The 69,978-nt window shown below is 40.7% G+C and overlaps 1 protein-coding gene across 1 annotated transcript; it reads right to left on the bottom strand.

Moving 5' to 3' along the window:
• Nucleotides 1–22,461: 22,461 nt before the first annotated feature.
• Nucleotides 22,462–44,467, bottom strand: LOC126237021 (uncharacterized). Its single transcript, XM_049946761.1, has 2 exons — nucleotides 43,247–44,467; nucleotides 22,462–23,978 (listed from the first exon to the last, which is right to left on the bottom strand). The coding sequence occupies exons 1-2, from the start codon at nucleotides 44,180–44,182 to the stop codon at nucleotides 22,644–22,646; spliced, it is 2,271 nt and encodes a 756-aa protein (XP_049802718.1). The 5' UTR covers nucleotides 44,183–44,467; the 3' UTR covers nucleotides 22,462–22,643.
• Nucleotides 44,468–69,978: the final 25,511 nt, after the last annotated feature.

Genomic DNA, 69,978 nt, shown 5'->3' with positions numbered 1-69,978 from the left:
TATTTTTGTTATTTTGATCTTTGTTGTCTTGAAATCGATTATACATAAATGAGACTATCTTCAGGTACCTGTTAAGAGAGTTTCATGAATCAAATGCTGTTAGTACTGTAATTAAAATTTCATTTCGAAGCAGATAGCAGAGGGTGTTTCGACACAAATTATCAAACTGCATGGCAGATGCATTACAGGCTGTCCTCTTGAAGGTACTAGTTACAGTACTTATGACTTCCAGTTCATGGAGCATGCCAAACTAACTTAAGATGGGACAGATTGTTGTGAAATGTATATACGTGAGATAAACATGGAAATTAAATTAAAATACAGCTATAAGGAAACTGTCTTTCATTGAAATAAATAATTAATATCTGAAAGGCGTATGGATATTCGTTCCATAATAGTGTTTCGTATATGATATCTCCCCATTAAGAATAAGTTCTGTTGGTTAAAAGTTTTAAATCTTACTACATAGCTGGTCTCCTTATTCTGTAAGCTCGTGTTACATTTACTATTTGACAGTGTGGATCTGCATCAGACTCCTGGAAGTCTAGGAAAATAGCATTAACATGTGTGTTAAATGGCATTTGGCAGGGCATAATAAAGCCACACAGGTTTACACTTTTATTATATAGGTTCCTGTAATAAAGCAGAGTAAGCACTTGCAAGAGTCCACGTCTGTCGAACTCCTCTGATGCAGTTGAACTCGTGACAGATTCTTCTCATTTACTTGTTACATTAATTATTAACAACTCGACTGAAGGAGCAACTCAACTTGTGGACAAAACACTACTTAATCTTAGCTCTTTAATACACAAACTCACTCTCATAGAGTTTCACAGACAAGCTCTTAGACAAAGAAGTCTTAATGCCAAGGATATTCTTTTCCATCATACGTTCAGGTCATTGGTATTTCTTGGAGCAGCATGTGGCACAGATGTCTCTTTGCTGCACTTTTAGGTGACGCCAGGTGCAGCTTCACCAAACTCGGTGCTGCATGAAGTCCAAAAAGAATACCTCAGAGAAACCACGATAACATGTAATCTAAAAAACTACAATCTCAGCAAGGGACAACTGCAATCCTTGAACTGCTCACTAATGCAAAACTTGTCATGCTTGTTCATTTATATGCTACAATACATGATTTTCTCACTTATTACTTACAGAACCACAGAAAATTTTGTACCTCACACATTGTGGTAGAATACATAAGAAACAGGTTGTTTAACACTTTCTCTGCGGCATCGGTGCAGGCGCGCAACTCTCCAGTGCTGCCCGGCAACGTGCGAGTGCGGGCCAGTAACACTCCGAAACGGCAGGTACCGCTCGTAACCGACGCTCCTAATCATGCCTGAGCTACAGGGTGACATCAAGACCTTGTAAGATCTATAGGATCAAGTTCTATATCGACTTAATGATGACACCTTAGATTCATTACTTCAAATAAGCTTCGACTGTATTGTAGTCATGTTTTGAAGTCTGTCTGCTGTTTGACACCTATAGGGGTCACACAGGCATCAGTCAAATGTTCATTAGCCGCCATTACGAACAATATACAGGGTGTTACAAAAAGGTACGGCCAAACTTTCAGGAAACATTCCTCACACACACATAAAGAAAAGATGTTATGTGGACATGTGTCCGGAAATGCATCATTTCCATGTTAGAGCTCATTTTAGTTTTGTCAGTATGTACTGTACTTCCTCGATTCACCGTCAGTTGGCCCAATTGAAGGAAGGTAATGTTGACTTTGGTGCTTGTGTTGACATGCGACTCATTGCTCTACAGTACTAGCATCAAGCACATCAGTACGTAGCATCAACAGGTTAGTGTTCATCACGAACATGGTTTTGCAGTCAGTGCAATGTTTACAAATATGGAGTTGGCAGATGCCCATTTGATGTATGGATTAGCATGGGGCAATAGCCGTGGCATGGTACGTTTGTATCAAGACAGATTTCCAGAACGAAGGTGTCCCGACAGGAAGACGTTCGAAGCAATTGATCGGTGTCTTAGGGAGAACGGAACTTTCCAGCCTATGACTCGTGACTGGGGAAGACCTAGAACGACAAGGACACCTGCAATGGACGAGGCAATTCTTCGTGCAGTTGATGATAACCCTAATGTCATCGTCAGAGAAGTTGCTGCTGTACAAGGTAACGTTGACCACATCACTGTATGGAGAGTGCTACGGGAGAACCAGTTGTTTCCGTACCATGTAAAACGTGTGCAGGCACTATCAGCAGCTGATTGGCCTCCATGGGTACACTTCTGCGAATGGTTCATCCAACAATGTGTCAATCCTCATTTCAGTGCAAATGTTCTCTTTACAGATGAGGCTTCATTCCAACGTGATCAAATTGTAAATTGTCACAATCAACATGTGTGGGCTGACGAGAATCCGCACGCAATTGTGCAATCACGTCATCAACACAGGTTTTCTGTGAACGTTTGGGCAGGCATTGTTGGTGATGTCTTGATTGGGCCCCATGTTCTCCCACCTACACTCAACGGAGCACGTTATCATGATTTCATATGGGATACTCTACCTGTACTGCTAGAACATGTGCCTTTACAAGTACGACACAACATGTGGTTCATGTACGATGGAGCTCGTGCACATTTCAGTCGCAGTGTTCGTACACTTCTCAACAACAGATTCGGTGACCAATGGATTGGTAGAGGCGGACCAAACCATGGCCTCCACGCTCTCCTGACCTCAACCCTCTTGACTTTCATTTATGGGGGCATTTGAAAGCTCTTGTCTACGCAACCCCGGTACCAAATGAAGAGACTCTTCGTGCTCGTATTGTGGACAGCTGTGATACAATACGCCATTCTCCAGGGTTGCATCAGCGCAGCAGGGATTCCAGGCAATGGAGTGTGGATGCATGTATTCTCGCTAACGGAGGACATTTTGAACATTTCCTGTAACAAAGTGAAGTCACGCTGGTACGTTCTGTTGCTGTGTGTTTCCATTCTATGATTAATGTGATTTGAAGAGAAGTAATAAAATGAGCTCTAACATGGAAAGTAAGCGTTTCCAGACACATGTCCACATAACATATTTTCTTTCTTTGTGTGAGGAATGTTTTCTGAAAGTTTGGCCGTACATTTTTGTAACACCCTGTATGTTCGATAACTGACCACACAAAACGAAAGTTTACACACTATGATGCTAGCATCGAACCTGCAACTAGACTGAATAATCCGACGGTGAGCGCGGACGCTTAAAACAGTCAGCCGCACTGGCTCATGGCTTGTTGTGACGCTTGTAAGTGTCAGCCGCAGCGAAAGTGTTAAAGTAAAATGCATTGTTGATGACTCTGGGTGAAGTTTACATGCACAATCAGATGCAAAGAAAGAAAAAGATATGCACCACTTTTAATAGTCTGAAATGTGAAGCCCTCGTTGAGGAATCCAGCTGGGAGAGAAATGGTGAGTTGATAGTTACACGTGGCTGCAAAACATTGTTAACACGAGGTATTTTTCAGTGAACATATTTTAGGCTTTTTTAATCACGAAAACCACTGCATTGTATTGAATTGTTGTAAATAGTAAACCTGTACTAAACTTAATTTTGTTTTTCACACTGCACCCTTAAATATAAATCGTTTGGTGAGTATACAGTATGTTCATTTTGACTGAAGATATTTTAGCATCTCAAACTACACATCAGATCAAAAAGGTTATAATTCCAATTTGTTTGTCTAGGAGGGGGACATCCAATGATACCACACTCGACCCCTCACCCCATGGTGTTAGGTGCCAGGGAGCAACTTTGAAATCTTCAGTGGGGACACCCATTTTTTTTAATTGCCAATTATGAATCTACAGCAAAATCTACATATGTTTTGTATGAAACATTTCATTCGTTTTGCCACAGATGGAGGAATAGAAACATGTACACAATCATAATTTGTGAGCTTCTACTCAATGGCTCTTGGAATATCCATATGAGATCCCACCTCCATGTTGCGAGGGTAGGATACCCCAGTATTTAATAGCTTCCAATTAGAAACCCCATTTGCAATGTTGTATTCATCCGACATATCAAACAGGAGTCTAAAGTAGATTGTGGTGGGAAGGTGTATGGGACAGGTCTTGAATCTGGGTCTATTGCCAGTATATGGGAGGTAGTCGAAACCTTGGGTTAGAATGTTATTCAGTCCTAGGTGGGACTGAGTCACCAGAGGAGTGCTCCTTTGGACCGGAGGGAGGGTATGTGGGAGACAATAGGTGACTGGAGAGCAAAGGCATGCGAGATCTATTTCTGTACAAGATAATTTCAGTCTGTGAAGGCCTCAGTGAGACCACTGGCGTATTTGGTGAGGGACTGTTCATCACTACAGATACAATTTCCATGGGTGGCTAGACTATATGGAAGGGACTTCATGGTACAGAATGAGTGGCAGCTGTCAACGTAGAGTTATTGTTTTAGTGGTTGATGGGTTTGATAGGGACAGAGGTACTGATATAGCTATCCTTTAGGTGGAGGTCAACATCGATGAAGATGAATTGTTGGGTTGAGGAAGACAAAGTGAATCGAATAGGGGAGAAGATGACATGGTTCTAAAGGATTATGGGTAGGATGTCCCCACCCTCAGTCCAAATCACGATGATGTCATCAATGAATCTGAAACAGATGAGGAGTTTGGGATTCTGGATGGTTAGCAAGGATTCCTCTAGATGGTCTATGAATAGGTTGGCATAGGCTGGTGCCAAGTGGGTTCTCATTGCTGTACCACAGATCTGTTTATAGGTAATGTCTTCAAAGGAGAAGTAATTGTGGGTGAGTATATAGCTGGCCATGGGGTCAAGGCTGTAGTTTGGAGACAGTCAGGCATTGGGAAAGGTAGGGTTAAATAGTGGCAAGGCTATGGGCATTATGGAGGTTAGTGTAAGGGGGGGGGGGCATTAACAGTGATGAGCAGGACACCTTGCAGTAAAGAAATAGGAACTGTGGAGAGTCAGTGGAGGAAAGAAATGTTGTCTTTAAACAGGAGGGTAGTTTACAGGTAACAGGTTGAAGGTGTTGGTCAACAACAGCAGATTTTCTCTCTGAGGGGGCACAGTAGCCAGCCACAATAGAAGCTCCTAGGTAATTGGGTTTATAGGTTTCTGGAAGCATGTAGATTGTAGGGGTGAGGACAGAGATACTTAAGGGAAAGTTTCTTGAATGGGCCTAAGGGTTTGAGGAAGGGCTGGAGATCATCTTGGATTTCTGCAATGGGGCCACTGTGGCAGGGCTTGTAAATGAGCGAATCTGAGAGCTGGCAGTGAGCCTCCGCCAAGTAATCCCTACAGTTCAAAACCGCAATTTGTTTTGGCCTTCATCAGCAGGTAGGGTTATGAGAACAGGATCAGTTATTAGGTGGCGGATTGCAGTTCTTGCTGCAGATGTAAGGTTGGTTTCTGCTTGAGGGATTTGGGGAATGATGGTGAGGTACGGTTGGAGGTTAAGAAATTCTAAAATGTTAGAAGGGAGTGATTTGGAGGTGGATCACTGTCAGATGGGGGACTGAACTGAGTCAGGCACAGTTCAGTATTGGTTTTGGGTTGAGTTGATTGGTATGGTTGGTGGCAAAAAAAGTGTCTCCAATGCAGGGACCGGGGGAAAAAATAATGTGTGTAACATGTCCACCATGATTGAATTTGGGAGTGGGACAAAGGGTAAGGGTTTTGGAGGTCAGGTCATGTCTGTTTCGGGTTGATTCAGATTCTGGATTTTGTGTGGTGCTTGGAGGCAGTTTCTGAGGGAGAGGTAAATGTTGTAGGTCTGGGAGGTAGGGTTTGTCGGTTATGAGGGGATACGGGAAAAGTGTGGAGGCTCTTGTAGAGATGCTGGATAGTGGTAATCCAAGGTGAGAGTAGGTGAACAGGTTGGAGAGCTTTTTGAGATGGCATTATGCATGCTGCTGTAGTTCCTGATGGCAAGAGTTTCAGTGTGAAAGATGAGATCAGGAATTTGGGATTGCAGAGCAAAGGAATTACAGCTGGAGAACAGACATTGCAAAGAGATTTTGGCTGATTTACAGTGTTTTGGACAACTAGGTGAGTGAGGGCTATGGACTGATGGAACCTGAATGGATGGAGGTCATTGTGTATGGAGGGGTTGCAGCTGGAGATGGACAGTTTGATGGTCAGGTCATCTGGGGAGATTCTGTGAGCTAGACAACAATGCAGGAGCAGTACTACTAACAAAGTATAACTTGGCAGCCCAGTGGGAAGAAGGAGAACAAAGTTATAGCATTTGCTGCAGGAAGAGGTGGGGTGCGGGGAGAGAGGGGGATAATGATCTCCACGTTCGCATACTGTAAGTATCCAATGCAGTTAACACTAACCCTTGTTTTGAGCTTCAGTGAGCTTCTTATAACCAGCTTCCTTTTCCTAACTGTAGTAACAGGTAACCCCTTGATGGGCCAGCAACTGCATCAATACTCAAACAGTTGCAATGGAAATAGTACAATTAAACACAGGCAGTAACTGCACAACCTTGCAACAAAGCAGATTTTCAAAGGATTATTTTCAAACATTTCCAAACCAATTAAAATATTTTCTGATCATCAATTTTATAAACTAACAATCAAAATTGACATTTCTTATGTTGGTACCCCTTGACATGTTTTCTTCAATGGAATAGATGTCTGATCAAACAAGAGTAGGTGGTAGTGGTCGCAGGAGGAAATTGCATAGGTTTGGTTGGCAGCGGAATACCACCACAGGATGAGTGGTAAGGATAGTGGGTATGAGGGTCCTCATTTCAGGACATGATGAGAGGTAGTTGAAACCCTGGGGGAGAATGTGATTCAGGTGCTCCAATCAAATGGTTCAAATGGCTCTGAGTACTTAGGGACTTAACATCTGAGGTCATCAGTCCCCTAGAACTTAGAACTACTTAAACCTAACTAACCTAAGGACATCACACACATCCATGCCTGAGGCAGGATTCGAACCTGCGACCGTAGCGGTCGCGCGGGTCCAGACTGAAGCACCTAGAACTGCTTGGCCACCGCGGCTGGCGGTGCTTCAATCCTGAGTGGTATTGAGTCAGGAGAGAAGTGCTCTTTTGTGGACAGGCGGTGGGTATGTGGGAAGTGGTAGATGACTGGAGAGACAAGGCATGGGATATCTGTTTCTGTGCAAGGTTGGGAGGGTAATTTTGGCCTGTGTAGGCCTCAGTAAAGGTGTCGGTATATTTGGCAAGGGACTGCTCATCACTACAGATGCCAAGTTGGCACACACTGGCTGCAGCTGACATTTGATTTGAGAGAGAGCTGTTCTGTGCCGAAGCAGATGTATGTAAGTTCCAGCCACTGGGTGCCTCAGTATCATGCAGGCAGTCCACAGACACATGTACATTGTGTACATACTACCTCAGGAGAAATGAAACAATAATATTAGAAAACTTAGATTCACTGCATGATAATAGGAGTAATGCTGATTTGCTGCTACAAAATGCTGGTAGAATGTTTTCCCTTGATTGGTGTTGCTATGGGCAAACAATGTTAAATTTGTGACAACACTGAACAGTAACTGATCACTCAATAATACACTGTCACTTGTCTGCAGTCATGGCTCCCACTTATTTCATCACTTACAACACAGTTCATGTAATCTCATGTTAACTGCATCATCAGGCCACTTGGGACAAAGAATTTAAAAACCAACTACTGCTTATGCCACCAAATAGAATTGTACAGAGGCTAACATCTGCAGCTGGTTGATGGGCACAGAAGCAATAAGGTTGCAAAGCATTTGGTAAAAAATAGAGCCATTCTTTTCTCATTGTGATTAGGTTTCATTAGCTACAAATTTTATGCCATGTATGGGTGCTCCCATATAACCATTTGGTCTAGTATCAGATTACTTATCAAGATAGCAAAGATGCTTATCAACAACATAGTTTAACCCACACTCTGTTCACGTCTGATAAGTGCAAGTAGCGTAAAAGAGGGTGAAGTTGACCAAATTTTATGACTTGTTTTTTATTGATTTTGAGGTTATGTTGCAAAGTCAATGGATTAGAAATTTAATATTGTATTACAGTATTCTTTCTTTATCAGGTGCCTTAAAGAAAAACAGAATTGTTGTTTTCAAAGAGTGTAATTTGTTTCTTTAAATGTGATCGAAGTTATCCGCCTAAGTAGGGTAAAGTCCATCACAGATTAAATGTAATGGGAGATAGACTTTAGAATATTATAAAAGTAAAGTCAATCAGTAAAATTTAAAAAAGTGAATAAATATATTATTTATCTATATTTTATAAGTTTCATTATATGTAGTTTATTAATTATTTAATTGAAGTCACGGTACAAAAAGAATATTTGAATGTTTATTTTAATACAGAGGACACTGATACAACTATTATTCATATAATTAATATGAGGTTAGCATGTGTTGTCATTAATAAAATGAACAAAAAATTGTTAGTTGCTAATACTTTACACAATATACAAACAATGACTGTTAATGTAAATTAAATGAACGTAAAAATTTTTTTATTCAACATCTTTTAAATTAATCTTAGAAATTACAATGAAATGAACACCCTTAGCTGCTTACAGGCAGCATATGTCAACAGGGACAGATGAAAATGTGTGCCCCGACCGGGACTGGAACCCTGGATCTCCTGCTTACATGGTAAACGCTCTATCCATCTGAGCCACCGAGGATTTATCTCTGGCACGCCTCCCGCGAAACCCATATTCTCGACGTATTGTCCTGCACTATATTCGTAGTGCCCCCCGCTCATTATACTCATTACTTGCGGCGCGTTGCTGATTCCCGTAAGAGTTCGGGCACTGTTTGTGCATTCGCACAGAAGAAGAAGAAGAAGATGGTCAAGAGGCCGGTGAGCCTTAACTATATATATACTAAGATGGTAACTCTTCTTTCGGACATGTCTGAAAGAACAGATACCATTGGTGATCATGCAGCTCGTTAGAATGAAATTACAATGAAATGAACATCCTTAGCTGCTTACAGGCGTTGACATATGTCAACAGGGACAGATGAAAATGTGTGCCCCGACCGGGACTCGAACCCGGGATCTCCTGCTTACATGGCAGACGCTTTATCCATCTGAGCCACCGAGGATACAGAGGATAGTGCGACTGCAGGGATTTATCTCTGGCACACCTCCCGCGAAACCCATATTCTCGACGTATTGTCCCGCACTACATTCGTAGTGCCCCCCGCCCATTATACTCATTACTTGCAGCGCGTTGCCAATTCCCATAAGAGTTCGGGCACTGTTTGTGCATTCGCACAGAAGAAGAAGATGGTTAAGAGGCCGGTGAGCCTTAACTATATATATATATTAAGATGGTAACTCTTCTTTCGGACATGTCCGAAAGAACAGATACCATCAGCGATCATGCAGCTCGTTAGAATGAAATTACAATGAAATGAACACCCTTAGCTGCTTACAGGCATTGACATACGTCAATAGGGACAGATGAAAATGTGTGCCCCGACCGGGACTCGAACCCGGGATCTCCTGCTTACATTGCAGACGCTTTATCCATCTGAGCCACCGAGGACACAGAGGATAGTGCGACTGCAGGGATTAACTCTGGCACACCTCCCTTGAAACCCACATTCTCAATGTATTGTCCCTCTATCGAGTTGCATGATCACCGATGGTGTCTGTTCTTTCGGACATGTCCGAAATACAGATACCATCTTAGTGTGTGTGTGTGTGTGTGTGTGTGTGTGTGTGTGTGTGTGTGTGTGTGTGTGTGTGTGTGTGTGTGTGTGTGTGTGTGTGTGTGTGTGTGTGTATATATATATATATCAATATAATAGAGGGAAACATTCCACGTGGGAAAAATATATGTAAAAACAAAGATGATGTGACTTACCGAACGAAAGCGCTGGCAGGTCGATAGACACACAAACAAACACAAACACACACACAAAATTCAAGCTTTCGCAACAAACTGTTGCCTCATCAGGAACGAGGGGAAGGAGAGGGAAAGACGAAAGGACGTGGGTTTTAAGGGAGAGGGTAAGGAGTCATTCCAATCCCGGGAGCGGAAAGACTTACCTTAGGGGGGGAAAAAGGACAGGTATACACTCGCACATATCCATCCACACATATCTTAGACTATCCTGTAATCTATTTATAGCCCTTAAGCTATCCTATCATATTAGTATTAAAAGAGATCAATTATGACTATACGATTATGACTAATTTAAGGAGTCACAATAAACAGTAACCTCTAAGCATGAGATAAAACTAACAGGATAATAAGAGTAGATAAATCTATTGGAAATAGCTAATACTTGTGCTATTAGTTTATCATACTACTATGTCTATGAAAGATATTACCAACAGCTTAATGAAATACTGGAGAGGGAAGAGAGTTTTTGTGCCTAATGTTTTTATGTAGTACAAAGTAACAAGATAATTGTTAAGAAAAAAATTATTAAAATATATGTTGTGTGCAAAATAACGAGTGTTCGACCTAAGGGGAGGAATATGTAGTGCCCTCAGAATTTTATGAAAGTCTGAAGATACTTGTGTTCCAGCCGTTTCGAACACGCGTTATTTTAAAGCAGGGTGTAAGGATGAGCATGGGATACTGCACCCATTTATTGTTTGTACAGGCAAAACTGGAAGGGAGATAATTCGTCGGCGCTGGCAAGTGTTCAGCGTGACCTGCCAAGAATAAACACATACGGACCGGAAGCTCTGTGGCTGGCTGCAAAGAGTAATGTAGCTTTGTATTGTTGAAAAACAAATGGAGTGACGCGAGATAGTGACTGTTTTAGTAGACGTTGAACTGCTATTGAGAGTATGTGGACTGGACGTGGATAGTCAGCCACGATAAAACCTTATGTATTAATTGTGTTCAAAAATGTGTAATTAACTGATCTTGGGTGCCCAGTAATGTGTGGGCTTATGTCATAAAGTTTAGTTGTTTTTTTGTACAAAGTGGAAATAAATATGTTCTGGTGCATTGAATGATATTCCACAAGTAGTGTATTTTTAAATAAGGAGGGAGGGAGGGAGAGGGGGGGGGAGGGAGAGAGAGAGAAATCTTCGGAGAAGTGTCCAGTGTTAGCAGAAGACATCGGCGCTGCAAGAAAGCAGAACCAGCATTCTTCAACAAGTAAGTCCACGAAAATGCTTAAGCTGTATAGAGGGAGCTTAACATTACACCGGGCCACCGCACTATCCCTCTAATGGTGTCAAAATGTTCATTGTTAAAACAACACAGCTTCAACCCATGTACCCCAACGAGTTACCACTGCTTCAGGAGGTAAAGGCACATTTGGTAGTTGTGTAGGTCTTGATGCAAGCAGGAGCCTTTAGGAACACTTTCTTTGTGGATGAAAGCAGTTTATTTACATTCACAAATGTGGAACGTTCTTCTTCAGCAAGGCAATGTACTCCATGAGCAAAGCATGTCACATGAGTCAAATTGAGATAAAATACTCGGGAGAGCTTTTCCTGCTTTGACCATGTATCTGAAATAAACACAAACTCCCTTTCATCTTCAGAAGATTCTGGAAATATTTTTCTAATGCTCTCATTCACAAATCTAGCCATCGTAGAACGATTTACTTTTTCAAATTCTTTGCAGGCCACTAAAGAGGAAAAAGAAGGCTCTTCTTTTAAAGCATCAACGATTAAATTTGCAATGTAACAGCCACAAGTGCCTGTAGTTTTGTCAACTGAAAGCCAGATAACGCTGTCCATGAGTTCATTGCGTATTTCTTCCAGAACATTTATGTAAATTGTCAGTATGTAACTTTTAAGCAATGTTGATTCATCTGGTATATTCTGATTTAAGCAATATCTCTGCAGGAAGTCTTTGAGGATAAGGTTTGTGAAGAGGAATATTGCTTGAAATGAACACTTCACATAGATCTGTGTTAAACCAAATATTTTTTTAGTTACCTTTGGGCAAATCCCTGTACTGCAACTTGCTGTTGTCATGGTCCTTTCTTCTGCCTCACTGTGATATGAAGACTTGTCTTGACGTGCTGGTCTATTTGAAACTTTTTTTGCACGAAACGTTTTTCTCAAAAACAATTCTGTCATGTGTAATTGTTCCAAAATGGTCAGCTATCCATGAAACAATATTTCTTTTTTAGGGCAGCATGGTGCACAACATGTTCAACTGTGTGCAAGTAAAAAGAAAGCTAAACTGAAACAATGGATGTGGGACTAAAAGCTTGCATAGTTTAATGAAATTGTTGCCAATGAGTACGGTATGACAGTGGAGGGGATTAACCAAGGGCACGGGCATAGGAGCATTGACTCTGTCTGCCTGTTCCTGTTGCTCTTCTGGAATGATTTCACTAGGCAGTGGCCTCTCGGTTAGCAACTGCATGCAGTTCTAGGTCACGATCAAAACTAGATGGTACTAGAGACCACCCGTGTAAATTTTTAAAATACAGTGTGTTTGAAAAAGAACTCCCGAGTTTAATGTGTCGTAGAATCTGTACAAAGTGACATCCACTGTTCTAGTTTCTGGTGTTTGATTCATCAACTCTCCAACTTTGGTTCCCCTGCAGTTGGCAGGTCTGCTTGATCTTGAGACAGCACCAGTGCTGTTTTTTTCCTTTGTTCCCTCAGTTCAGTCCAGGCATGGCATGTGTGCAGTGGAGAGCAACTCAGCAACAATGTGTACTCTGCAACGGAAAGCGCAGTGTGTTATTTGGCTTGTGAAACTGAGTCAGTTATAACAGCGCAACATAATTTTAGATGTCAGTATGGTGGTGAACCACCTACAGCAAAAACTATCCATCATTGGCTTAAGTCTTTCAAGGAAACCAGTAGTGTTTTAAAAGAAAAATCACCAGGTAGACCAATAACTTCTGAAGATGTTGTTGAACAGATCTGTGGTTTCGTGTGTTTGGAGCCCAAAGAAGTCATTGGCCAGACCTAGTCACTCAATTGAAGGTTAGGCATGCACAACTACTCGCCAGTTGCATTGCACACATTCATAGTTCTTCTGAGCATCTGAATTGCCGTCTCCTTTTCCCATCCATGGCGGTTCATATCCCACATTAGAGGCCCAGGTCAGGGCTTAAGATTGCGGTTCGCATCCAATCTCTTCTGTCTGAAGATCTAAAGCCCTGACCTGGGCCTTCTATGTGGGATATGAACCGCCATGGATGGGAAAATAAGACGGCAATTTGGATGCTCAGAAGAACTATGAATGTGTCCAACGTAACTGGCGAGTAGTTGTGCATGTCTACCTTCAATAGAGGGACTCTGGCCTCCACTGGGACGCTGGTCACTGGACTTGTCCTAAAAGCTCCTGTTGCCAGTCAAACATCACAGTGGTGCACTGGTTCGAGTAAATGCAACGCTGAGGGCACCGCCGAACCATAAACCAGACTCCCATAGTCAAGGCGGTAATGAACAAGGGCTCTGCTGAGCTGCAGCAGTGTAGAGCAATCTGCACTCCAATTGGTGTTGCTCAGGCAGCAGAGGGCATTGAGGTACTGTCAGCACTTCCACTTCATCTGATGAAGATCAGGAAGCCATGTCAATCGGGCATCTAAGACCAGTCCCAAGAATAGATATGTCTCCACTTCAGTGAGTGGATCGTAATTAAGGTAAAGTTCTGGTTCCAGATGAACGGTACAACGCCGACAGAAGGGCATGACACACAACTTCGTGCCTGAAAACTGGAAGCTGAGGGCTAGAGCCCATGACAGCACCTTGTGGATGGCTCCCTGTAGGCACTGCTTGGCAACACGAGCACTGGCGGAGCAGTACAAAATACAGAAGTCATCTGCATAGAGAGAAGGTGAGATGGACGGCCCGACAGCTGCTGCTAGGCCGTTATGGCCAATAGAAATAGAGATACACTCAATACAGAGCCCTGTGGGACCCCGCCCTCCTGAATATAGGGGGAACTATGGGAGGCAACAACTTAGACATGGAAAGTTCGGAGCGACAGGAATTTTTGAATAAAAATCGGGAGCGGGACCTGGAGACCCACCCCACTCATATAATGTCGCAAGGATATGATCTCGCCCGGTTCTGTCATAAGCTTTTCGTAAATCAAAAAAGATGGCAACCCAGTGTTGGCGCCTGAGAAGGCTGTTTGGATGGCACACTCGAGGGAAACTAGATTATCAGTGGTAGAGCGACCCTGGTGGAAACCGCCCTGGCATGGAGCCAGTGGACCACATGACTCCAGGACCCAACACAACTGCTGACACACCATAAGTTTCGACTTTGGTGAGGCTGGTGGTCCGACAGATATCCACATCAAGTGGGTTTGAACACTGGAATGATGGTGCTCTCCTGCCATTGCGACGGAAAGACACTATTGCACCAGATCCGGTTGAAGAAGATGATGATGATGATACGCTGCTTGTAGTCGGACAAGAGATGTTTGATCATCTGACTGTGGGTCCAATCTGCCCCAGGAGCTGTGTCAGGGCAATGTGCAAGGACGCTGAGGAGCTCCCACTTTGTAAATGGAACATTATACAGTTAACTGTGATGTTCAGTGAACGAGAGGGCTTTCCTTCCCATCCGCTGTTTCAGGGTGCGAAATGCTGGGGGATAATTCTCTGATGCAGAGGCTCAAGCAAAGTGCTTGGCAATTGTGTTTGCTTCAGTAGATAACGTGCCATTGATATTAATGCCACTAACACCTGCCGGGGTCGTACCCACAAACACATCTGATCTTCATCCAGACTTGGGAAGGTGACGTATGGCACTCAATGGTCGAGACGTACCTCTCCCAACACGCCTGTTTCCATCTTTTTATAAGCTGGTGAATGCGGGTACGGTGCCATTTAAAAACTATTAGGTGCTCTAAGGCAGGGTGCCACTTATGTCGCTGTAGAGCTCGTCGACGTTCTTTAATGCCCTCAGCGATTTCTGGTGACCACCAAGGTACTGACTTCCACCAGGGGCACCGTAATGAACAAGGGATTGTATTTTCTGCTGCAGAAACAATCGTTCTAGTCACCTGCTCAACTACCACATCAATGGCACCATGTGGGGGTGATTCATTGGTGACAGCAGAGGTGAAAGTTCCCCAGTCCACCTTGTTTAAAGCCCATCTTGGTAGACGTCTGGGGGAATGGCACTGGGGGACTGACAGGAAGATGGGCAAGTGGTCACTACCACACAAGTCATCGTTGGCTTTCCAGTGGACAGATGGGAGAAGTCCTGGGCTGTAGAGGGATAAATCAATGGCTGAGTACGTGCCATGAGCCAAACTGAAATGTGTGAGGCCCCCAGTATTTAAGAGGCACAGGTTGAGTTGAGACAGGAAAGTTTCGACATCTCTGCCTCGGCCAATAAGCACAGCACCACTCCACAAGGGATTATTGGCGTTAAAATCTCCCAAAAGTAAAAAAGGTTTAGAGAGTTAACGAATCAGTGCCGCCAATTCGTTCAGGGATACTGCACCATCTGGAGGAATATATGCATTGGGTTGGGGTTGATTTGGGGGAAGAGCCCAAACTGCGAGGTCATCGGATTAGGGAAGGAAGTCGGCCGTGCCCTTTCAAAGGAACCATCCCGGCATTTGCCTGAAGCAATTTATAGAAATCACGGAAAACCTAAATCAGGATGGCCAGACGCGGTATTGAACTGTCGTCCTCCCAAATGCGAGTCCAGTGTGCGAACCACTGCGCCACCTCGCTTGGTAAAGATATGCATTGCAGACAGTTATTTCCTGTGCAGTCCTTATCCTGACAGCCACAGCTTCAAGAGTGGTTTTAAGGGGCACAGGTTCACTATATACTGAGTTCAGGACACAGACTCCAAATGACACACTATTATAATCACTACAGGTCTTAAGGGCAGGGGTCTGCGTTGCCAGGAATCAGGTTTCCTGGAGGGCAATGCAGAAAGCAGGTGTAAAGCTTAACAGTTGCCGTAGATCAGCCAGGTGGTGGAAAAAACAGCAGCAATTCCACTGGAATATGACATCGTGAGGCTGGGAAGGCATGAAGAATGCGAGGAGGGAGGGTATGCCTCAGGGTCACCATTCCTATTGTGGATGAGGCATCAGTGAGATCCAGGTCCTCAAAGGACGCTGAGATTTCCACCTCATCCGCAGGTGCAGAATTGATAGGAAGTGGTGGTTTTGGGGCCACTGGAGGGTCCTTTTTCTTAGCAGACTTCTTTGTTTGCTTGCCCTCTCGCTTTTTTTAGGGGGCTTGCTGGGAGGACTTCTCTGAAGTAGCTTCAGGCACGGAGAAAGACCGTGAAGCTCACCATCCAGCAGCTTTTGGCTCCTTTAACCAGTGGCGAGTGTCCGCTGTGATATTAGTGGAGACCTTGGGAGAGGCTGTTGCTTCCCGAGATGGGGGGAGGGGAGAGATGTCCCCGGGGGGGGGGGGGGGGGGGGGGCCTTGCTCCTGAAGAAGGTACTCTGGGAGCAATGGAAGAAAATTTCCCCACCACCACCAAGGGGGCAGATGTATTCTAGAGGCCGGGGGCATCCATTGTTCATGACACAGTGTGTGGTACGACTGGTGTGATGGCGATGGTTATGTAGCTGCAGCGTATGTGGACGTCAACCGAACAGGGTGTAATCGTTCAAATTTATGTTTAGCCTCTTGGTAAGTCAACCCGTCTAGGGTCTTGTACTCCGTGATCTTCCACTCCTTTTGGAGTACTGTGCAGTCTGGCGAGCAGGGGGAGTGCTGCTCTCCCTAGTTGATACAAGTGGGAGGAGGTGCACAGGGAGTATCTGGATGCAGTAAGTCCGCAGTTTTGACATGTGGCATTGGAAGTGCAGCAGGTAGACATGTGCCTAAATTTCCAGCACTTAAAACACTGTGTAGGGGAAGGAATGTATGGTTTAACATCATAACGGTAAACCATCACCTTGACCTATTCAGGCAATTAATCACCCTCAAACGCCAAGATGAAGGCAACGGTAGCAACCCTGTTGTCTTTGGGTTCCCTGTAAATGTGCCGGATGAAATGAACACCACACCATTCTAGATTGGTGCGGAGCTCTTCCTCAGACTGCAAGAAGAAGTCATGATGGAAAATAATCCCCTGGACCATGTTGAGGCTTTTATGGGGAGTGACGGAAACAGGAATATCATCCAGCGGGTCACAAGTGAGTAACGCCTGGGATTGGGCTGGGGATGCTGTCTGAATCAAGACTGCATCACTTCTCATCTTGGACAGCTCTGTCACTTCTCCAAACTTATCATCAAGAAGTTCAAAAAAAATTGAGGCTTCATAGGTAGAAAGGGGTCCCCGTCCATTCTGCTACAGACTAAATACCGAGGCAAATATGGCTCTCTTCTTTCTGTAGCCCTCTGTTCCTCTCATGGTGTAGCAAGGGAGGGAGACTATTTAGGATCATATCTGTCAGCTTTGTACTCGATCTTACCCTTCTTAGAGAGTGCTGGCGCCATACGGTCACCAGTAGATGATGACTTAGTCTGCTTCATTGCGGGTCATCTGCCTGATGACACCCACTCTGATCGGGGGCTCTCACCACGCAGCCACAGCAAAGGCCACCTGGCATGATGGCCGTTGCTGGGAGCCCTGATGACAGGCATCTACTCCTTGGCATACATGGGGAGTTTACAACTCATATGTCAGCAATGCGATCCCTGTGTTGTCAGGGGGCTACCACCAAATGGGTACATAACAGCCCCACCACAATGGACTGGCTACCGTGCAGGATGTCGGACGCAGAGAAATCCAGTAGTCAAGGGGGCAAAAGAGGACAGCAGACAATGGAAGAAGATGACATACCCCGGAAAGTGTCCTTGCCCAAATAGTTGAATTGCTGGTGGAGATGCAAAGCCATACCAAGAGGTTCAGGAAATCGAATCTAAGGGCACTGTGGATAACTCGTGCACTACGTAAGGCGTCCTTCCCCATATGGCCCACACTTCTGTAGAATTTGGAAAGTGGCAGACCAAACCTTAAAATGGGGCCTGAACTTATAGAACCGAAAAGTGAGACTCCTTTTAGTCGCCTCTTACGACAGGCAAGGATACCTCAGGCCTATTCTATCTCCCGAACCCGCAGGGGGACCGCTGAAGGTCTTGCTCTATGGTGGTACAACATGCAAAGTGTGGTTTTCGTGAGCAGTAAAAAGGGCGGAAATGATGTTTATGTTGATCTCTATTCCAATTTTCTGTACAGGTTCCAGAACTCTTGGAACCGAGGTGATGCAAAACTTTTTTTGATTTGTGTGTGATACTTTACAGCTGTCTTGCTCCACACTGGAAAGTGTACCCCAAATTGTCTAGAAGAATTCAAGGAGCCATGTGCACAAATCTGAAAACAGATATGAGCAAAGAGCCTATTGTCTTGGCATTGCAATACAACCGTTGTTGCTCCAAGTTGACTATGATAGCAGCAGCGAAACCTCGAACAGCCTGAAAGCGATTAGGTAGGCATTACTTCATAAATAATTCTTTCCTGTGAACCTATTCAAGCTAATCAATTTTCCATTTATTATTAGAATGTTTCTAGCATTTGTAGACTTAGAGAAAGCTTTTGACAATGTTGACTGGAATATGCCTTTCAAATTCTGAAGTTGGCAGGGGTAAAATACAGGGAGCGAAAGGCTATTTAAAATTTGTACAGAAACCAGGTGGCAGTTATAAGAGTCGAGGGGCATGAAAGGGAAGCAGTGGTTTGGAAGGGAGTGAGACAGGGTTGTAGCCTCTCCCCGATGCGATTTAATCTGTATATTGAGCAAGCAGTGAAGGAAACAAAAGAAACATTCGGAGTAGGTATTAAAATCCATGGAGAAGAACAAAAACCTTTAAGGTTCGCCGATGACATTGTAATTCTGTCAGAGACAGCAAAGGACTTGGAAGAGCAGTTGAATGGAATGGATAGTGTCTTGAAAGGAGGGTATAAGATGAACATCAACAAAAGCAAAACGAGGATAATGGAACGTAGTCGATTTAAGTTGGGTGATGCTGAGGGAATTAGATTAGGAAATGAGACACCTAAAGTAGTAAAGGAATTTTGCTATTTGGGGAGCAAAATAACTGATGACGGTCAAAGTAGAGAGGATATAAAATGTAGACTGGTAATGGCAAGGAAATTGTTTCTGAAGAAGAGAAATTTATTAACATCGAGTATAGATTTAAGTGTCAGGAAGTCATTTCTGAAAGTATTTGTATGGAGTGTGGCCATGTATCTAAGTGAAACATGGATGATAAATAGTTTGGACAAGAAGAGAATAGAAGCTTTTAAAATGTGGTGCTACAGAAGAATGCTGAAGATTAGATGGGTAGATCACATAACAAATGAGGAAGTATTGAATAGGATTGGGGAGAAGAGAAGTTTGTGGCACAACTTGACTAGAAGAAGGTATCGGTTGGCAGGACATGTGTTGAGGCATCAAGGGATCACCAATTTAGTATAGGAGGGCAGCGTGGAGAGAAAAAATCGTAGAGGGAGACCAAGAGATGAATACACTAAGCATATTCAGAAGGATGTAGGTTGCAGTAGGTACTGGGAGATGAAGAAGCTTGCACAGGATAGAGTAACATGGAGAGCTGCATCAAACCAGTCTCAGGACTGAAGACCACAACAACAACAACAACAACAACAACAATACCTTTTGCTGTTCGCTTACTGAGAGCTGCTTGTATATGAAGAGTTCACTTAGAATTTCTCAGTCTGTTGCCTCCTACCTGCAACAACTGAATGTAGCAACGCTGTATTGGAGTATTAGTATGAAGCTGCCATTCCTCGCTAGTGAATAGGCCCTTATCACATAGTACAACAAAAGCAGCATACTGGTATGACAACAACCCACCACCAAAGCCTCATATACGTTGCAGTTACTAATGCAACTGCTTTACAAACTCTTTAAATGACAAACACAGGGATTATTCAATGGTAATAACATAAAACACAACTAACGAGAAAAGTTTATGATTTACACCCGTGCTTTCTACGCCACATAGCTACAATAGTAAGATCAATTGCAGTGTCTTGTGTTTGACATTATTGCAATGAAATGACCAATTACAAAATAATGAAAATCTGCCTGCAAACAGAAAAAGGTTGTATCTCAAAAGTGTGGAAAGGAAATTTTTCTCCTACTTATTATGGTCTGGTTTCTGCGACTCCCCAAAGTTGATATTTGTCAAGAAAATGCTCAAAAAAGCATGATTTCTCTTAAATATTACCCCGAACATCGCTCACTCTTAAACTAAAATAAGAGTTTCGTATACCAAGTTAAAATAGACATATTCACAATTCTGGCAAGGTACAACACGACGACGTTCATCTTGCAGTGTAACCAGAATATGAGCTCACAGTCAGGGTTCAATGATCATTAAAGGATAGTAACAATGGTACAAGGTACAGTCTCGTTATATTGTGGCTTGCAGAATATGTTTGTATATGTACTATATTTACTCACCATATTCATAGCCAAATGGTTAGTGTCACTGACTTTGATGTGGGAGGACCTGGGTTTGATTCCCAGTACCTCCTCGGATTTCTTCAGAGTATTGTAAGTGGTCTACCTTAACAACAGGGCAATATGTACAAAGTGAGTAGTAATGGATTTTGGAAATAGTGTTGCAAATGCTTGTCAATTTCCTGGAGGATGTACATAGTACAGAAACAGATCACACAAAATATATCTGGAGCACTAAATTTTCTGTGACCACCTGCAGAATCAAAGTTGCAGGACTGATAGTAAAATTCTCAGCTTTTATCAAGGAATAATTTTTTCTGGTTATGTGGACATCTTATAATGCAGTACTGAAATCTTGTGCTGATCTCATAAATAACCTACTTCAGTCACTGTTACTATCAGTGATGTAAGAGTAATAACAAAACACAAGTAAAAAATCCTTAATATCATACGGACTGATCACAACTTTTTGCATAATCACAACATGGCAGATGATGTGAATCTGTGGGTCTGAGGGAACATGTAAGTTCTATGCTCCAAGACCACAGTATTACAGAGACCAATAGTTGGAAATAATTATTTGATCAGTATGACACAGCTAATCTCGACTATGTAATGACTACTGTTTAAAGAATCTGTAGTCACAGATGGTTCAAATTTCTCTGACCGTAAATCAATGGGGATAGTGACAGCACACAGAAATTTGCATTGGCAATTATTGTCAGATACAAACTCAAGAACTTGTTTTTTTTTTTTTCCCACCTCAAAAGAGGGTAAGAATTAGTTCAAGGAGCTATGGTCTTTCTTTCGTAAAACTTTTAATATTTTTCTGCACTACCCTAGAGAATAATCAGTTTCTTTTTCTTTCATTCCCTCTGCAATATGAAAATAAACATTGTCAAACCGACTGACCAGTCAAGACTTTACTGTAATGATTGAAATGCTCAACAGAAACATTGCTAGCCTCTACCAAGACTCCATATCTTATGTAGTTCTTGTACAACCACTGTGTGGAAGGTGTCTAAAAAGTTGCCTACTTTTGACTCATTTCATGCCTCTAGATCGTGTGGTCCTGAGTTTGATTCTCAGCCAGGTTAGAGAGTTTCTTCGTGTGGGGACTGGGAGTTTGTGCTGTCCTAATCATCTCATCTACTTTACACAGACATACAACTCACCCAAGTAGTGTCAAATAAAAACACTTGCACCAGGCAGTCAAACAACCACTGGTGGAGTCTCCTAATCAATAATGCCACATGATCATTTCATTTCAAAAGGAAATTAGCGTACGTAATGCATCCTCAGAGCTTATGGTAAGAAGACAGGCAGCAGTGAACAGTCTTTCCATTTCAGGAAGCCTCTTTTCATCACACTTGTGCCCAGCCATTACTGGGTCCTGATAACAATGTTGTATGTTCTAATGTAATGGGATAGATAAGAAAAATCTACTCACCAAGTTGTGGCAGAAGAACAAACATATAAAGGTATTAAAGTTTGCAAGCTTTTGGAGCCAGTGGCTCCTTCTGGCAGAAGGACTGAAAGAGAGGGAACAGAGGTGAACAAAAAGGACTGGTAAGGTTTAGGAAAATGGGTAGTATTCAGAAAAGTTGCGCAGAATCCTCGGTCAGGGAGACTTACTGGATGGGAAGAGATTCTTTCTTTCTCATCCCGTCCAGTAAATCTCCCCTGACCTTGGGTCCTGGATGACTTTCAGAAACTCTACCCCTTTTGCTAAACCTCACCAGTCCTTTTCCTTCATCCCTCTTCCTTTCCCTTTGACCCTTCTGCCCAAAGGAGTCACCGGCTCCAAAAGCTTGCAAGCGTTAATACCTTTATATGAGTGTTCTCCTGCCACTGCTTGATTAGTAGATTTTTTATCTATTCTATTAGATTATATTTTCAAAAATTGATATATTATATATTCCATTTGCTTGCATGTCTAAAGAACTTTGCATCATTAACATATTAATTAAAATTGCAGACTTGTATATAAAAATGTAAATGGTGATACTGCAATATCATTACAGGAAAAAGATTGGTATGTGTTCTTTGTTGTAAACCCTAAATTGCTATACAAGGAAGGATGGCAGGACAATGAAATAAATGATTAAAACAAACAGTATGCCAATTTACTTTCTGGTTCACTGGTCAGTATAATCAATACAGAAAAACAAGTCAATGCACCTTTCTTCTGCTGCTCAAAGAAAAAGTAACATTTTAGCACCAGTCTTCTAATGTTCTGTATTAACATTAAATTACCTTACAATGTTAAGGTAACCTGGAAAAACATTACTCTGATTTTCTCTTCTTTTTCTTTTTCTGATGCACATCTATTACTGGAGAATGATCAGCATAACTTGTCTCTTGCTTCAAAAGACTGTTGTTGGGTGTGTGCTTGAAAAACTTACTAAGAGTCAAATTTTCTCCTGAAGATTCAGCTGAGCATCCTGTCTCTTCAAACTTCCTTCTTTCTTCTTTGTGTAGTTTTTTTCTATTGGCATCAAAATAATCAAAGTCAGCACCTGTAACATCAGACAGACTCTTCTTTGTGTCTGTAGCATCAAAACTCAGCTGCTCTAAATGTCTGTCACTATTCTCAATTTTCAGTTTCTTCTTTTTCTTGGTAGACATAAAATTTATATCTGAATTTGTTTTGATATTAGGACTGACCACTGATTCAGTGTCATTCTCTTTGATTTTCTTCTTTTTCTTCTTGACCGTATGCAACAAACCATCTGCAACAGGATCCAAAGTCATTTCTTCAGAATATATAGCTAATTCATCTGATTTGTTATTCACATTCTCTATATTTTTCCTTTGAAAGTCTCTCTCATATTTATGATGTTTCTTCTTTTTTGGTGAAACAAGGTCTGAACTCTCCCCAACACTTTCACTTGGCTCAATAGTCCTTTCACTAGTGGAATACACGTCATATGAAGTATTGCTTGCATCCTCATATTTCCGTTTCTTCCTTTTTTGTGATAATATATTTTCTGCTTCATCTGAAGTTCCTCCTGCCAACATTCTATCATTTTCAAAGGAGTACTCCAAATGCTTGTGCTTTCTCTTCTTTGATGGGGTAGCATAGGCTAATTCAGAATGAAGATTTGTAATTAGTGGTGAAACTGCTTCTCCTGGTTCATGTTTGACCTTCCTGTGTTTCTTTTGTTGTAGCTCTGGCTGAATATAGTCATCAATGACAAATCCATTTATGTTTTGTTCACTTTTGATTCTGGGGCTATTACCTGAATGGAATGAGGGGTGTAAACTATGACTTTTGGTATCTGAATCTTGATTAAAAGCCACTGTTTCCTCACTCAAGTGCTTTCTTTTCTTCTTTTTCTTCTTGATATGGCTTGGTGAATCATCAAGGCTATTAGTAAATTTGGGTCCATTTTCTGCTTCTGGCATTTCATTTTCATCCTCACAAAATGTAGATCCTAAATCAGACACATCTTGTTTTTTCTTCTTCTTCTTCTTCTTTCTTTTCTGTAGTTGTGAAGACAATTTTTGTACCAATGAAAGGTCAGCACCAAATAATGGATGACGTTCTTTCAGCCCAGTTGGCAGGGATGTTAAATTATCTTCATTACATATGGGATGAACAATGTATGAAGCCATTTCCTGTAACATTTGAAGAAATATTTACTGCTATTTTCACAGAATGGTGCATAATTAAACAGTACATTAAATTGCAATTCAAAATAAGTGACCTCTGTTCATTTTCTAACAGTAAATGAAAGATTTGTCAACATGTATTACAATGTCAATCAATAGTTCAAATGAAATAAAATAAAAATGTTAATATTTATTTACTTTAGCAAAAATAACAGAAATAATGTCTCACATAGAAATAGTAAACTACAATAAAAACCCTCATAATTAGAGGTTGGTCCCATCCTAATGCTAGCGAGGCACCATGGAAGGACAGTTCCCCAACCAAAACCAGTTTGTTTTGTAAAGTAATATTTCTCATTATTTTGGGAGTGTAAGAAATATATCAAACAACTGAGAAATGCGGGAAAAAATGTTGTTTGCAATAAAGATGGCAGAGAATTCAAGACAGTGGAATAAATGAAGGGAAGCATATAGTGCCACAAAGTTAAAGCACTGACTGTTAACATTCAAATTCTGAGTGACACACACTACTGGAACTAGTGAAATACAGAACTGCACAACACAACTAGTGTGTCACCATAATATAAGACTACATAAGAAACAGGAAAAATTATGCTGAACACATCGGAAATACTTCTCAGGAGTGCAGTTGTGTCAATTGCTGACTGCTCCACGCTCAAAACTACACAACAGGTAATACCTGCAACTGCTACTGCAGTTATTGTTTTTGGCACAACTGAATCAGGTGTACGTCGAAAGCATTCAGTTTTTTAACATGACCCATTTCTAGCAAGTTATAACTTGTCTCTTTCTTGTATGCCACCGTCTTAACGAAACTTTTTTTGTTAGAATGCCTTTTGATCTCATTATGTGTCTATAATCGCCATGAATGGCCCATACCTCCAAATGGAAGATTCAACTAGCATCACACAAGCACTTTCTTTGGCAGCTCAGGAGTCTAATGTAAGAGCCCACTTGGCACGCCACTGGTGTGGCACGTGTATACCACACCAAATGAAGGGTTTGCCAGAGACATTTGTCTATACACTTGTTTCACAACTAAATTGTTGAGCCAGGTGCCATCATGTAACTTTCTGCTATCGTTGATGAGTTTTCTCCATCTGCTTTGGTTTTCAACAAGCTCTTCCAGTTTGTCGCATTCAGTATTAAATGCATTCAAATAGCATCTGACGCAATCTATAAAGTGCAAAGCAGGTCTTCCAGGTGGTCTCTTAGCAAGTGCTACCTCACTATGTGGCGTGCTTCTAAGACGACAGGAGTGGCCCATGTGATGTAAGTGTCCTCACCACCACAGGCAACATACCTTGAGAGGGTTGTTGATACTTGATAGCTTTGCAGCATTCAAGACCACCTCATTTGTCACATGCTCTCTCCATGTAATGCCCAGAATGTTTCATAAGCACAACAGATGAAAGGTGTTGAGTTTGCATTCCTGTTTGGCGTATGATGTCCAGACCTCACCACCATACGTGGAGGTGCTCACAGTATGCATGCTTGATAGGCAAGAATTTTTGTGGTAACTGTAGGGTGTTTGTCATTCCAGATTCTTTGTGCAGAGCTTCCTGAAAGTGTTCTCGACTTTGCCAATTCTTGCATTTATTTCATCATCTAGAGAAAGATATTCTATCACTAGTGAACCAAAGTAGCAGAATATATCGACTACAATCAACAAGAAGCCATCTCATCTTATGGCAGCCATACTGGTCTGTTGGGTTGGGTCATTTGGGGGAGGAGACCAGACGGCAAGGTCATCGGTCTCATCGAATTAGGGAAGGAAGTCAGCCGTGCCCTTTCAAAGGAACCATCCCGGCATTTGCCTGGAGCGATTTAGCGAAAACACGGAAAACCTAAGTCAGGATGGCTGGAGGCGGGATTCAACCATCGTCCTCCCGAATGCAATCCCAGTGTGCCAACCACTGCGCCACCTTGCTCGGTCATTTTGGTGTGTCCTTGCACCATAGTAACGATCTTCTTTACATTCACAGACATGGACAAGAACTTGACCACAAGCCTTTGATGATTGTCTTGAGTATGTGCTATGAATGCTGCGTTGTCAGTGAATAAAAGATTACTTAAAGATAAGTCCTCACGATAGCACTTAATTTGAGTAACGAGACGATGTAAAGTTTCCCATTAGCCATGGTATGGAGATGGATGCCCATGTTTGTTTCGCCAAAAGCAACTTTGAGAAGTTATACCAAACAAGGTAGAGGGCAGTACACAGCTTTGACAAATTCCTCTTTGCACAAGAAAAAGATGTGATGTGCTTCCTCCAAATATCACAGCACCCTCCATCATCACGATGAGCTCTGCTCGTTTTCAAGAGTTTTGAATGGCACCCTATCTTCAATAGTGAAGTACACAGTCCCTCCCTGCTGACTGTGTCAGATGCCTTGTTTAAGTTGATAGAAACAATAAACAATGGGGGTCTTCCGCTAGTGGCATTTTTCCTGAATTTGTTGAAGTGTTCAGATCATATCAGTAGTAGATCACTGAGCTAAATCCACATTCAGACTTTGGGTACGTTTGCTAGCCAAGCTTCCTCTAGTCTACCCAGCACCACACAAGCAAACACTTTTCCGGTATACTCATCAGTGAAATTCTGTGGTAGCAACTGCAATAACCGTGATCACCTTTAACTTTGTGCAGACTGATGATGTTGACATCACGCATATCCTGCGGCACAGTACACCCGCGCAACATTACAAAAAGACGTTGCAGAGCACTGGGAGGAGCAGAGTCAGTCTGACAAGTTTGTGTGTTTCTTTAGCAGGGCATTTCCCCCATTTAAGCCACATAACAGGTCTCTGAAACTCCTCCTTAGTAGGCACAGCGGCCAGCTCAAGGCAAGTTGATGACTGAGAAATTTCTCGTGTTGCTTTTAGGCTGATTTTGACCGGAGGAGAGTAGAGACTGGAAAAGCATTCCAACCACTGCTTCAGCTGTCATTACAATCTATGATGACCGTTCCATCAATCTCCTTAAATGGTGCAGCCTTCTTAGGGATGGGCCAAATGCCCCTTTTGATACCCAAATACACTCTGTTGATGTTTCCAGCATCGACACCCTTCTGTGTACTTGCACAAAATTTCTCCAGTTAATACAGTTATGGACTGTGTGCTGAGGAATTGCCTTTGCTTTGCTTAGATCACTGAGGGCAGCATTGCGTTTGGCATACCAGTTGATAGTTGCCTGACATTTAGAGTCAAGGTGTTTCAAGACATCAATATTCTCGAGGAATTAATCCTGTGATTTCGCTTTCAAAGTGCCACATGTAGCGTCGGGTGTAAAAGTAAGAAGTGACTTGACTTAGAGCCAGTCTTCAGCCATGGGTGCATTTGGGTCCCAAGTATCAACTTCTTTCTGAACTCAATCACCAAATATTTAAGTAAAGCAGGGTATTATTAGGAAGACCTAAATCATGATAGCCAGGCAGGGATCTGAAACTTGTTTCTCCTAAAAGTGTATCCAGTGTCTTTTTAACTACTCACATGACTGCCATAAACTATCTGAATGTCACTAAGACGAAGATCTTTCAGATTAGGACTGCTTTTAAATCTGCAAAACACATCCTTTTACTTAGTAGGTTTTTTTTTCTATTTTGTTTCTTGTTTGCTGGCATATTACTATTTGTCTTATAGCTTGTATCCATATTTTTTATGACCTTGAATTTCTCTGATATATTGTCTTCTTCATTTTTGTGATATGCATGTGGGACAGAGTAATATTTTGCTCAACTCTTCTTATTTCAGCAGCAAACTGTTCTGTGATACAGAATGCCTCTGTTGTAGTGTTTGTCATTGGAATTGGATGACCATATATGTGACACCCTTACGCATACTAAACACATTCATACCAAAACACACTTTTCTTCATAAGATAACCTCAATCTTCTGCGTCAAGAACATTGTATCGAATTCTATCAGTTTGGAAGTCCTCAATCCAGCAATAAAGCTGGTCTTATTTCATTCACTAGGGAGGTGCTAATCAGTGTTTGACTGCCATCTGGATACTTTTGATGAACTAGTGGATATTTGTAAGATCCACTTTTTCCTACAGTGGAGATTTCCAGTTCACAAACAGGAAATCATGAACCAAGTTTATTAATTGTACAACTCACTACTGTCACCTATATAGATCTACAGTTATATGCATCTGGCCAATAATTATTTTCTGAAAAAGCAGAGCAAATTCTTTCACATAATCTATTTAAAATAATACAGGTATTCCATAATGTCAAGTCACCTTTCCTCTGTTTAGAAGTTTTAGCTGATTTCCTTTTCTGCAACCACTTATCTCAGTGTCAGTGTCTGTAATGTTGTCATATGTTTGACAGTTGCTAAGCTCTGGCAGTTTGGTCTGCTAAAACTTCCTGGTAAATTAAAACTGTGCATCAGACTGGGACTTGAACCTGATGCCCTACCTTTTGTGCGATAATACTGTTACTGAAAGAGCAACCCAGGCGCAAACCACAACCTTCACTCACAGCTTTGCTTGTCAGTACTTTCCTATAGTTTGGTCGGCTATGTTCTCTTACACATATGTATAAGGAGTAAATGAACTGTACAGAGGGCAGCACAGGGTACAATGATACAGTCTACACATTAGCTGAAACCAGGTGCAGAAAGATCTCATATGGGGAGGCCAAAGAAACAATGAAGAGAGACACTTATTGAAAATATACATACTGAAGACATAAATCTAAAAGACGAATTGGATCAAAATGTGACGGCCGTTGATCTACAAATCGAACCATGTGATCAAGGGACAATTATGGGAAGAGGAAAAGAAAGAGATGTGTACTAATATTATAAGGACCAAAGACATCTTGGTAAAACCAAGAATAATGAAGACAACAATTCACTGACAACGAAAAACTATGGAACTTTTCATTCTTGTTGTTCCACACTTCATGGTATCATGCACAGATTTTTCACCGTTGAGCACAAAACACTGTACTTAATATCTAGCTCATTCTAGCAGCAGTTAGATAAAAGTGTGTTGTTACTCTAGGCACACATTTCACTTGGTCAAATGATGGTGTGTCTACACACACACACACACACACACACACACACACACACACACACACACACACACACACACATATACACATTTCACTTGGTCAAATGATGGTGTCTACACACACACACACACACACACACACACACACACACACACACACCAGCATTTTCCTGCGGATGCAGTCTGACTGTGATGAGAGGAGGAGTTGTGTAGGTTTAAGTGGATGAGAGTAACAAGGAGGGGACAGGAAAGGAAGTGGTGGAAGGAAAGGAGAGTGATGGCTAGGGAAAGAGACACAGCAACAGGACAAGGCAATTGCTTTCAGAGGGCGTACATCAACTCTGCTGTAGCTTCTGCACAGCCTTTCATGTGGTCATCATTGCCAACCAGCTTTTTCCTAAAAGCATAAATGGGAAGTGTCCTTCCAACATATCTTTCAATTGGGCAATGCTCCTGACAATCTCTGAAAGCCTACCTGCCTCCACACCTGTTCCCATGCCTCATACTCCCTTCCTTCCCCTCCAACTCCTCCCTTTCACTTTGGTTTGATTCATTAATCTTCACCCACATTAATCTTTCTGCACTCTCCCTATTCCTCTGTTCCATCATAACACCCCCCCCCCCCCCACCCAACCCTCCCTCCCTCCCTCCACCCAACCCAATCCAACTCGAAGGACTTTGTGCTGTGGTTTATGAGGTGGGTTGGTGTTTGATATTTCCAGCATTCACAGAGCACTGAAAGACTTGGGAAGCTCCACTTTAACACCAGAATAAATTCTATTTAACAATTTCCAGCTAGACTAGTATTCCTTGTCATGGGGGAGATGTTCATTTAGTAGCACCAAACCAGCAATTTGAGTGTTTCCCATCCTCCATACCCTAAAACTTGCATTTTGAGGAGATTCATTCAGATTTTTTGTTGTATGGAGAAAACTTCTAGACTTCAGTCGGTGGTGGGCTGGTTGATTTCCATAAATGACATGAGGTGAGTGATTTAAATCTCTCGTTCATGGATGCAACTTCTCTTCTCATTTCTGTTGAAGCAATTTCTCCCAAACAGTACACTTTATCACGAGGTTTTGGTCTCCAGCAATCAGTGATGAACTGACATGTTTCATTTAGGGAAGCGTCAACTTGTTAATATGACTGGATCTGTATGAAATGGGACAAGTATACTCTGTGGCAGAGCAGCACAGATACAGGGCAGTAACTTTCAGCATTTCTCATTGGTACCCCAACTAGTTTGGAATGGATGTTATTTCTAGTTGACACTTGGTTTGATCTTTATGAAGATTTTTTGTAAGAAGGGATACAATCCATTGTTACACCTAAATACTTAGGTGCTGTGATGTGGTTTAACTGAACATCCTCTCAAGCTACATGCAATTCCCTGGAAGCCTACTTGTTCTTTATAAGGAAGGCACATACCAGAGTTTTTGACAGGTTCGGCAACTGCTCAACTTTATTCCTTCCCTTGTTTGAAGGCACTGAGGTCACGTGACCTCATTGCCTGTTTCACCACATGCACCATCAGGATTCTTCACTTAGATCACAGTTTCTCAGAATTCCGCAGGTAGGAATTAGTGCTACAACATGTCCTTGGTTCTCGCTACACACCTGGCCTTAATTTATGTTAATTTCTTCCATCTCAGCATATCTTCACAATAACTGGTCTTTTCTTCACTTTTCATTTTAGTTTACTACATCTTCCATTGTCTTACCCGTTTATTTTTCACCCCCCCCCCCCCCCCAATCACTGTTACATACAATGGACTTAGCTTTTCACTCTTATTAACTCATGCATGTTGGTTAAGCAGTAATCTCTGTCTTACAGATTACACTGTCTTCCACCTTCAAGTTCTCAGGTTTTCAAATCTCGTCCGATGCAGTCCCCAACAATCAATCTTTCCTTCTCATCCCAAGTGGTAAGTCTTCCCTGCCCCGCAGTTCTGGGTGACTTTCCCCTAACTCTAGTCCTTTTCCTAGACCTCTCCAGTCCGTTTCCTTCACCCCTCTTTCTTCGCCTTCCAACCTTCTGCCTGAAGAAGCAGCCACTGGTTCCAAAAGCTTGCCTAATTACAAGCTTCTTTTATGTGTGGTACATTTTTAATCCATCCAATTAAATTATTTTGTCAAAAATTGATTGTTTTCATTGTTATATCTCTGTATATCGCCACGCACCTGTTTGGGCAAGAGCATTATCCTATGTGATTCTATCCTACAACATTTTATTTTTCATTTATCTAGTTAATCCACAAGACTTCTGTAGTATATGCTATTTATCATCTTACACTTCACAACATAATCCACATGATTAATCCATTTCAGCATCAAAAACATTCACCAAAACCTTCCTTCTTGATGAATCAACATTCTGTTTTTGATACATGACCACCACCACCTCCTCGCCCTGTTCCGATTGCTGTTTCGTTTATGAGATGAACTGCTGGACCCATAGCTCATCCACAAAAACAAATATATGCACATAATCACTCCATTCCTTTTCTACAGTGAACCAATCATTGTTGATAAATTCATTTTCACATATGCCTTTGATGCCTAATGCACAAAATCACTCCATTCCTTTTCTACAGTGAACCAATCATTGTTGATAAATTCATTTTCACATATGCCTTTGATGCCTATTATTTTACACATCTTAAACTGCTAATAGCCAAATATCATTTGGGGCACTTTCTCGGTATCTTCGTCTATGGATGAAGTTTGGAGACATTCTATAAGTGGATAATCTTTGAGAGAAGTGTGGTCACATCTAAATTCAAGCAATTATTTCTTAACTGTTGAGACTCACTGGAGAGACTTATCAAGTGATTACAAATTTTCAACAACTTTGACAAGTTTCTGTTGCTAGCAAACTGTACAAAATAAAGAATTTGCTAATGGCACAATATTATTTTTCCAACTGGACAAAACAAGAAACATGGCTACTTTAACATGTATATAATGGCAACAGATCCACCTGATAATTGACTATGCTATGTCTGTTGTTGTTGTTGTTGCTGTTGTTGTGGTCTTCAGTCCTGAACTGGTTTGATGCAGCTCTCCATGCTACTCTATCCTGTGCAAGCTTCTTCATCTCCCAGTACTTACTGCAACCTACATCCTTCTGAATATGCTTAGTGTATTCATCTCTTGGTCTCCCTCTACGATTTTTACCCTCCAAGCTGCCCTCCAATGCTAAATTTGTGATCCCTTGATGCCTCAAAACATGTCCTACCAACAGGTCCCTTCTTCTTGTCAAGTTGTGCCACAAACTCCTCTTCTCCCCAATTCTATTCCATACCTCCTCATTAGTTATGTGATCTACCCATCTAATCTTCAGCATTCTTTTGTAGTACCACATTTCGAAAGCTTCTATTCTCTTCTTGTCCAAACTATTTATAGTCCATGTTTCACTTCCATACATGGCTACACTCCATACAAATACTTTCAGAAACGACTTCCTGACACTTAAATCTATACTCGATGTTAACAAATTTCTCTTCTTCAGAAACACTTTCCTTGTCATTGCCAATCTACATTTTATATCCTCTCTACTTCGACCATCATCAGTTATTTTGCTCCCCAAATAGCAAAACTCCTTTACTACTTTAAGTGTCTCATTTTCTAATCTAATTCCCTCAGCATCACCCGACTTAAATCGACTACATTCCATTATCCTTGTTTTGCTTTTGTTGATGTTCATCTTATATCCTCCTTTCAAGACACTGTCCATTCCGCTCAACTGCTCTTCCAAGTCCTTTGCTGTCTCTGACAGAATTACGGTGTCATCGGCGAACCTCAAAGTTTTTATTTCTTCTCCATGTATCTTAATACCTACTCCGAATTTTTCTTTTGTTTCCTTTACTGCTTACTCAATATACAGATTGAATAACATCGGGGATAGGCTACAACCCTGTCTCACTCCCTTCCCAACTGCTGCTTCCCTTTCATGCCCCTCGACTCTTATAACTGCCATCTGGTTTCTGTGCAAATTGTAAATAGCCTTTCGCTCCCTGTATTTTACCCCTGCCACCTTTAGAATCTGAAAGAGAGTATTCCAGTCAACATTGTCAAAAGCTTTCTCTATGTCTACAAATGCTAGAAACGTAGGTTTGCCTTTCCTTAATCTATTTTCTAAGATAAGTCGTAGGGTCAGTATTACCTCACGTGTTCCAATATTTCTACGGAATCCAAACTGATCTTCCCCAAGGTCAGCTTCTACTAGTTTTTCCATTCATGTGTAAAGAATTCGCGTTAGTATTTTGCAGCTGTGACTTAGTAAACTGATAGTTCGGTAATTTTCACATCTGTCAACACATGCTTTCTTTGGGATTCGAATTATTATATTCTTCTTGAAGTCTGAGGGTATTTTGCCTGTCTCATACATCTTGCTCACCAGATGGTAGAGTTTTGTCAGGACTGGCCCTCCCAAGGCCGTCAGTAGTTCCAATGGAATGTTGTCTACTCCCAGGACCTTGTTTTGACTCAGGTCTTCCAGTGCTCTGTCAAACTCTTCACGCAGTATCGTATGTCCCATGTCATCTTCATCTACATCCTCTTCCATTTCCATAATATTGTCCCCAAGCACATCGCCCTTGTATAGACCCTCTATATACTCCCTCCATCTTTCTGCTTTCCCTTCTTTGCTTAGAACTGGGTTTCCATCTGAGCTCTTGATATTCATACAAGTGGCTCTCTTTTCTCCAAAGGTCTCTTTAATTTTCCTGTAGGTAATATCTATCTTCCCCCCTAGTGATATATGCCTCTACATCCTTACATTTGTCCTCTAGCCATCCCTGCTTAGCCATTTTGCACTTCCTGTCGATCTCATTTTTGAGACGTTTGTATTCCTTTTTGCCTGCTTCATTTACTGCGTTTTATATTTTCTCCTTTCATCAATTAAATTCAATACTTCTCCTGTTACCCAAGGATTTCTATTAGCCCTCGTCTTTTTACCTACTTGATCCTCTGCTGCCTTCACTACTGCATCCCTCAGAGCTACCCATTCTTCTTCTACTGTATTTCTTTCCCCCATTCCTGTCAATTGTTCCCGTATGGTCTCCCTGAAACTCTGTACAACCTCTGGTTCTTTCAGTTTATCCAGGTTCCATCTCCTTAAATTCCCACCTTTTTACAGTTTCTTCAATTTCAATCTACAGTTCATAACCAATATATTGTGGTCAGAGTCCGCATCTGCCCCTGGAAATGTCTTACAATTTAATACCCCATTCCTAAATCTCTGTCTTACCATTATATAATCTATCTGATACCTTCTAGTACAGGGCTTCCCAACGTGTGGTCCGCGGATCCCTTAGGGGTCCGCCGGCTCTTTCTAGGGAGTCTGTGGCCACCATTCACCAAATTGTGTAAAATAATGAGTAAAATTATTGAATAAAAATGTGAAAATCAAATTCATCACTTTTTTTTTTTTCGTGTGAAAAAAATGTCTACTTTTGCTTCAGGTTGTATTCCCAAGCAGCCTTTGCGGTTCCTAAGTTAGAACGCATACTCAGTTTAGTGCCGGAGAATGCGGCTTCTCTCATCGACTGTTTCGGAACAATACGGGGGTCGTTTGTGCGCCGGCTCACGGCGGTAGATGCGCTGAAACCTTTTACTCATGCGCGGAGCGAGCTTTGTCGACCAATCACAGCACTCGCTGGCACGTATGCGGCTCCAGGCATCATTAAATGTTAAACTTGCTTTGTCAGTGCACTACCTATTTCATAAGTAGATTTTTGCCCTTTAAGTTGTTTTTATTCATCTCTAAACCAAAGACTATTGATACTTAGGGTAATGGAACTTGCATTTAAGAAGCTTTCAGTTGTAACCATCATTAACTGGTATCATCTTGATGTTGTGTAGTTTCGTCTCTCTATCCTTCCTGCTCAGTGGCATGTTGACTGCCCTGTGCATTAAATTACGGAAGGAAGATTCTTTATAAGCCTGTGGATGGCATAAGTAACTGGGAATCACAGCAGCAGTTGTTGTCAGTTCCAGTAAATGATAACCACTAGCTTACTGCCCTGCCTTCAAACGTTCAAATTGTTGTGTTAAAAATTAGTGCCAGTTTCGTGCTTCACAGTAAACTAAATGTTTCTACGGGCGTCTAACTTTTTTACTGTTTCTTCTACATCTTGCTCAGTACCATCAACAAAGTATATTCCACATAACATCTGTAAAAAAACAATTTTACCTATTGGCTTGGTCAGGCTTTAAAACTATCTTCTAGACATAATTCCTGAAATGCTGGACCCCATGACGAAACAATCATTTTGAATATAAAATATATGATTAAAAGTTAAAACATGTAATCAGCTGTACAAGTTCAGTGACTTCAATTGTCTCTTGCCTATAAATTTCACTATATCTAAGGAAATTTCTTCTGATTATTTTGATCATTTCTTTAAATAGAACATTGGGGTACAAATTCTTAACATCCAGTGAAACCAAATGGGAAGAGTCAATAACTGGTTTCTCTTTAATTTCATTAATTGGAGCCGCAGTATTGCTCAACAAATACTTATTCTCAATGGTGTAAGTGAATTCTGTGAAGCAGTATAGTTATCTTTCACTACTGGAAAAACTGGATAGCCTACTTTCAGTTGTGACCTTAATTAACGTCCAGCTGGATTCATACTGAAGCATAATCTTTTTCAGCACTCATTAGGAAGAGATTCAGTAAATTTTGTATTTATGGAGCTGATGATTAATTGGTTGGTTTAGGCTTATTATTTTTATTTGCTTGTACCATTCTGTTTAAACATGCTTAGCTACTTTTGGCTGACATGACTTATTTTATTATAAAACGAAGTATTTAAGTATGAATCCAACTGCACCTAAACTAATAGTGAATTGTAGAATCAGCCCAGACTATAAGAAAACTATATTGCTCAAAAAAATTCTTAAAAAAACTTAAATCTTTGAGAACAACTATTTGGTGAGTAATAGTATGACTCTGATTAACAAAATTAAGGAGAAATCAGTCACCGACTCTTCCTGTTTGGTTTCAATGGATGTTAAGAATTTAAACTCCAATATTTGGTTTAAGGAAACAATCAAAATAATCATTTTTTTTTCTTAAATACAGAAAAATTACATGGCAAGAGACCATTTGCATTCACTGAATTTTTACAGATCATTACAGTTTTAACTAATTCATTTTTAATCAAAAGTATTGAATATAAAACTCTTTTCTGATAGTATTTGTATGGAGTGTAGCCTTGTATGGAAGTGAAACACGGACAATAAACAGTTTACACAAATCAAGAAGAGAAGTTTTTGAAATGTAGTGCTACTGAAGAATGTTGAACATTAGATGGGTAGATCGTGTAACTAATGAGGAGATACTGAATAGAACTGGGAAGAAAAGAAATTTGTGGCACAACCTGACTCAATGAAGTGATTAGTTGATATGACGCATTCTGAAACATCACGAGATCACAAATTTAATATCAGAGGAAAGTTTTTGAGGTAAAAATCACAGAGGGAGATCAGGAGATGAATAAAGTAAGCAGATTCAGAAGGCTGTAGGTTGCAGTAGTTATTTGGAGATGAAGTGGCTTGCACAGGATAAAGTAGCATGCACAGCTGCATCAAACAGTCTTCGGATTAATACTCACAACATGGTTTACCTTTGGGTTCCATCATTTCAGGGACTGTTTCTATTTTTATCAACGACCTCAATGATAAAGTTTTATTGTGCAACCAAGCTACTAGCATGAAATTGTTTACTTACAAACATTACACAGACAATACTTTGTTGTTGGATGATGGTTCTTGAGGGGGAGGGGGGGGGTGGAAGAAAGAAAGAAAAGAAAAGTTCAGTGTGGCACCTAGAAACATTAAGTTTACTGTGGAGCATAACACTGACACCAATTTGAAATAACTTGATTTGAACATTTAAAGGCAGGGAAATAAGTAAGCATTTGCATTTTACTGGAAACTGACAACAACTGATGCTGTGATTCCTGATGAATCATGTCATCCACAGGCTTATAAAGAAGTTACCTTCTGTAGTTTAGTGCACAGGGCTGTCAACATGTCACTGGGCAGGAAGGATAGAGAGAACAAAACACCATCAAGATGATAGTGGTTAATAACAGTTACAATGCAGAAATTGTAAATAAATTTCTGTGCAAAGGTAATAAGAACAGAAAGGAAAAGTGAAGAGAATATGAAAAGCGGTATAGTAACACTTTTTACATTCTAAACCACACAGTGTTGAAATAGTATTCCTGCCAAACAATCAAGCAAGATATAACCTGAAACATGACATTAGTAAAAAGATAAATAACTTGCATCCTGTGATGCAAAGTATATTGGACAGACGGGAAGGACATTTCTGATCAGATACCAGAAAATAAAGATGCAGTCAGAATGAGTAACTATGAGAAATCAACTGTAGTGTAGCATGTATGTGACACAGGCCATACCCTTGGGGAAATAAAAGATGACTCAGAAATTTCACACAGAAAAGAAAGGGAGGAAACTTGAATTGCTGAAAGAATCACCATTTATTAAGAAAAGCATGTCAATATTCTGAATGTGCAAGGTAATGACACTGGAATGAGATTTCTTAAAGCCTTTGCAGAATTATTTTCAGGCAGGTACATAGTTACAAATTTTCAATGCCTCTCAGATGAAAAAGGTAGGGGTTGATGACCGCAGACTTAAGAAAAGAGGAAAATGTGGGCAACCAATAGAACAGCATTATGGTTGAGCCAACAGTTACACTTAGGCAAAAATACCGCAGACATGTCAGTTCACGACAACCACCCACCGACTTTTACAGAAGTATCAACTTTGCACTCCTGGAGCGCTCAGCAGATCACCAGGATGTAGCCTGGTGCAGTGTGCGGTTTGAGACGGGACAGCTGCTGACAGCAGTTGTCAGTTTTAATCTAAGACAAGGACCCATAGTGCAGTATGTTTCTGTTCCATTTTATTTTATCAGTGCTACAATTGTTTTGTAGGATTTTTGGCCTTTTAACTTCATGAGTTTTACAACCTGATTATGAAAGCACTGTCTCTCAAATAACGTTGCTGAGCTGTGTGTAGGACAAAAGTATGGTTTAATGCTGCCAATTATTACATTGAAAACATAACAACTGTTTGCAGTTTTCTGTATTTATTTTAAATATGGTTTTTTGGATCTGCCACAAAGTCACAGTGTGTAAGTCTCACAATATTTCACTGAGATTACATGAACTTTCCAGCAGTCACCAGCACAACTAACCTAAGACATTGAGTAGTTGTCTCAGTGCAGTACTGTATGGTTTACACAATGTCAGCTTGCAACAAATCCAAGAGCCACATGTTCAACAAATCTACTGGGAAAGGTTTAACTGACAGATAAGTTACTGCCAGTGTATTCGAATTAATTGACTGATCAGATGCACATAACAAAATGCATGATAACTTCTCATAAACATAGAATAACTGCAAATAACAAAGGTATTTGGTCTAGGGAGGCAAGAAAGAAGAATTTGAACCACTTCATTATTAACTCTGTTACTCGAACTTAAATCGTATGCTTAAATCTTGCTTGTTTGAGAACTACTTCATTTACAAGGTCTTGTGTTGGGCAGGCAAACCCAGACGCAAACGAAACTGTCTTGGAGGCAAAACATAGTTCAAATGTTCAGCAAAAATCATTACAGAAGAAAACCTATTTGTGGTCTGAGACTGAAAGAAGAGGATATCATATGTCCCTACCTGCAAGTACTCATGGTTAAGATGAGATATCAGAATTTTCAGAAAATGAATGCTCAGCATTTTAAAGCTTGCTGGGTTTACTTTCAGAAAAAAATGATCTTAAAAAGCTAAAAAATGAGGTTTTAACCTGAAGATAAGGGACAGTCACATTTTCTGAACCCTCCCAGTACGCCCATAAAATCTGAAGGAAGCTAGAGGTGTGGCTAAAAGTTTGGTGTGCACTTAGATCAAAGAGAGTACATATATTAAGTCACTAAAATTACTATGGAATATGCAACATATTGGAAAACTGGTGGACACTTCTCTCTGGTTTACAAAACAATTCTGGGGAAGCATACAAAAGCAAGCACTTTCAGAATTTTGTTCACCATAAGAACATGCCTATTTACATTATGGGAAAATGACTATGTCTTGAGAAGTGGGCCATGCTAAATCAACATAGTTCTGTATCACTCTATATCCAATTTCTACATCAATACAATTTATCTCTCTTCTCAAAGATGGATTAGTCAACATCCCACAAAAATATGAAGATGTACTAAAAAAAAAAAAAAGTTGTAGAAATAATTCAAAAGCCAAGATCGCTTAACTACTGTTCACTGGATAATCGGTTTCAACAAACTGAAGGTGCCATCATTGGATATGAATGTAGCTTAACTTTTATAAACCATTTGTATATAACAATACATGTGGCAGACCAGCTGATACAAAATCATTATCACAAAAAATAAAAAACAACTGCTCTCAAGGTCATTCTTTTCCATAATATATGTAAAACTGAAATCACAAGATAAAACTATTTGGTACATGACCGCTGCTCAACTAACAACAGTCGGCATCACACTGTATTGTTACACCTAAATGGATTATAAATGTTAAGCTACATTCAGATCCGTTGATGGCACCTTTAGTGTGTTGAAACCGGTTATCCAGTAAACAGCATTTAAGCGATCTTGGCTTTTGAATTATTTCTACAACAGTGTGATCACCCCACTGCGCACTATGTATTCACTGCAAAAAAGAGTCACTTGTGGATATCATTTTGAGACCTCAGAAAAAGCTGAGTCTGCCTTTGAGCCATTCCTGAACAGTATTGCCAATGGGATATACTTGGAACCTTAACTAAACGGCATTTTATGTCCAAGCCATGGAATCTCCCCAACCATCCCTCCCTGCATGCCACACTTCCTCTCACAATGAACTTCAGATTTTCACTCTGACAGTCTCTGACCCTAACTTACTTGATACTACAGAAACAAACCTCCATGACACAATTATCTCTGGATGACATCTGCTCCTTCTGCAAGATACTGTTACTGAGCAACCCCAACTACCAAAACCATATATCCCAAATTGAAACTCTCATTCTTCAACATCTGGAAGAGCGCTGCAGATATCACTTCCAAACGTTATAAGACTTACTGACAATCTAATCCCACCCTGGAGCACCACTACTCATCAACACCTATTCCACCCTCCCTCTTCCCCTCAGTGAATCCCCTAGTCAAACCCTCACAGCACCCAGACACAGCCTACCTCTTCTTTTCTGCCAAAGCCCTAAAATTCCCAATACTTCACAAAATGCAAACCCTACACAAACCTAAAATGGTGTATCAACCTATCCACCAAAAAGCTTCAATCTTACATAAGTTTTAGTGTTATTCAAAGGCATCACCTTCAGCCACACTCACAAATTCACTCGTGCTGGACTCAGACCTAATCTCCTCCTTCCCGTATCCAACATAGTGGAAACATGTTTTGCTATCAGTCCTTCCAACAAAAACCAACCTAATCCTGACACTGAACCTTGCCTCTTCCAATTCATACCAGTACCCAACCTTGAGCCTCCCCCTCTCCCCCTGATTACCTTCCAGGAATTCTTTACTCCCAACTTGGCCTCACCTCCTTCCCCAGCTGTTCCCAAGAATATAAACCTCTCAACGCAAGAAGAAACAGCCATCCACAACCTCAAGACAGAACTTGATTTAATCATCCTCCCAGCAGACAAAGGTTTCACCACTGTCATGATGAATGACAGCCATTACCTGACAGAATGCATTTGCCAAGTATCTGACTACCCCACCTGCAAGCAATGTCACAGTGATCCCTTACCAAAAGTCCAACATAACCTTTAATCCCTACTCAAATCTGTAGGGCCATCTCCAAATATTTCTGGTAAATCTATTTCCCTACCCACTCAAATTACCTTCCCCATTGTCACCTACTTGCTTCCCAAAATCCAAAAACCTAACAATCCTGGACACCCCATTGTAGCTGGTTACTATGCTTGCAATGAAAGAATCTCCACTCTTGTCAACCAACACTTCCAAACAAATGTGTGTAGCCTAGCTTCTAATATTAAAGAACCAAAACATTTCCTTCACTGGCTCTCCACCCTCTTCATCCCATTACCACCAGATCCCTATTAATAACTGCTGATGTTACCTCACTACACACGAACATCCCCCATGCCCATGGTCCTTCTGCTATCAAAAACAACCTCTCCCACTATCCTTCTGGTCCCAAATCTATCACCTCATTCCTCATACATCTAACTATTATATCGTCACACAAACAACTTCTCTTCTGAGAGTAAATACACAGCCACTGTGGTATGTCAATAGGCACCCGCATAGCACCCTCCTAAGGTCGTCTAGAGGAAACCTTCCTTATAATATCTCAAAATCACACAAACCTTTTCTGCTTCAGGTTCATAGGTGGTACCTTCATGATCTGGACCTGAGACCCAGACACACTATCCTCATTTCTCCACAGCCCTAACAGCTTCTCACTCATATGCTTCATCTGGTGCTCCTCAGCCCCTGCACACTGACTTTCACCTTTCTGGTAGCTCCATCCATACCTCTGTCCAAATCAAGCCCACTAACCACCAACAGTAGATAGATTTTGACAACTGTCATCTCTCCCACACCAAAAAATTACTCCCATACTCTGACTTTCTATGGCAGTGCACCTGCAGATATGAGAATTCCCCTGCACAGTATGCTGAAGGTCTCACGAAGGCCTTCACAGACTGACAGTATTCCTCAAACCTAGTCCACAGGCAAATTTTCTGCATCATGTCCTCACACACTCCAGTCCTCACACTACCTTCAAGAAATAGCTGAAAAGGAGCACCTCCATCAGCCAGTACAATCCTGTACTGGAACATCTGAAACCACATCCTTTGACAGAGCTTCAACTGTCTACCATCATGCTCGTAAACATGGAATGTGCTACCCACAATCCTTCCCAACCTCCCAAAGTATTATTCTGCATCCCACTCAAATATAGGTAATAATCTGGCCTGTCCCTATGCCACAGCCCCTCCCAGAGATCTCAGAGAGAAGAGGAAAGAAGAGAAGACAGATGACAGATGGTGGGGAGTGGGGGGTGGAAAGAACACAGAGAGGTGGAAGGAGGAGATGAACAAAGAGCGGTGGGAGGAAGAGATGGGTAGAGACAGGGGCATGAGGAGATTGACAGAGAGACAGGAGAGAAGGTGGTGGATAGAGATAGACAGAGAGAGAGATAGAGAGAGATAGAGAGAGAGAGAGAGAGAGAGAGAGAGAGAGAGAGAGGAGGGGGGATTAGGATGTACATCCAATTTCCATACATATTTAGGTAGGCCTATCTGTAAAGCACCGTGGGTTCACTAGTTAATCACAAATAACATTATGGAGCAAATGGATTGACACCAAGACATAAGAATCCCAAAATCTCTAAAGACATTTCTGCATATTCAGTTCTAAGCTTTACATAATATCGTTACTGCACATTTCTCTAAAGTAAATACTTGGATAAAGATGAATATTTGAAATGAGTCATCAACTTTGGTCTGTGCTGCAGGAAACATGAGGCACACACCATAAGCAACATAGTGTCCATAAAGTGTTATCAGTGGCAATTTTTTCAAACATTCTAAGCTACAGATCAGTCAGTCACCACAACCAGGGTACTTACTATGTACCTACATGTACAATTTGATGTTGATACCTAAATGAGAATATTTATTGATCTTAAGATGGTAGTAGCTGAAACAATCAATTGTGAAGTGTAAAAGTGCATGTGATCAAGCTGGACCTGTAAAATAAAGTGCCACAATACCCCCATTGGTTTCGCCAACTCACAACCAAGCTGCCAGCTTCCAACCATAATAATTTCACAACATATACGCTGGAAGCAATTTTTACTCAGTTTCCTACACATTATTATCACAGTCCCTAGAAAACATTTTAATTGTGTACTGTTACTAATTGCCATGTACTGCCTCGGATCTTTGCAATCAAGTTACCTAACTTTAATGATTCTAATGCTAAACCAACAACACTGCCTGCATTTTGAGCAAAAGAATAACATACGAAAAATGCAAATGGATTATTGTTAAAAACAGTTAACTATTCCACTGTGACTTTATATGTCATATTATAATTATCAACACACACAATTATCACTATAATAATATTCTGGGATAGTAACATCAATAAGTGCTATTTTTATTCATACAGTACCTTCTCTTTAAAAATGATGTGTCCTGCTGGCGTTAGACTTTTAAGTTTCAATGGACTTTTAGGCAGCAGAAGATTCATTGGCTTTGTATTAGCAGTCAGTAACACACTGCCTTCAAACTGTTCTGCACAAGAAATTCCATTAAAATTCAATGTTTTTCCTTTCAACGTCGCTTCTGACATTTCATTAGGGCACTGCACAATCCATACATCTTCATTATCACCAATATCTAACGGCAATGGCTGTACAGTGTCTAAGAGAACACCTTCTATCAATGGGACATGCTTGTCTCCTTTTGTAGTTTGCTGTGTTGTTCCTGACTCTGATTTAACCCTCAACCTGGTTTTCAAAGGTGAAGAATCAACTTCACTGTCGTCTGACAACACGTGTGAACGTCTCTCCTCCTTAACTAGCAGACTTTTTGTAAATGGTTTCAGTTCGTTTTTGTCACTGTCATCACTAGATTCGCTTCCAGATTCCGCAGAAGCACTGTTTTCTGAAGTTTCATGGTTACTTGAGTTATTAGTTTCATGTAGTTTTAATTGGTCCCCGCTTACATTCAATGGATTATTTCCTTTTGACCTTATTGCATCTTTCACTACAGGTCTGTTGTCAAATTCTAGGTCAAACTGTGTACTGTCAGAATCCTCACTAACATCATTTTTAACTCGCCCTTGTGATATGTTGGTGGATATTGGATCGTTTCTTTTCTGGTTCTCTTTTTGCTCTCGTTCATCTTTCAGTACGGGCCTGTTCTTACTTTCAGAGTCAAACTGTGTACTGTCAGAATCATCACTAGAATCGTCTTCAGTTTCTGAAATCCTCTCTTCAACCGTATTAGTTTTCTTGGAGGCAGCAGGTTCTATATCTTCCATATCTACCCATCCGAAACTGCTGTCATCACTGCTCCAACACGCATCAGATAAATTTCTGGGCATCACTTAACATTGCTTCTTGAACAAATAACAACAAAATACGGCTGCTTCACGAAAACAGCGGTTCACACATTTCAGCTTGGATATCCTAACATGCAAATACAGAAATTATAGATGAATTTAGCCCACTATTTTTTATGTAACCTTGTGTTTACACCTATGTAATTTGTAAAACCAACCCTACACTTATTTTCGTTTCTAACCACAATACACGAACAAAAACACAAGACACTCTTGCACTGTTTTGGCGCTCGGTTGCACTCCATAACTCTGACAACACGTGAAATTGTTTTCAATATTCTGCCTAGAATTGATCGATATTTACGATCGACATAACGCTGTGGCATCGTTCTATGTAGTCGATATTTCATTTGCTTTCTACAAATGCACGAAAAACATTTTATTTTATTTTATTCATTGCGAGTTCCGTTGATCTCAATAAGCATTATAAATAAATACTATCACAATATTTACAATACAGAAGAGCACAATATGGGCGCTCCATGATACAAATCGTAGCAACCACCATCTTCAACTTTTGTAGTCCTGTCTTCCTCAGTTGCAATGTAATATTACGGTATATTGATAATTTTTACTTTATGTACCATCTGACATTATAAGAAGAGGAAAAACACCAAAACTGGAACAGGAGCGTAGTAGATAGAAAATCGTCCACGCAACCTGTAAGTACAGTTCAAAATATTACTACATAATAGCAAAAACCACTCACCAGAACTGTTTTTAATCTATTGGCACTTTGAAAGAATGTAAACTAAATAGCAAAAATATGACCATATTCCAGGCCACTGAAGATGCCTTGCAGAAAATAAAGACGAAACGCGCATGGCACGAAAATTGTCTTTCATTCAGTTGTAGTCATGTCCATAAACTAAAAATTATAAATATACCGTAAAGTTAGCAACTAATGTTACATCAACACAGTGACAGGTATAATAATTTTTATGCATATGTTGTCATTCATATTCGAGAGAGTCTACATTTAATAGCTACATTAAATAGCTCATTCATCAATACAGTAAAAACATACAAGAATATTTGCTCATTTGTACTAAAAAAATCATTAATCGATTAAAATTAGTTTTGTATTACTTACTCCTTCAATTTGCTCTTGAATTTTGGTGTTTTATATGGAATGAGTCGTACTATCGCAACATTTACATTACAATAGAGCACAATATGGTTCATTCATGACAAAAATCGTAGCAACTAATACTACATTGTAATATACGAGCAGAAAAAAAAATATTTTACATACTTTGTGAGTCATTCTTATTAGGAATAGTTTACATTTATGCTTACACGAATGGCTCTCTGGTTTATACAGTAAAAAGCTGCATAAATACTTGCTCATTTGCACTAAAAAGTCATTAATTGAATAGAATGAATTTTGTATCTGCTACTCCTTCAATTTGCTCTTGAATTTTGGTGTTTCAAGAGCAAGATTTCTGATATTTCTAGGTGGGGTATTGCAAATTTTGTTGCCTGAATAGTTTACTCCTTTTTGTACAGTAGTAAAATTTGACTACTTACTATGTAAGTCCTCTTTTGACATTATATTGTAGGTATGATATTCACTACTGGTTTTGAAGAGAGGGCTATTTTTATCGATGGAACATGCAAGAGAGAATATATACTGAGATGCGATTGTAAAAACTTGGTGTTTCCGGAACAGATTCCCGCACAAGTGTCGTGGATGTGCTTCTCTTGCGAAGCGTATCGCTCTCTTCTGAGTGATGAAACTTTTTTTCCTCTGTAGATGATACTGGATGACAAAAGTGCTTGTCTCTGAACAATATGCATCTCTCTTCTACATAACATGACACATTAATAACAGAGAACTGTTCTAGCATTTTTCAGTGTTTTAATAAATTTCAAGAGGTTATACAGCCCTCCCTTCTTAGAGCATATCTTGCAAATGACCCACCCCTTTGGATAACCAGCAGAGGGAGCCATACCTCAACATAATAATTAGATTTTGGTGTGTAAAAACGAGTAACATTACGCTATTGACATTTGCTGTGATCCTGAGGATACCTTTACTAGTGAACATCTTATGGTTATTTATGAAACTGGTGTGCCACGGTACGACACATCGCATGCTGCAGTCAGACGCAATAAGATGCTGTCGATATCCGAGAAATCGTTATCGCGTTGACCTGTCATAGAACAGTCTACAGCTACTCACTTAGATGGTCGAACAGCTCACTTCTCCATGAGTCATTCAGTCAACAAAAGTACACGAATAGGGATATTGCACTTCCACATCTTGTTTTGTATTCATGCTCATAAATTAAGGATAATTGCAGAATGTGGTGCCACACAACGTGGCACTACACAAAACTGGCGCTAATAGCATAGGCACATAGGGAACACACACAACACGGCATTGGTGATAAGTTGAGAAAACCGTCCCGAAACACATATGTTACAAAACGCAACTGTTTCCTGCGCCTGTACCTCGACATCAGTATGGGATATGATCACCATGGACACGTACACAGGCCACACAATGGGTTGGCATACTCTGGATCACGTGGTCGAGCAGGTGCTGGGGTATAGTCTCCCACTCTTGCACCAGTGCCTGTTGGAGCTGTGTAGTAGGAGTTTGGAGATGTGCAGCGATACGTCGACCAGGAGGAAGGTGGGACCCACTGCACACCTGAAAAGGCAGACATACTGGTGAAAATGACGTCCTGATACACCTGACCTGTTACAGTTCCTCTGTCAAAGAAACACAGGGGTGTACGTGCACCAATCATAATCCCATCCCACACCATCAAACCATGACCTCCATACAGGTCCCTTTCAAGGACATTAAGGGGTTGGTATCTGGTTCCTGATTCACGCCGGATGAAAACCCGGTTAGAATCACTGTTCAGATTACACCTGGACTCGTCCGTGAACATAACCTGTGACCACTGTTCCAATGACTATTTACTGTGCTCTTGACACTAGGATTTACGGGCTCTTCTGTGACCAGGGATCAGTGGAATTCACCTTGCAGATCTCCAGGCGAATAAACCATGTCTGTTCAGTTGTATGTAGACTGTGTGTCTGGAGACAACTGTTCCAGTGGCTGCGGTAAGTTCCCGAGCAAAGCTACCTGCAGTTCTCCATGGCCATCTATGGGCACTGAAGGTGAGATATCGATAACGTTTGCTGTTTGCTGTAATCGTTGCCATAATCTTGAGATCACACTTTGTAGCACACAGAGGGCCCATGATACGACCTGCTGTGTTTGTCCAGCCTCCAGTCGCCCTAGTATTCTACCCCTCATAACGTCATCAATATGTGTTCTTTGAGCCATTTTAAACACACAGTCACCATTAGCACGTCTGAAAACGTCTGCACCGTACTCTGACATGGACCAACACACCTTTGCGTATGTGGACTGCTGCCAGTGCCACCGTGCAACGACCGCAGGTCAAATGCACAACTTGGTGATACTCTGAAGTGAATTAGACCCGCAAATCGCCCACCAGAGAGTTGTCTCACCACATATCAGCATTATCCTTAATTTATGAGCATGAGTATATTTTGTATAGTGATGTTATGGATGTTATCTTTCTTGATACAGGCAAAGTGTCCAGCATAGTTATGAGGGGTGATGACCCTGTAGTCCCCAAGCACAAGAGACCCCTGTTGGAAGGTGTGGATTGTCCAGCACACATTTAACATAACACTGTCAATATAAAAGTTAATTGTGGTGAAACTTTTTAACTGCTGTTCCATGCACACAATCAGAACTTCAAAACTTGCTGGATTTTGTGAATTTGTGGATACGTGCTATAGAGAACTTTTGTCACACTCTGAAACTATATATTTGTCTTTAATGTGTGCAGTCAAGAGAATCTTACAACTGCGGGAAGCTCTGAAGTCTTGTTTCATGTCAGAACAAAAACCATTAGAGATCTTGGTAGAATTTTTCTTTGTTCCCCATCATCTTTTCCAACATAAACAATTTTTAATTTTTGCGAAGCCTTCGACAATGAAGTGGCAAAAACAAAAGAAACTTACAATCTAAGACTATGGATGTAATTGAAATGAATGGACAAATACATTTATGATTGGTTGCTCAGGAGGGATGGTGATCCTCGGTTGTAGTGGGAACAAAGGAGACTTTTTACCCACATTTATATTCTTTGGTCCTAAGTAGACTGTGCATAACAGTGAGTTCAGTACTTACAGAGAAGGTATTTTCGAAAGCTGGACAAACACTGATTGAAAAAAGGAGTCGATTGGGGCCTCAAAAGTTTCAGAAAGTATATTTATCAATGGCAATGTTTAAGTTTGTATGTACGTCTTCTACAAGCTTTTAAAACAATAAAATTTTAAAATGGAGTGAAATGAAGTTATCTAAATAGTCCCCTGTACCATTTTCACATTTCAAATTTCGTTGGTAATCCTTTGGATTACTTTGAGTTAATTCTAATATCATTCTCGTTTGCTCGAGCCACCAATTTTCTTTCCATTTTTTTATAGCTTGTGATTCGAAAATTTCTGATCCCACATGAGTTTAGAGAAGCTAAAATATTTATCGAAACATTAAAATTTTTGTATTACCTGTAATACTTTTTTGTTGGAAACGAGTCTGTGTTATGATAGAGTGACATTTACGAATTGAAATTTTAAAAATTTGCTTCTATAATTTTTATCCAATACTCTAAAATGCAGGACTTGTAGGCTGCAATAGTGCTAGTCATGAGTGTCCACAAAAATTTTTCAGGGAGGGAGGCCAAGACAGTAAAATAGCCATTTTTGGTCTAAATTAAATGATCACTTTTGAGATGTGTCTTGCCACAAGAACTAATTGTTGGATACCACACAAAGAATTCATTATCTGTCCAAGCAACGATGGATATCCACTCAATATTTGTATTTCTTATAGGTACCCTACTTTCATACTTTTTAAGATAGATTCATGACTATATTCTTTGAAGTAAATCTTTCTGTGTTATTAATACACTCCTGGAAATGGAAAAAAGAACACATTGACACCGGTGTGTCAGACCCACCATACTTGCTCCTGGCACTGCGAGAGGGCTGTACAAGCAATGATCACACGCACGGCACAGCGGACACACCAGGAACCGCGGTGTTGGCTGTCCAATGGCGCTAGCTGCGCAGCATTTGTGCACCGCCGCCGTCAGTGTCAGCCAGTTTGCCGTGGCATACGGAGCTCCATCGCCGTCTTTAACACTGGTAGCATGCCGCGACAGCGTGGACGTGAACCGTATGTGCAGTTGACGGACTTTGAGCGAGGGCGTATAGTGAGCATGCGGGAGGCCGGGTGGACGTACCGCCGAATTGCTCAACACGTGGGGCGTGAGGTCTCCACAGTACATCGATGTTGTCGCCAGTGGTCGGCGGAAGGTGCACGTGCCCGTCGACCTGGGACCGGACCGCAGCGACTCACGGATGCACGCCAAGACCGTAGGATCCTACGCAGTGCCGTAGGGGACCGCACCGCCACTTCCCAGCAAATTAGGGACACTGTTGCTCCTGGGGTATCGGCGAGGACCATTCGCAACCGTCTCCATGAAGCTGGGCTACGGGCCCGCACACCGTTAGGCCGTCTTCCGCTCACGCCCCAACATCGTGCAGCCCGCCTCCAGTGGTGTCGCGACAGGCGTGAATGGAGGGACGAATGGAGACGTGTCGTCTTCAGCGATGAGAGTCGCTTCTGCCTTGGTGCCAATGATGGTCGTATGCGTGTTTGGCGCCGTGCAGGTGAGCGCCACAATCAGGACTGCATACGACCGAGGCACACAGGGCCAACACCCAGCATCATGGTGTGGGGAGCGATCTCCTACACTGTCCGTACACCACTGGTGATCGTCGAGGGGACACTGAATAGTGCACGGTACATCCAAACCGTCATCGAGCCCATCGTTCTACCATTCCTAGACCGGCAAGGGAACTTGCTGTTCCAACAGGACAATGCACGTCCGCATGTGTCCCGTGCCACCCAACGTGCTCTAGAAGGTGTAAGTCAACTACCCTGGCCAGCAAGATCTCCGGATCTGTCCCCCATTGAGCATGTTTGGGACTGGATGAAGCGTCGTCTCACGCGGTCTGCACGTCCAGCACGAACGCTGGTCCAACTGAGGCGCCAGGTGGAAATGGCATGGCAAGCCGTTCCACAGGACTACATCCAGCATCTCTACGATCGTCTCCATGGGAGAATAGCAGCCTGCATTGCTGCGAAAGGTGGATATACACTGTACTAGTGCCGACATTGTGCATGCTCTGTTGCCTGTGTCTATGTGCCTGTGGTTCTGTCAGTGTGATCATGTGATGTATCTGACCCCAGGAATGTGTCAATAAAGTTTCCCCTTCCTGGGACAATGAATTCACGGTGTTCTTATTTCAATTTCCAGGAGTGTATTATTCTGAATGTGGAAGTTGACACTCCAAATTTATATCTTTTTACTACTACATTTTACATGTATTCAAGAAAATGACCAATAAGTTAGGAAATAAAACAGGAAAATATTTAGAAAAGATGTTTCTATCATGTAATGTTAAACTGATACCGAAAGTGAAACGTCTGAAGTAAGAAACGATCAGAAATGAGAATAATAATGGTTACAAAGAAAATGAATCAGTCATAAAGAGACTTTGACTAATCTTTCTTGAAAGTGACAAAGCAGAAAACAAATTTTAAGACATAGCAGAATGCTCATGGCACTCTGTTAAATAAAATAATGCTCCAGGAAGCGCTACGTGAAGCCACTCAAACAGGGAATATTCATCTTGCTCTTCGCCCTTCAGGTCAAAATTCATAGTCCTCTAGCTGCAGCATCGAGACATGTTCAGGAGTCATTATTTACAGAATCCTCAGAACGTCTGGACACAATAGATTTCTTGAAAACACCATAATTGTGCAGTCATCATTCTCCCTCAGTAGTGAGTTAATGAAAGTGTTCAAAGTACACTCTGATGCTTCAGTATTCAGAATTTGTGGTATGCTTTCACTAGCCTTACTTAAATTAAGAATTAACATTATCACTCTACATTTATCAGGTTTAGCATCAAGTATGATACCTTTGTTCATAACGGCATGAGCGACAGCTTTGTAGTATGTGAAGAGCCCAGCATACTATTCTTGAGTACCTGAAAGCTGAGATTGTATACTAGAGAGCAGAAATGATATAGACACTGATACTCATGAGCGCTTGCTGAAGAAATGCCCACCCAGTCGAATAAGACGTCTCAGAGGGTGAACATGTCAGAAGCAATGCGACCTTCATGTAGATATTAGTGATGCCTGTTGTATAATGTGGTAACAGAAATATATATGTAATCCACATTCATTTGTCTACACAGGTATGGAAAACCATCTGACATGAAGGTAATGTTGTTTAATGCAACAATTATTTTGAACAGTAGTGACAGGAAACGCATCAGTGTGGGGACGATGTTCGGTCGTGAGTTTTACCCCCTGGCGGTTTTCAAAAATCCATACATGGCGATACAAAACTCATATTATCCGCAGACGAGTGGACTCATTTATGCAGTGCTTCAGTGCACACTGCAGCCATGTTTATTGGATTTGCTCAAGCTTGTCGCAAGTTGTGTGTGCTGTACTTGTGATCTCGTTGTCGTGTTCCTCTTGGCAGCAAGAATAAGATACGCGCGACGTATAATTCTGTTCAACACTTTATTAAGACAAGAAGTTTATTTTTAGCTCACATAACAGCAGGAAAAATATTACGAAACATTTCCAGTGCAACGAATATTACCAGTTTTTCGGTAACTAAGTGATGAAACAGTATCAGAAATACTAAAAATTCAAAGCAAATTATTAAATTTGTGGGGCGCGCGCTGCAGCAAGAAGGAAGCGTCTCACAGCGCTCCTGGTGGTCAGCGCACGAACCATGTTGACATGCGCCGGTATATCACCTGATAACTGACTTCCGTTTCGGCTGACGCCCGACGTACCAACACCAGCCCCTCTGGGGAAAGCGGAGCGCCGTCCTTGGATGATGCCGGAAGTGACGTCCCTGAAGCGTGCTGGGAAGTGTACCCGTCGTCCGGAACGCGTTAGCCGTTCATTCCCGTTCAATTGGAGCCGGTGAGTTTGCTGGGTGGCGGGTGGAGGTTTCGCCTGATTGCGTTGCAGACGTGAATGTGAAGAGTCTAGTAGGACGAACGCTGGTTTCACCCTATCAATGGAAACAGTATTCAAATGATACAAATGGCTCCGAGAACTATGGGACTTAACATCGGAGGTCGTCAGCCCCCTAGAACTTAGAACTACTTAAACCTAACTAACCTAAGGACATCACACAAATCCATGCCCGAGGCAGGATTCGAACCTGCGATCGTAGCAGTCGCGCGGTTCCGGACTGAAGCGCCTAGAACCGCTTGGCCACCAAGGCCAGCGAAACAGCATTCATCTTGTGGTTGTGTCACCTGTGTTTTGTCACCTCTAATGACGACACGATGTGGACCAGTATACGGCGGTGTGAGTGGCGGCTCGACGCCCTCTACTCACAACATTACGTGTATACAGGATCATAACTCTCGAGGTATGAATGTTTACGATGTACCATTGCGCGATGCTTGTCGCGGACGGATCTGCGCCAGCGTTTCTCTGAGGTGGGCGACAAATACTAGTGCCTTAACATCGTCCAGCGAAATTGTGTGTGGGTCCACGAACTCAACGGGAAGCCGTAGGACTTCTCCATATACCAGTTCTGCTGGTGAGGCGTCTAGATCTGGTTTAAAATGTTACGTAGGCCGACCAAAACTAGTGGCAAGGCGGAGGTCCATTGTGATTCATGGCACATTAAAGCGGCTTTAAGCGATCGGTGCCAGCGTTCAATCATGCCGTTACTGGCAGGATGGTTACTTGTTGTTGTGTGATGCAATGCGCCGCAAAATTTACTTAGCTGGGCAAATAGGTCAGATTCGAACTGGCGTACTCTGTCCGTGGACAACCAAAACGGGCGATCCAGTGTGACACAAATGCAGTGGCTAGCATCTCAGAAATGTTATCTACCGGTATGGCTTCTCGCCATCGTGTGAATCGGTCCATTTTTGTCAGTAGGTAACGTTGACCTTATGAAGGGGGCAGCGGATCTTCTACACCAATATGAATATGGACAGACTGTGTTGTTGCGTCTGGAAGTTTGCCCACCGGTGCAGAGACATGGCGAGAATTCTTGCTGCGCTGGCACTGTTCGCATGCGCGAACCCATGTGCGACAGTCTTTTTTTGTTCCAGGCCACACAAAACTGGTAGCTATTAGTGTGCACTACTGGCCATTAAAATGGCTACACCAAGAAGAAATGCAGATGATAAACGCGTATTCATTGGACAAATACATTATACTAGAACTGGCATGTGATTACATTTTCACACAATTTGGGTGCATAGATCCTGAGAAATCAGTACCCAGAACAACCACCTCTGGCCGTAATAACGACCTTGATACGCCTGGGCATTGAGTCAAACAGAGCGTGGATGGCGTGTACAGGTACAGCTGCCCATGCAGCTTCAACACGATACCACAGTTCATCTAGAGTAGTGACTTGCGTATTGTGACGAGCCAATTGCTCGGCCACCATTGACCAGACGTTTTCAATTGGTGAGAGATATGGAGAATGTGCTGGCCAGGGCAGCAGTCGAACATTTTCTGTATCCAGAAACGCCCGTACAGGACCTGCAACATGCGGTCGTACGTTATCCTGCTGAAATTTAGGATTTCGCATTGATCGAATGTAGGGTAGAGCCACGGATCGTAACACATCTGAAATGTAACGTCCACTGTTCAAAGTGCCGTCAATGCGAACAAGAGGTGACCGAGACATGTAACCAATGGCACCCCATACCATCACGCCGGGTGATACGCCAGTATGGCGATGACGAATACACGCTTCCAATGTGCGTTCACCGCGATGTCGCCAAACACGGATGCGACCATCATGATGCTGTAAACAGAACCTGGATTCATCCGAAAAATGACGTTTTGCCATTCGTGCAGCCAGGTTCGTCGTTGAGTACACAATCGCAGGCGCTCCAGTCTGTGATGCAGCGTCAAGGGTAACCGCAGCCACGGTCTCCGAGCTGATAGTCCATGCTGCTGCAAACGTCGTCGAACTGTTCGTGTAGATAGTTGTTGTCTTGCAAACGTCCCCATCTGTTGACTCAGGGGTCGAGACGTGGCTGCACGATCCGTTACAGCCATGCGGATAAGATGCCTGTCATCTCGACTGCTAGTGATACGAGGCCGTTGGGATCCAGCACGGCGTTCCATATTACCCTCCTGAACCCACCGATTCCATATTCTGCTAACAGTCATTGGATCTCGACCGATGCGAGCAGCAATGTCGCGATACGATAAACCGCAATCGCGATAGGCTACAATCCGACCTTTATCAAAGTCGGAAACGTGATGATACGCATTTCTCCTCCTTACACGAGGCATCACAACAACGTTTCACCATGCAACGCCGGTCAACTGCTGTTTGTGAATGAGAAATCGGTTGGAAACTTTCCTCATGTCAGCACGTTGTAGGTGTCACCACCGACGCCAACCTCGTGTGAATGCTCTGAAAAGCTAGTCATTAGCATATCACAGCATCTTCTTCCTGTCAGTTAAATTTCGCGTCTGTAGCACGTCATCTTCGTGGTGTAGGAATTTTAATGGCCAGTAGTGTAATTGTTGCCTTCATGCCGGCGTGACGTAAATTATGCAGACTTTCGAAGTTTTGTTTGCATAGCGCAGTAGGAACGAATGGACGAATTTTCGCCGTTGAAACCTCACAATATAGCTTTGCGTTTTTAGCTGGCTGAAGTTGAAGGCTAGACAATCTCGAAGTTCCAGGTCAGACTCCTGTGCTTGGGCTAGCTGTGCGAAATCTAATCTTCGTGATACTGCTCACCCAAGATAGACAGTCTGCAACGACATTGTCGATTCCCGATATATGCTGTACGTCAGTAGTGAATTGTGCGATGAACTTCAGATGATTATATTGTCTCGAAGAACATTTGTCATTATTTTGCCGAAAGGTGTGGGTGAGGGGTTTATGGTCTGTAAAAGTGACAAAGACTCTAGCTTTCAACAGTGTACAGAAATATTTAATGGACTCATAAATCGCCAACAATTCGCGGTCGTATGCGCTCCATTGTTGCTGCGCAGGAGATAGCATTCGCGAAAAGAAAGTGAGAGACTGCCAGGCACCGTCTACATATTGTTGCAAAGCGGCACCAATCGCCGTCTGGCTAGCGTCTACTGCCAGCGCGAGAGGTGCTTCCAAAGCCGAATGTTCCAGAAGGGCTGCCTGTGCTATACTTTTCTCGGCCGTTTCGACTGTGCCCACAATATCGGCATGTTGCCTTTAATCTTCGGACCAGCTAAGGCTGCGGTAAGAGGCGCTTGGAGTTCTGCCGCTTGAGGTAGGTGACGTCGATAGAAATTAAGGACTCTCAAAGAATCGTCACAGTTCTTTAGCAGTTTCTGGCCGTGGAATACTCAATATAGCCTCTACTTTCTCCGGTATTGGCAGTGATCCCTTTGATGAAATCCGATGGCCTAAAAAGGTAACCTCTATCTGGCCAAAAATACACTTTGAGGTGTTCAACACTACTCCGTATTCGTCAAGGCGTTTAAATACCTCAGTCAGGTGCTGTTTGTGTTCTTCTGGGGTCGCTGAAAAGATGCGTATATCATCAATACAAGCAAAACAACACTGCAAGCCTTGCAAAACGGAATCTGTAAATCTGTGCCTTGTCTGGGCAGCATTTCTCAATCCGAACGTCATAAACGGGATTTTGATCAGACCGTACGGGGTTATATTGGCCGTTTTCGGAATGTCTCTTTGGGCAACAGGAATCTGCGCAATCTAATACGCTGAACGCCTTTTTTCAACATAATGCGTAATTATAATCTTTCAAGAGGGGAACAGGGTACCGATCTGGTATTGTCCTAGCATTCAGTGCTCGGTAATCACCACAAGGACGCCATGCGTCGTTCGCCGTTCTTATTTGGCACTAAGTGGAGGGGGGCGGGGTAGATGGGCCAATGAGGCCTTCCTTCAACAATGTATTAAATTCCTCCTTGGAGACAGCGTATCGGTCAGGAGCAAGACGCCTGGGTCTACACGAAATCGGAGGGCCTGCAGTAGTGTTGATACAGTCTACAGTGTTGTGACATACCTTTTGTGGGGCCCCAGGAGGCCTTGTCATAGCCGGTAATTGTCCTAGAAGTACGGTATGCTTATCGCTCTTCGAGTGGATCAATTTGGCATTGTATGCTGCCGCGCTACGTCGGAACCCATCGGCAGAGACTTCCGTGGCGCTTTCTATAGATGGGGCGTTGGCGACGTCCGGCAGCAGTCGATAATGCGCTAAGAAATCGGCTCCGATTATAGGCTCGCTTACGTCCGCCACGGTGAAATTCTACTTCAAGGGACGACGTAATCCCAGATCCAACTCGATGGACTGCATTCCACACGTCGCGATGGTTGAATTATTAGCCGCGGAAAGGCAAAACGAGGTGGCTAGTCGATACCAGTGTAACTGGGTCCGTGGCAAAATACTTAAGTCGGAACCCGTGTCCACCAAAAACTTGCGCCCTGTCTTGCGATCTGTCTTAAAGAGACGCAAGGACGGCGACCGACAGTCCGGAGCGATTACTTCTGCTTGTCGCATACAACTGAGAAAGGTACACGGCGAAGTACATTTGTGCACCTGATTTCCGAATTTCCTGTGGTACCAACACGTCGGGGTCACCACTGCCGCAAGTTGTGTGTGCTGTACTTGCGATCTCGTTATCATGTTCTTTTTCGCAGCGAGAATAAGATACGCGCGACGTATGATTCTGTTCAACACTTTATTTAGACAAGAAGTTTATTTTTAGCTCACATAACAGCAGTAAAAACATTACAAAACATTTCCAGTGCAACGAATATTAACAGGTTTTCGGTAACTAAGTGAGGAAACGGTAACACTAACAAGAATACTAAAAAGTCAAAGCAAATTAAATTCACGGAGCGCGCGCTGCAACAAGGATAACGCGTCTCACAGCGCTCCTAGTGGTCAGCGAGCGAACGCTGTTGACATGTGCCGGCCGATTTATGATTAACTGACATCCGTTTCAGCTGATGCCCGACGTCGCTACAAGCTCCTTAAGTAATATTAGGCAATCATACAGTCTCTGCAGGGCAATTCCTATGAACAATTAATTTTTTAATGAGAGATGCTGCACCCATCTGCAAGAGGATACATTCGTAAACGTATTGTATTTGGATTCCGTAGAAATGCTGGAACATGTGATGGAATACTGACCCTACGACTTGTCTTAGAAGAAAGATTAAGGAAAGACAAACCTACGTTTCTCAAATTCTGAAGGTGGCAGTGTTAAAATACAGGGAGCGAACGACTATTTACAATTTGTACAGAAAGCAGATGGCAGTTATAAGAGTCGAGGGGTATGTATGAAAGGGAAGCAGTGGTTGGTCAGGGAGTGAGACAGGGTTGTAGCCTATCCCCGATGTTATTCAATCTGTATATTGAGCAAGCAATAAAGGAAACAAAAGAAAAATTCGGAATAGGTATTAAAATCCATGGAGAAGAAATAAAAACTTTGAGATTCGCCAATGACATTGTAATTCTGTCAGAGACAGCAAAGGACTTGGAAGAGCAGTTGAACGGAATGGACAGTGCCTTGAAAAGAGGGTATAAGATGAACATCAACAAAAGCAAAACGAGGATAATGGAATGTAGTCGATTTAAGTCGGGTGATGCTGAGGGAATTAGATTAGGAAATGACACACTTAAAGTAGTAAAGGAGTTTTGGTATTTGGGGAGCAAAATAACTGATGATGGACAAAGTAGAGAGGATATAAAATGTAGACTGGCAATGGCAAGGAAAGCGTTTCTGAAGAAGAGAAATTTGTTAACATCGAGTATAGATTTAAATGTTAGGAAGTGGTTTCTGAAAGTATTTCTATGGAGTGTAGCCATGTATGGAAGTGAAACATGGACGATAAATAATTTAGACTAGAAGAGAATAGAAGCTTTCGAAATGTGGTGCTACAGAAGAATGCTGAAGATTAGATGGGTAGATCTCATAACTAATGAGGAGGTATTGAATAGAACTGGGGAGAAGAGGAGCTTGTGGCACAATTTGACTAGAAGAAGGGATCGGTTGGTAGGACATGTTCTGAGACATCGAGGGATCACCAATTTAGTATTGGAGAGTAAAAATCGTAGAGGGAGACCAAGAGATGAATACACTAAGCAGATTCAGAAGGATGTAGGCTGCAATAGGTACTGGGAGATGACGAAGCTTGCACAGGATAGAGTAGCATGGAGAGGTGCATGAAACCAGTCTCAGGACTGAAGACCACAACAACAACAACATGCAAGTGATACAATCCCACATGCTCTACAGGAATGACTACGCTGGCAGTCATATGTGCATAGATTCTTTGAGGGGATGTGGACCTGGCCAATGGAGTTTGTGCTTGAAGCTAAGCATCCAGCAGAAGTCACTGCTCAACATTATGACTACTGCAATGGATCAGTTCGTACAAATATATATGGACCAAACATGCAATAAGTGAGGTATACAGTTACATTCCTATTTAAGCACGTACATATTCCCTACAATGTATAAAACCAAACTGCGTCCGAACAGGCGTCATAAGACCCAACAGCACTAACGGACTGCTGTGTTATCATCAGGCTACTGGCGTCACCGGATGCGGACATTAAGGGTCATGTCGTCAGCGCACTGTTCTACCAGCCACTGTTAACTTTCGTGACCGATCCATCCAAGTGCTATCCAAACCCAACAGCGCTCAACTTCAGTGGCCTGGCGGCAACCCATGTTACCACTGCGAAAAGTCTGGCTGTAGTCTGTAAAACTTTATAAATTAAAATTTATAGAGATATTTTTGCTATAAAACCACTAGCATGTTAATATTATCACAAAATCGTCACCATGTCTGAGTAGTTAAACACTCTTGACACAAGGACTACATAGTAACTGACTGGTACTGCCAATCCTGCAGAAGGCTGGAAGGAGAAGAAGAATGGGGTACTTCTCCCTCATTATATAAGAGTGATAATTGTAGGTCCATCTGACTGCAGGAAGATGAATATTATCAAGTCATTACTAATACACCCAGATGACTGCTTGGAGCATATATATGTATTTTCAAAAACGCTATTTGAACCGAAATAACTTTTACAGGGTATGCTGATGGCATAGATGGTGGAACATACACCACATTCAGTACCCCCCACCGGAAAGAGTAAAGCCAAACACTGTGTTTATATTTGATGATGTTGCAGTGGAAAAACCAAGATCAAATACGGAAATATTTACGTTTTGGTCGTCATATGGGAGTGGATGTCTTTTATTTGAGTCAGATATGTTCTAGGATTCTGAAGCTTTTGGTGAGAGATAATGCTAACCTTATTACTGCCTTCACACTATAAAGTTTGAAAGTAAAACATATGCACGGAAATGCCAAAGAAACTGGTGTAGGTATGCGTATTCAGATAAAGAGATATGTAAACAGGCAGAATACGGCGCTGCGGTCGGCAACGCCTGTATAAGACAAGTGTCTGGCGCAGTTGTTAGATCGGTTACTGCTGCTACAATGGCAGGTTATCAATATTTATGTGTGTTTGAACGTAGTCTTACAGTCCGCGCACGAGCGGACATCACCGAGGTAGTCGTGAAGTGGAGATTTTCCTGTTCGACCGTTTCACGAGAGTACTGTGAATATCAGGAATCCGTCAAAACATCAAATCTCAGTCATCGCTGCGGCCAGAAAAAAATCCTGCAAGAACAGGACCAACGACCAACGACGACTGAATAGAACCGTTCAATGTGACATAAGTGCAACCCTTCCGTGATTGCTTTCAGTGCTGGGCCATCAGCGAGTGTCAGCGTGCGAACCATTGAACGAAACATCATTGATATGATCGTGTACCCTTGATGATGGCTGCATGACACAAAGCTTTACGCCTCGCCTGCGCCCGTCAACATTAGCTCTGGACTGTTGATAACTGGAAACATGTTGCCTGGTCGCCAGAGTCTCGTTTCAAATTTTATAGAGTGAATGGACGTGTACAGGTATGGAGACAACCTCAGGAATCCGTGACTCCTACATGTCAGCAGGGGATTATTCAAGCTGGTGGAGGCTCTGTAATGGTAGGGGACATGTGCAGTTGGAGTGATATGGGACCCTGATAAGTCTAGATACGACTCTGACGGGTGAAACGTTCATAAGCATCCTTTCTGATCACCTGTATCCATTCATGTCCATTGAGCATTCCGACGTTTCTTTGGCTCCTCAGTGTATGTAAAGCACGTGTAGGAACTGGAATGACATTCAATGAATATGTAAAGACCTGCAGGGATTGCTGGAATCACACTCAGTAGGTATTTCTGGTTAGTGATGGCAAACTGCATGATGGCTAATGTAGACGAAACTTCCAGAAATTCCTCTTGTATATCAGCGAAGGGGGTATCTACATTAGTACAAATTACATCATGGACGAATTCGCACACTTATCAGGAGTTCAGTCTGAGAGAAGAGGGACGTATGGACAGAACATTTCTCCATATGTGAATGTGAAAGTTGGGAATAGCAACAAAAGTATTAAACATTTCACCATGAAAATCCAGTCGATCAGTAAAACTCAGACTGTTATAACTGCAGCGTTTAGTGATAGTATTGAACCCCTCAGTGGGAACCAGAAAGATATTGCTATGAATATACAAATGTTCAATGAAGTTCTCAGGAACCATACTGGCTAGATTACTTTGCTCAATGAAAGACTTGCTGTGAAGGATAGACAAGATATTACCAGTAGTATTACCTTTGTGAGGCGTGCAAATGAGGCAACTAAGAAGCAGTTTGAATTTGGAAAAACACTTGAAGTTATAATTAATACTAGCTATGTTAGAGCTGTTTTAAAGTCAATCGAGGTATTAAATGCAAGGGTTAAAGATATTGAAGCAGTCTTAGATATACGAGAAAAAATTAAATAAGCTGTATGCTATTTTGAAGTCAGTTAAGTATGCAGCAACATTTTGACAAAACATGAAGTCATCAAAGCACGTAAGTCCAATTTATGGAAATTACGATTGTTGAGGACAGGGCATTTGGAGCGACATAATTCTCTCAGAAAACAGTTCAAGCCTGCTCCTGAGTACATTGAGTGACTATCAAACATGCCCATCAAGGCAGATAAGAAGAAGCAGAAGAAGTAGAAGGCAGCGCTATTTCCAATTTCACTAGCCATTATGTTAATAGAGAGATAGATCGAATATATGGTGTCAGCCAGGAAGAACCATATATGTCTTGCAGGCAGCCTATAAGCTTGACCAAACATGTATTATATGTTGGGAATCAGGAATTAGAAGGAACACTTGGTTTAGTCGATCTAGTATTCCTAAAAACCTCAAACCCCCAACAACTATACACTCAAATATCTAAAAATATATGGTGAAATATTACGTATGACTAATGCATACAGGAAAAAAAGACAAATAAAAAGCCCTAACAGTAATAAATACATAAACATTATTAAACAAGTATTATTCAGAAGTGACAGTAAAGGTACTAACATTCATTATAAAGAATGAACGATCAACCTCATAAAGAATGAACGATCAACCTCTGGAGTACATGTATTGTGTATTTCATTTCACCCCACTGGCTTTTTTTATGCTGAATGCAACTTGGCTGCTAATTGTCCTTCTTCTGGCAGTGTCGGGGCAACGACTTGTGTAGATGGTAGAGCTGCTGACAGTGGATGTCCTCGTCTTCTTCTGGCTGGGCTCGAGCAGTGGATGACACTAGCAAATAAAGATAGTATTGGCCAGTGAAACCAATCCTATAGCTATTCAGCTGGGTCCTGGGGAAAGGAAATGACGTTCACAGATCGCATATACAGGGTGTTACAAAAAGGTACGGCCAAACTTTCAGGAAACATTCCTCACACACAAAGAAAGAAAATATGTTATGTGGACATGTGTCCGGAAACGCTTACTTTCCATGTTAGAGCTCATTTTATTACTTCTCTTCAAATCACATTAAGCGTGGAATGGAAACACACAGCAACAGAACGTACCAGCGTGACTTCAAACTCTTTGTTACAGGAAATGTTCAAAATGTCCTCTGTCAGAGAGGATACATGCATCCACCCTCTGTCGCATGGAATCCCTGATGCGCTGATGCAGCCCTGGAGAATGGCGTATCGTATCACAGCCGTCCACAATACGAGCACGAAGAGTCTCTACATTTGGTACCGGGGTTGCGTAGACAAGAGCTTTCAAATGCCCCCATAAATGAAAGTCAAGAGGGTTGAGGTCAGGAGAGCGTGGAGGCCATGGAATTGGTCCGCCTCTACCAATCCATCGGTCACCGAATCTATTGTTGAGAAGCGTACGAACACTTCAACTGAAATGTGCAGGAGCTCCATCATGCATAAACCACATGTTGTGTCGTACTTGTAAAGGCACATGTTCTAGCAGCACAGGTAGAGTATCCCGTATGAAATCATGGCGTTGAATCGAGGAAGTACAGTACATACTGACGAAACTAAAATGAGCTCTAACGTGGAAATTAAGCGTTTCCGGACACATGTCCACATAACATCTTGTCTTTATTTGTGTGTGAGGAATGTTTCCTTAAAGTTTGGCCGTACCTTTTTGTAGCACCCTGTATAGTTGGTATTTGAGGGATGAAGTTGATTCAAGAACAAAAACTGAGATATTTTTATAGGTTTCCTGAACCAAATCTGACACTAAAGCTGTCCAAAAATCTGTGGTTTCATAGCATGGAGCAGCCTTCTGCCTGCGCCAGATAGAGATAAATACTTGTCACTCACCGCCTCTGAGTTCATTCAGCTGCTAGGCCCACTCAGGGCAGGAGGTACACAATATATCTCTTCACCGACATCCAGAAACAGCGCCTGCTGAATAGATCGATTTTAGTTAATTTTTCAGCCAAATATAAACTGATTTTAAAAATCTAAAATGCTAACACAATTCACATGGAAAGGGCTGTCTACAAAAAAATATAATGAATAAAATCAGATATCATCCACTAATTTAGATTTTTCAGTAAGTATTCTGTGTTGAGAGTTCCATTTCAGATTTTTCTTACCACACATGACTATGTAGAGAAGTGTGTCTCTTGGTACCTTATCGTTAAATGTAAGCACCAATTTCATTGTTTTCTTGGGACTTGCAAAAGTATTTTTTTTACATGTCATGTTCATCACACATGTAGGATAATTTGTTATGAAATTATAAGGATTATGTCAACATATCCATTCAGTTGAATAACTCGTTTAAAATCGAGAAAAGCGTCATAAGCCTTCAAATAATTACCTGGTCGTTAAAATTCTACTCTAGTTGAGGAAATGTTTTGTTTCTTCCATTTTTGAAATACAGATTACACATCTTTATGTGATCATATGGTGATCAGTCAGTCAACTGGTTATTTTTTCGATTAGTTTGAAACACAACAAAACAAAATAAAGCATATAAAATTCTATTAAATTGTACCAATTTGTGAAATCTAGCTTGAAATTTTTTTCTTACCTAAACCAGCAACTTACACAGTTTGTAGGTCATAGAAAGATATTGGAGCTTTAGAATTTTTCTGTGTCTTTCTTAATGTTCAAACTGATAATTAATTTCATATTTAACAATAGGTACTCGAATTTCCATAGAGTGTACCACAGTTTTATTTTCTTCTGAAAGTGTATCTTTTATTTAAATTCTAGCTTCATTGTAGTAAGGCTACCTAAGAAGAGCACCTCCAGCACTGGAATTCCAAGTAAAAAATACAGTAAGATGCCCTTCACATAAAATTTCTTTATAGTTCCTAAAGAAATCATCAAGCATGTTCAGCGGATGAAGCAATTCATTGTTCTTGCTCTTTACTTTAGCATTATTAAGTGTATGTCCTTCCATACATAGTTTACCATTACGAGACGAAGTCAAATGCCACAAAACTACTGATGAAATAAAAGTATATTCTATTCTACTCATAACATTATTTCCTTTCTTTATGGTTATAAAATCAAATAGCTTTCTCACATAATTATCAAGTAATTTTTAATAGAATTTCCATCATAAGTTGGATAATCTGTACCATTAGTTACAATAATACTGAAAATCATGTACTATTAAGCATGATTAGGGTGAAGCCATATATCTCCTAATTTTATGTTAATTACTGTGTGCTTGTTAGGAATATGTAGATTATTTTTTGATTCCTCATTCACAGGGAATGAGTAGAACTGGTAGCTCTCTAAGTTGTCCATTATTTATTAAAAATAAAAATTTAATAACCCATTCCTAAAATAACTGTTACAGTAGCGCCATTGAAGCCAATCAAATAATAATTTGCATCAGATGAAGTTATTTCTAATTCCTGTATAGTATCATAAATTGGAATATATGAAGGATATGTGATTTGTGAATTATTGGTCCACCAGATTCAGCATTAGGCTTGAATGAAGCAATAATATTAGTTTCCCAATTAAAATGATCAGTATGTTTCATAAACAGTCCATCACCTAGATTAAAATTTATGTTGATTAATTCAAATGGAATAAATTTAGGAACATCTTTAGCAACTCGTTTTTCATTAGCTTCAATAGTTTGACCACTAAATCCAAGCACACTTTTTTCAATGCTATCCTTTATATCCCTATATAATTTAACATAACTTTCAATAAAAATTCTGTTTAAAATTTCATCTGCTTTAATGTGTAAATTAGACTTGTGTAAATGAATAAATTTTTTCAAGCTTTTCAAACTAAACTGGCGAACAGGAATTTCTATTGTTTCTCCATCACAATATAATTAATTTTTTTTGTTTAATATTTGAATTTGGAAATGTATAAAAACCAACTAGTGCAGCACTGCTATAACTTTCTCAAGCAGGCACAGTCAATCTTTTTTTGAGACACATGACTCACCAGTCAGTTGAAATAGGCGACTAATTAAATATTAACAAAAATTTATTTAATTAAACGAAAACTGATAGGGAACCAAAAATTAGAATTCCAGAGAACAGACCAAAACTTAAACACGCTAAGATTTACCAAATTCTACCTGATGTGTAATAATAGGACCAATTGGCTGTGCAAAAACAACATTAATGATCGTCTGCTATATTATTGCTCCAGGATGGTTAAATTGCAATAAGATAAAACACTTGTATCTTTATTCAAAAAGTCTAGGTCAACTGAAATATCAAGAATTTATGAAAATGTGTAAAAAGATGAAGATAAAAATAAAGAGACAATTACTACATTTATTTAAAAATTATGACGAAATTATACCCCTAGATCAGCGCAAAAATAATTTACTTATAGTATTCGATAATTTCATTGTTCTCTGCAGCTCGTGGTCTTGCGGTAGCTTTCTCGCTTCCAGCGTACGTGGTCCCGGATTCGATTCCCGGTGGGGTCAGGGATTCCCTCTGCCTCGTGATGACTGGGTGTTGTGTGTTCTTCATCATCATTTCATCATCTTTGACTCGCAATTCGCCGAAGTGGCGTCAACTACAAAGGACTTGCAATATGGCGGCCGAACTTCCCTGCATGGGGCCTCCCGGCCAACAATGCCATAAGATCATTTCATTTGTTTCATTGTCGAAAATCAAGATGTAGTTAGAGAACGTTTTACTAGAGGAAGACATAAAGAATATATTGTTTTCATTTAGCTAAGATACATTAAAAATAGTAAAGAAAATAGTAAGGGACAAACTAAATTTTTTAAATATCTTTAGCTGAGATGATACAAATTTAAATCACATTTGTCATGAGTTTGTAGGCTGTGATTTACGATTTGCTGACTCTTAAGAAAATGTTGGAATGATCAGTTTGGACATTTTAACAGTAGGTATGACTAGGAAACCTAATGAAGGGAAATACAGCTGTCCCATAAAAGATTTCCCCATTGAATGAGTTCTTTTAAAGATGTTATAGCAAATCTATTAGACCATGATGTTAGTATTTTACTTGAACATATAAATTAATTTATAGAAACTCTTGTCTATATCACTGAATATTAAAAATTAGAAAAGATTGGTCACCATTATACGAACTGTTCATGGGCTAGCAGAGAAGCTAAATGTGGACTATATACACGTTGTTGCCTTTTTTGGGGGAAATTTAAAAGCAGAATGCATTATCTTACTAATTTTTATAACTCCATAGATTAAATTATATTTCATTAATATTTTTTATTTTTAAAAAATGTTTTTTAAATATGACCCAGAGGTTGTTAAAAAAGCTAAACGAAATAGAAAAAAACTGAATAGTTGAAAGAAGGATTTAGATTTTGGAAAAAAACAACCATCATCAGAACATGAAAAATTTAAAACCGAAGATCAACCTGTTACTGATGCGAAAAAGGTAGGTGATAATGTACTGAAAGCTACTGAAGAAAATAGAGAGCCTGAAAAACAAATGATTCCATATTGTCATAGACATTTTGAAGAATCTGAAGATGTACCAGGATATGAAAGTGCCAAATATAAATGGTCTGAATATCAGTCTAATAATTATGACAGTTTTTTAAGTTAATGAGAAATACTGAATATGTTGAGTAAATGTGAAGAAGAGATTAAAGATAGAAAAGGATAGCTCAAGCTGAAGGTGAAACGAGACAAATAAATATAAGTGAAACAAGTTTAAAGTATATTAATCACAATGTAGATAAAGTTTTTGGATTGAAAGCTTTAAGCATGTTGGTAATTTACCCATAAAATTAGAGTTAGGTAAATTAACTATTGGTGGAAAAGAATATGAAAGAATCCAGTATGAGATTTTCACTCTGCAGTGGAGTGTGCGCTGATACGAAACTTCCTGGCAGATTAAAACTGTGTGCCCGACCGAGAGTCGAACTCGGGACCTTCGCCTTTCGCGGGCAAGCGCTAAAGTTTGGAAGGTAGGAGACGAGATACTGGCAGAAGTGAAGCTGTGAGACCGGGCGTGAGTCGTGCTTCGGTAGCTCTGATGGTAGAGTGCTTGCCCGCGAAAGGCAAAGGTCCCGAGTTCGACTCTCGGTCGGGCACACAGTTTTAATCTGCCAGGAAGTCTAATATGAAAGGATATTGGAATAATGAATCTATCCATTAAAAACAGATTACTGTTAATGAGATGGATCAAAAATTTGATGCTGTTGATTAATCGAATAATGCAGATCCGTTATTCAATTCAGGAGCATTATATTCTGATATGAATCCAAATAAAATGAGATTACATATAGCTTAAAAATATGAAAGCTTGATAAAAGAAATTGCTGAAGATTATTTTCCCAAATTAAGACAACCACTTTCAACTTCAGATTTTTCAGGTGCAGAAATAAATGAAGGCTTAATAAAAAACACACAGAAAAAGTAATTGAATATATTTGGATGAATGATGTTAGAGATTTAATTGACAGATTAACAGTTATTCATGGAGGAACAACAGCTGGAAATAAAACTGTCATAATGAAAAATTGGGTATAACACAAATTTTAGCAAATAAATTTAGTGATTTTACTATCAGCAATCCGAAAGGAACTCCATATTGGATTAGATTTTTCAATAATGCGCCACACACATTCTGGGAAAGTGAAAATTATGGAAGATGACTGATTATCATGTTAATTAATAAATTATGTTTTGAAATACATGAACCTGGCTACGGATTTTGTGGTCTGGGGCGCAAATCAGATGAAAGATTAGCTAAAGGAGATCAAGGAATAAATCCACTAGATGAAGCTGACAAAAAACATGACATTGCACATAGAGATAATAAAGATTTACAGAAAAGATATAAAACAGATAAACAACTTCAGTTAACTGCAACAGAAATAATGTATGCTTCTCATCCATTGGTTGCAGAAAAATTATCCTCTACAACAGTTACAGGAATTATGTATAGAAAGAGAAAATTAGGTATGCACTAGGATCTTGATGACAATGGTTGGGGATTATAAAAATACTAATCATTATAAAATTTTTTACCTGTTGAAATGAAAAACTTCAGCATTGTTTACACTTTGCTACCTAGTGGCAAAACTAAACCAAATTTAATTAAAATTAATCTAAATAATAAACAGTTAAATAGTATTGATAATTTTGTAACTGATGCACAAAAAAGAAGAAGAGATAAAAAACTGGTGATAAGTTACTCTTAACATTAGGTATACCTGTTGTGGAAAAAATTATCTAATACCAAACAAAAACGAAATCAGGTTCAGCATTAACAAAACATGAAGAAGGATTTTTCCATTATTATTGGCATCTACTGGTTCACCAGCTGATAGAGCAGCTGTTATTGTCAAAGCAGTAATGGAAAAGAAAAATGGTGATAATGAACTAGGAAAACAAAAAAGACATAATTTAGCAATGGAAAAGAAAGCTGGTGCTGGAATAAAAAATTGCGAAAAATAATTAATATTATTTGTATCCTAATGTATTAAGTAATTTTGATGTAGAAAAAATTGCTTAACAGTTAAAAATCAAATACTTTCATGGTGTTTTTATGATTGATGAATTACCTAACGATCCTAGAGAATTTGAATCTGGAACAGTTAATCTAGATGTATCTGAGCATGCTGGCTTGTATTGGATCTGTTATTACAAGACTAAAGAGAAAAAATTGTGTTTGATTCATTTGGAGGAAATATACCTAGAGAAGTGGCTAAATATCTTGAGTTATACTGTAATAAACGAATATAAAATTTGTGGCCATTTGTGTACATTTGTTTTGAAACTGATGTCAGATAATTATAAGTTCAATGAAATTTTGAATATAGTCAATGGACATTTTTTGAAATATTAAAAATAATCAAAACACTGGAAATATAAAATCTTAGGGATGTAGAAAAAAATTAAAAACGAAATAGATCCAAAAATAGGAAATTTAATTAAACAATTTGATAGAAAATTGCATAACATTTTTAAAGAAAATAAAGGATATATAGAGTTTAAAGGTAGAATGTTGAAAATTTAAAAGATCTAATGAACAGTTATCATCCAGATAATGGTAAAGAATTCTGTAATAAGAATTTTCAAGCACTTATGAAAAATGTAATATTAACCATAATTCAACTGTTACTCAATTACAAGCATCTGTTGTAGTTAGTTTTAATAGAACACTAAAGGGAAAGATGTGGAAAAAGTTTGACTTATAAGGAAATTATGAATGGATTGAACTAGTTGGAAAACTGGTTTATGAATACAATAATACAAAATTTTCAGTAATAAAAATTGAGCCAATCGAAGTTAATGACGAAAATTATAAGCTGGTTATCATTGGATCTAATGATAAACTGAAACATGAAGTAGGCAATAAAGTTAGAGTTAGTAAACTTAAAGGGATTTTTGAACAAGGTTATACAGCTTATTGGTCAATAGAAATTTTTGAAATTGAAGATGTTACTCATTGTAATCCAACTATATATAGTTTAGTTTAGTTTAGTACTTTAGTAATGTCATGTTCTGTACATCATTTTCACGATTATTTTATTGATATGATATGGAACATGTGCATAAATTAAATGCATTTGAGGGAGGAAAAATGAAAGGAAATTTTAATGAGTATGAAGGATAAAAGCAAAAATAACCAGTGGTATATCCTGTTCAGAAACTTTTAAGGAAGAAATGAGGTAAAATATATGTTAAATCTTTGGAATTTGATAATTCACATAATTATTTGGGTTAGTAAGGATAAGTGTATTTTATGAATTTGTTGGCTTTTTGTTTTTTCAATGTTATATATTGTAT

This window comes from Schistocerca nitens, chromosome 2 (genome assembly GCF_023898315.1).
Source record: "Schistocerca nitens isolate TAMUIC-IGC-003100 chromosome 2, iqSchNite1.1, whole genome shotgun sequence".
NCBI classification, from domain to species: Eukaryota; Metazoa; Arthropoda; class Insecta; order Orthoptera; family Acrididae; genus Schistocerca; species Schistocerca nitens.
This window is presented reverse-complemented; position numbering and strand designations above follow the sequence as displayed.

Bases quoted from the DNA above. Each gene is read 5' to 3' on its own strand.
- LOC126237021 (XM_049946761.1), bottom strand. From the start codon at position 44,182: ATGCCCAGAAATTTATCTGATGCGTGTTGGAGCAGTGATGACAGCAGT. The intron at 23,979-43,246 runs GTACTGTATGAA...CAAATGTTACAG, and splicing joins ACATCATTTTTAAAGAGAAG to GAAATGGCTTCATACATTGT.